Source organism: Amblyomma maculatum, chromosome 3 (assembly GCF_055883805.1).
Source record: "Amblyomma maculatum isolate TAMU_Amacu chromosome 3, ASM5588380v1, whole genome shotgun sequence".
NCBI classification, from domain to species: Eukaryota; Metazoa; Arthropoda; class Arachnida; order Ixodida; family Ixodidae; genus Amblyomma; species Amblyomma maculatum.
Window position 1 is genome coordinate 134,576,903 of NC_139346.1, and position 72,089 is coordinate 134,648,991.

Sequence of the window (72,089 nt, forward strand, 5' to 3'; positions counted from 1 at the left end):
TGCGCCGCAGACGCCGATGGGCAAAACAGTCGCCTGAATGCATGCGCTCGCATAGAGATTCGCTGCGCGAGCAGCAGTAATCTTCATTGCGGGCATTGGGACCTTTGCCTCGACCCTGAATCGTGATGCCTACGAGCTGCTGTGCAGTGGGATGCACCAACCGCGCCAAGAAAGGCTCTGGTGTACGCTTTTTTCGTTTTCCACGGGACGAAAATCTGAAAGTGTGTGTTCACGCACTGCGCCGAGATAAATGGAAGCCCACAGACCGGATCTGCGGAACTTGCCCATGCTGATTTGTTCTAGAGTTCAGCTAGTTTATCATTCACTGGACGTATTACACTATCTGCTGATTTACATAAAACTGTTTGACTGCAGGTTGTTTTGTACCCACAGAAGTAGGGGCTTTGAGAAGGCAAGCCATACCTCATTATTTACCTTCTTCGTTAACATTTTTTCATGTTTAATCAAAAAGGGTGCTCAACTCAACCTCTGTTGAGCTCATATATATGCAGCTCATCTCAATGGTAAGTAGCAACTAGTAAGATATGTTGTCAGAGAGTTTAAGCTAAAACTAAGCTAATAAAGATCAAGTAGTTAGAGGGAATAAAAAAATTGTTACGTACACTTTCACGGAACTGGTTGTTCCACTCAAAAAGCTGTGAACTAGTGGACCGAATGAGTCCAGATGAAACGAGCATTTCCACTTTGAAGAGTAAATAAGCTACATGCGTGGCTAAACTAAAAGATAAATGTTTATTACTGTTAAATGTCAAGCATTACAAGAGCGCGCACACTTTGAAACTTGTAGATTACCATTCGAGCTATTGCAGCAACTAAAGTACCAGAACCTCTAGAAAACGTTCATCGTGCACAGGGATGGTAGAAGGTAATAAAAATTTTAATTGTAGCAATCTGGTAGCATAGTAGGACTTACAAGTGTAAATGCTAGACTTGCAAGCGTAAAGGCAAGATAGGCAGGGTCTGAAGTGCTCAGGCGGCACATGGGTTGTCAGGCACGTCGCATAACACGGATCCGGAGCATTTTGGCCACCTAAGACCTGACACTGCACGACACAAGAGCACGCTTTCAACTTTGGCCCCATCGATAAGTTGCCGCCGCTGCAACCGCGGCCGGGATCAAACCAGCGACGTCGAAAACCTTATAACACGATCAAAAAATACGATATCCTATGCTCTGCGTATCGCAGGCTGATTTCACGCGTGAAGGATATATTCTGGCGGGACGATTTGCGTGTACTGCACTTCCAATCTGCCGCATCCATTCATATTCCTGCCTATCAAAGTAACCTGTTAAAACGCTATTGCTCGACGTCACACCGAACACTGCTTACCCGGCCATGCATGTGCAGTGAGCTGCCTGTACGATTCCGTCCTTGTGCAAATAGCTTGCCGGTGGTCCTCTGCGACGGCGCCACTTTAGCTTTTAAAAAGCGGCACTTTAAGCCAGCGTCGGCAATGAAAACTTGGCGCACATGCCCTTCCGCTGCAAGAATGTAAGCCTTCAACGAGCGATAGGACTTAAGCTATCCGTGGCGTAGCTAGGGCCGTGACTGAGATGTGCACATTTATACATACCTCTGTAAAGAGACACGCATATGTCACCAAAACGAACATTCGGCCACAATTTGGGGTCATTTTTCCAGTCCTTCAAAAGGAAGGGGTCGGGGTATTGGTCCCCGTCAACTACTAATGTTTCAACATACCGCCGGCGAGCGATTTCAGGCAATAACGTCGCGTACTCAGGCAGCTCCATCGGTTTGGAATACACAGGAACGCATTGGAGGCTAGTCGAGACAAGGAATGGGCCTTGGTCGAGACCACGGCGTAAGAAATAACCGAGACACGAGCGCGCGCCGCTGCATTCAGTACGGCCGCGGCCGAGAAAAACGACGGATTTTGCCCATCGCCGCTGCATCGAAGAGCGCTGCAGTCGCCGCACGTGCGTTCCGTGACGTCACGTTGTTTACTCGAGGGAGAGGTCTATTGACACCGGGTATGCACATCCAATTCGCCAAAAACCGTACCGTGTGGCGCCGTCCGAGCGCGAGGTCATCAATGAGCAAGTACGTCAAATGTTGGACCAGGGTGTCATTCAAGAGTTGTGCAGTCCCTGGGCGGCAACTGTAATTCTTGTGCGCAAAAAAGATGGCACATGGCGATTTTGTGTAGATTACCGCCGCTTGAATTCAGTCCATAAAAAGGATGTATACCCGCTTCCCCGCATTGATGACGCCATTGACTGCTTGTATTCTGCATCATACTTTTCATCTGTCGACCTGCGGTCAGGATACTGGCAAATCCCAATGCACCCAGCAGACAAGAAGAAGACGGCTTTCATCACTCCCGATGGACTGTTTGAATTTAATGTTATGCCTTTCGGCTTGTGCAATGTGCCCGCAACATTTGAAATATTCATGGATTCTATACTACGTGGTCTGAAATAGGAGGTCTGCATGTGCTATCTGGACGACGTAGTCATCTTTGGCCGGACATTCAAAGAGCACAACGACCGCCTAGTCCTCGTGCTGGGCTGCTTGTGCCAAGCTGGACTGTTCTCAACTCAAACAAGTGCAAAGAAGTGCCATTTTGATGAGCGACAGGCGTTGGTGCTTGGTCACCTCGTCAATGGTGACGGCGTCCGGCCTGATCCTCAGAAGACCGTAGCTGTTGCCGCGTTTCAGGAACCTCGGAATGTGAAGGAGCTCCGCAGTTTTCTTGGACTTTGCTCATATTTCCGACGCTTCATCCCTCGTTTTGCAGATGTCGCCTACCCGCGTTCACGTGCCTACTACATAAAGACGCTCCATTCCAGTAGACATCTGAATGCGACTCATCTTTCCGACAACTAAAGTTCCTCCTAACATCACACCCTATCTTACGGCACTTCAACCCTTCTGCTCCAACTGAAGTACATACGGACGCAAATGGTATAGGTTTCAGTGCTGTCCTCGTTCAGCGCTATGACGACCGTGAACATGTGATTGCTTACGCCAGTCTCTCAGCAAGACGGAGCGCAACTACGCCATCACCGAGCAGGAATGTCTCGCGGTTGTTTTCGCCGTGCAACGGTTTCGCTGCTACCTGTACGGACAGCCTTTCGTAGCAGTAACCGATCATCATTCCCTATGCTGGCTACTCAATCTCCGTGACCCGTCTGGTCGCCTGGCCCACTGGGCACTTCGCTTGCAAGAATACGACTACAGCATTTTATACAAAAGTGGCCGACGGCAAGCAGATGCGGACTGCCTCTCCCGGTTGCCACTTGCCACGACGGAATGCGACGCAGGCAACTTCGACCACTACGTCGCTGCTTTATGTCCGAAATTAGGGTGCCTCGATGTAGCGCGGCGGCGCTGGTATCGAGGCACCCTATCCGAAATTTCCCGATACTCACACCTTTCGAACAGAGCAACACAATGATCAGCACCTGGAGCCGTTCTTGAATGCTGCTCAGGACACAGCCTCGAAAAGCCAGTTTTGTCTTGATGATGGGCTGCTATACAAGAAAGTTTACTCAAACACACTGGCCATCGGTTCCTTCTGGTAATACCTGAAAGCCTCCGTCTTTCTATTTCACACGTCATGCATGACGATCCAGCTTCGAGACACCTGGGATCTTCGAGAACTTTGCACCGCACTCAGGCGCGATTTTACTGGCCACGGATGCGCCGAACAATTGACCAGTATGCTGCCAGCTGTCCTCAGTGCCAGAGTAATAAAGGTCCTACTGGTGTTGCACCCGGAATGCTTCACCCTATAGCGCCGCCCAATGCTCCTTTTGAGTAAGTCGGAGTCGAACTTTTGGGTCCCTTTCCAAAGTCGCAAGGGGGCAATCGTTTGATTGTTGTATGTGTGGACCATCTTAGTCGCCACTGTGAGACACCCGCTCTTCCCGCCGCTACAGCATACCAAGTTTCCCTGTTTATGCTGCATTCAGTCATCTTGCAACATGGTCCCCCGAGAGTTGTAATTAGTGACATAGGTCGCCAGTTTACTGCCGATGTAATTGAAGAACTTCTCCGTTTATGTGCATCTGATTTCAGACATTCGACCCCTTATCACCCTCAGACAAATGGTTTAACTGAACGCACGAACAGAACTCTCACGAATATGCTTTCAATGTACGTCGCATCGCACCATAAAAAACTGGGACCATGTTCTTCCGTTCATCACATACGCCTTCAACACTGCCAGGCATGAAACCACAGGATACAGTCCATTCTTCCTCCTCTACGCCCGCTCCCCTCGACACCATCCTTCGATTTTCTGCTGAAGACGACCCGTGCTTAGCCGACACCCTTTGCTTGGCCGAAGAAGCGTGGCGAATAGCCCGACTGAGGACTATGGCAACACAAGAGCGATCGAAAGCTCGCTATGACGACCACCATCGCCAGATCATCTACTTCCCCGGTGAATGAGTCTGGCTTTGGAAACCAATGAGAAAGCGCGGCTTACACCAGAAATGGCTGGCACGCTACACTGGACCATACGTCATCTTAGAACGACTAGGCGAGTTTAACTACCGGATTGCACGCCTTGCGGCCAGTGGACGACGTTCGGCAAAAACTGAGGTGACACATGTCGCCCGTTTGAAGAAATGCTACTCTCGTAACAACACCTGACTCGCCCGGAGGCTTCGTTTGCGAAAGGGAGGCAAATGTTACAGTCCATATGATAAATGAAGATGAGGAACTCGGGGGTAGTTGGACGAAGAAGAAGAGAGTGGGAGTGGAAGTGCCGCCTGTTTCGTGTGCACCCTATCTTGGGCTCAGAAAGGTTATGTTACATAGAGACAAGAGTGTTACAATATTATATAGTTGCTTGTGCATGACAGAGCGATTTTGGGGCTGCATTCTTTTGTAGCATTAATGCACTTTTCAGGACCATACATCAAAGCAAAATGGCTGCATGATGACATAAAGAAACACCTTGATGTCATTGTTTAGCCGGGCTACTTGATATGCTGAATGCGACGACTCACCTCACACTCGTGTGTTCACCCTGGAGTGTCGGTCACCTATTGCATATTCATCCCTTAATAAGGAAGGCAGCTTAAAGTGCAGGACGAACAGACAAACAAAGGGAGTTAACAAATCAGCTCTTTTTTTTTTATTTCAAACAACACAGGTGATATCGAAAAATGGATGCATCAATTTGCGTATCTATTGGCCAGTTTTCATTCAAGTTTTAATTTTATCTTTCAGCCAAGAAAAAACACTATATCCTAGCATACATGGCATTCATTCACTGAACATTGTTTCTATGCTGATGTCCTTAAAGATGTTGAATCTGTGATGAATATATCCAATAACATTAAGCGATTACATATAAGTGGTTGCATCTTTGCTATTATTTTCAATACCATGTACTCACTTTCTAGCACATGCCTTGCAGCTTTGCCTCTGTGATATATGATTTGAATATCTGTGGTATTGCTGATTGCTGCTGCTATTTTGTATTAATTTATCAATAAATTTTTATTTAACATTTTTCGCTCTGACACAACAGAAAATAAAATCATTTTAAATCAACTAACTAAAAAAGGTGATGTAAATTCCTAATGAGAACCGTTGTATTCAAAGCACGCAAAACTCCTTGCAAATATGAAGCTCTGCTGTGGACTTGTTTATGCGAATTGTTTCAGTAACAGCTGCAGAACGTTTTGCTAAAAAAAAAAAAAAAGGATGCGTAGTGCTAGAGCAATAGACCAGCTAAGCAAACAGTGCTATTGCGCAATCACATGTCCCCTAAGCAATCTATGTTCAGTATCAGGCTACGATGACGAAATAGTTGCGCTGTAGCCACTCTTTAGAAGTCTGGTCAAGCAATGCCTGCTTTATATTCGTCCCCAGGCACAGGTAATCTACTATTAGACCGCATATGCTGAATGAACTATTAAAAAAAGCTTTCTTTACTTCTCGCTGGCTGTGCATTAAGCGAAGTTAATATGGAAATCAATATTTGTAATTTTTTGAAGTGTTCTTGTACTCACACTTTACCCTTTGTTGATATTTATTTGAAAGTTTCAACTCTTTCATTAGGCCCATCATGCAGAGACAGGACGCCATCTCCTGTGATCACCATATCACCAGCCGGGAGGCCGGGAACACCACCTTCTGCCAGTGCGGGGACCACAGGCACCAATGGGGTATAACGTCTGTGGAAGGCAATCATGCTGGGGGCCACATCGCAGCCATAAAAAGCATGCCAGCTCCCGAGACCAAAGCTTGCTACAAAAGCTTTGAGGAAGCAGAAGAAAGAGTCAGTTACACGCACTGCGAAGAAAATTGCTGCGGGGAAAATTAATAATTCAAATTCGGCAATGGAAACATGAAGATAAAATCAAAACAAAATGGATCTAGAATTTGAAGGACAGAAAACAAAAATAGAACTGGAGCACCAAGAAAAACAGAGTAAAATGGAGATTGAGCTGCTAGAAATGGATAAAAAAGTAAAGGAGCAGCTACTTGCTATGTTAACATAGCACAGCGTGCCGCAACAGCGATCCCTCGTCCTTTGGGGTAGCTGGACAGCAGGAATGGGAACAACAGGTGGGCAAGGTTATCGTTCCGCATGCAAGCAATATTATGCAGTGCCGCACAAGCTGTGGTTATAAGCACCGAATGCTCCAACTTGTGCTGCAGCCGCATGTTAAGACATGGGGACCACCTTTTCAACACATGGAGAGCTCGCTCCACTGTATTTCTCGTTTTTATGTGGGCAGCCTGATATCTGCATGAGAAGAACAGGTCTTAAAGACATCTTAAACACAATATATGACACTGATGGATTTGAAACCCACGAAGCAAGCTTGTTGCTGTCTGTTGTTTCACAATTTTACCTACCTCGATTCTGGACTATGTTTAGGGCTCCGGGATTTGCCAGTGGTGTCATGAGAAATGACATGCAGGCATATCCTGCATCGCCGAGCACCATGCCAGGAAGTCGCTCGGTTTCATATATAGGACCCGTGCACGACTATTGTCGAAGATTCGACTGTCATGCACGGAGCCAGGCTAGCCAACAACAATGTCATAAAATTGCAGCTGGGGTCCTGTGATGGCCTAGAAAAACAGGAAAATTAAAATAGGCCCAGTAGATTGCAGCAATGAAAAAATTCAAGAGTGCTGCCAGAAGTTTCTGCAAGTGCAACATGATTGCACCTTGTAAGCATCCACCTGAGTTATTTCAAAGTATTTCGTAAGTTATCTTTTGGTCAGATCAATTGAATACGAAAGTGCAGTAATCTGTATAAATATCAATACATATTCGCAATGAACAACACTTGATTGAAGCTGTATTTGCAATAAGATTCTAAAATGGTGATGTGCATAACTACAAACTGAAAACTCAAAGCAAATGATCAAATATAGTTTTTGTCATTGGTTTCTACATATATGGACATGCATGCAGAATCCTGGAATGTAAATATTTGCATGCAGCATAATTTTCATGTTAAATGGGGGAATGTGCCTTCTTTTTTCGACACTTCTGCAATCCATGTATCATGCTATGTGCCCCGAGTGCAACCTTTGGGGCTCTTTTAAGTGCGCTTTGAAATGTCAAAATTTTGGCCACATGTTCTACTATTTTTTCTTCTGACACTGCCCCACCAATATGTAATTAAATGCTCGATGAAGTGTCTAGATGGTTCAATAAAATATGATCTGATAGAAATAGTGTGTGAATTTGCATGGTCGCGAGCAGCGCGTACTGGCAAGGCCCAATATAAATGCTTTCATTTTTTTATATCCTCTTTATTTCAGTAAACCATTAATTGCCTAAGCGATGCCAGAAAGCCCGTTATCTATGGGTCCTATTCAAATCTGACTTCAGTACCCTCCTCTGTACTACTAGTGCTGGTTGTGTGATGCACTGCATGCCACATTATATTAACAGCTTGTAAACCGAAACTGAAGAGCGAACGCAGGTCGTTGCGTTGCATCAGCAAAGGAGGAAATGCAAGCAAAGCTAAAAAATCTCAATTTTATGCCGACAGACGGTCTGGGTTAATTATCAGCTCTACAGAGGAATGAATGTTTCATGCGCTTGTTCTTGCAAACGTCAACTGAGCAAATTGGTTTGCGGCTGTCGTAGCCGTCATCACAGAATGCGTAGAAATGTTTTTTTTTTTTTTATTGCACTTCGACCACCTGCGGTGAAAAAAAAAAATCAAAAACGCTTTCACGCTGTTGGATGTATGCTGAATTGCAATACATATCATTGAATTGAAACTTAAAACTGAAAAGCAAAATCGCTGTGTGATGTTGTTTAGAAAGGAGCGGGAAATGTAAAAATAAAATGAATAAAAATAGAATAATTTTGTGCTAGGACAGCATTATGGCTGATGGTTAGCGAAATGAAGTGTACATTAAAAACATCATTTCGACGCGAATGCACATCATATGCCATATTATATAACGCTGCCAATTTAAACTGAACGCTCACCTGCACGTTGATAGAAAAGTATCCCTTTCGGTTGCGGTGAACTTCTCCGTTGGAGCCTCCAGGGTTTCTGATGTGCACATGAGTACAGTCAATGCAACCTGTCACTCCCGGAAGCCGCCTACGGGAACTTCACCACACAAGCAAAGAAGGTGCTCACTATAAGCTCAGAAATCCGTTTGACAACACGGCACACGGTGGGCTGTGATACATTCACTAGGTCGCCAGCGACCACTTGGAACGTCCCGGCGTAGTAGAATCGGAGCGCGACCAGGAGATGCAGCATCAGCGAGATCAGATGGCTACGATTGTCGGCGCTTGGCGTCAGCGGCAGCATTGTCAAGAGGTAGGCCACAGTCTCCTTTGTGAACCAGTGCCTTGAGAGAAATTCACGGTCAATAAAATGCTCTAGAGCAAGTCAATTCCGCAAGCGACGTTTGGCACATAATGAACTGGGATGTTAAAGTGAAAGGCGTCATCAACACGGAAAATAAAGTCCACGAAGCGAGCAAACGATGCAATGTCCGCCATGTTTATAAGTGGAGTGGCTGTCGAGGAGCGACCAAGGTAGCGTCGTCGCCGACTCGAGATGCTCGAGAATTTTCGCCGCCGCTGGAGCAGCGATTTAAGTGGAGTTTGCTTTCTGAAACGAAAACCAGGCCTCGAGGGCCGCTTGGAGTAGAAGTTCGAGAGAATGCGTGTTCGGGAATATGGCGGTTGTCCCCAATAATGCAGCACCTTACACTGATAGGGCGTGATAGGGGAATAATGTAGCAGGCAAAAGAAGCTTCCACCATTGCTATCGCAATTCAACTAGGGTTAACCAGAGTTAAACCACAACTAATTTTCTTTTTCGTTCGTTGGTGGCGGGAACGCAGAGCTCGTAGGAGGAGACTGACCTCCAAGAGTGAGCCGCTGTTCTAACATACAAACATACCATATTAGCTTTTTGTTGTTACTACCCTGACCGCCTTGACTAGTAATTACCGCATTGCATGCGGTTGTGCACAGTAGCCAGTTAAAGATGAGTAGTCGCTGCATTCGTTACTAACTTTTCACTAGCTTTATTTAAGACTGTAGAGAGGTCACTGCTCCAGAACAAGTAGGCTACGATAGCACATGAAAAGCGGTTGCTTGCCTATCGTCGAGAGAGGAAGAAACTGAGAAATGTGCGCTTCTTTCGGCCTCTTTTGTGAATATAAGGAAAGCTAGCGTACGCTCAACTTTGATACCCGTGGCAGTGCGCCGACAAGTGCCGAGGGCAGCTGTCATTAGAAAAGCTGTAAAAGAAAAAATACTTCCCGTCAGTGAGCTGACCACGCACGCGCTCCTATAAACAAAGACAAAGAGCAGACAGAAAGTTGTCAGCTTGTTTTTTTATCGATGCTTGCGAAAGAGAGAAATTATGATTAACTGATAGACTGTAGTCACTGCACGCCGCTCCGGGTTCTGAAAAACGAGTAGCGGACATTGTTTTTAAAGAGCGCTTGTTTCTGCAGATACCGAAACTTGAAAAAAAAAAATAAAAATCGTGAACGCGGAATTGCTACTCGAAGACGAGAGGCAAGCGACAGATAGTTTGAGGAACTTGAGGTTGCACATCTTGTGCTGTGAAGGTAGGAGAGCAAAGAATGCGGAATCCTGTATGCCCCTGTCCCTGCTGTTCAGAGATAGGAAGGGTGCAGTCGCCTCGCGGGGAATCATTGATATGCGTGTACAAGAAAACTGTTCCGAGTGCTGGCTGGGGAGCTTTTCTTCCCTTTGTGACCCAACCACTTGGAAGGGCTCACCCTTTTGACAAGACATTTACCCCCCCCCCCCCCCCCCCCCCCCCCAATCTAGCAAGGTCAACGAAACTGACCATCTGTTTCTACCATAGCCTCCTCGGCTGCACAGGATGCTACCGGTGCGTCCTCGGATCGTTTGCAGGTGTTCCGCACAATGTCACAAAACATGCTGCCTTACCTTTTGATTCATACTGACAGTAGCCACGGGAGGTTACTTCGCTGCAGCAGCGCTGCTCTCCGAAATCTATGACGACCAGAAGCCGAGGCATGCCATTCTTGCGGCAGTTCTCTCTCTGCAGGAGTCGAATAGAAAGGAAATTTTTGACGCAGGCGGGAAGTGCGCGGTACAAATAAAAGGCGTTGTGTAGGACGAGAGGCTCGACGTGAATTTTATCCGTTTGCAACGGTTCATTTCTTCACAGTGTGTCTAATTCGATTTCGAGCATCGTGCATGTGCGCGTTCTACGCTCTGCTTGGCTTGCCGTAGTCATCCGTCCGGACTAAAGCCGATCCCAAGGTGTGAACACAGGAGAACAGATGCGGACTGGTGATTCCTAACCGCAACAGAGCTTGCTGCTGTTTTCTTTTCACTCCTCTTCTTTATGCTGTTTTCGTGCTGTGTGGACATATATCTTTCACCTAGCGCTGCTCTGTTTACCTTGCACGTGGTCCTGTTCCATTCTAGCATAAATTTGGCAGGAATCTAAATGAACGTGGTTCTTTGGCTACTTGGTGGCACAGCAGCCGGAAAACCAACGTGCTTCTTGCGAATCACGAAGCGGCTATAGGCAAGCACGTTCAAGTGATATCGGGTGATTGCGCATCTCATCTCAAAAACAAGTGCAAGTGATAGCATGTGATAGCAGGTTTCAATCACGCAGCAGGCTGAGCGCGCGAGAATCGGCCCTAGTTGGTTGTTTGGTGTCTGTCTTCGTCTTATCTGAAAAAGCTTTGCACATTACAACCACGCATCATGCTTGCAGGCGTATTGTTTGATGGCTTGTCTGCGCTGTGTTAACAGCTAAAAGGCACGTGCACCGCATTTATAACCCGTACAAACCTAGGAACATGGCTTCACCTAAGCGGATTACACAGGGGTGTAGCAGCCTACGTCGCTACGAGTACAGCAAAATAAAGGACTCCGTCAAGATAGTTTCAGTGACGTAACTGAACGTGTAAGGCTCTAAATTCAAGTGATTTCTGAAGGTATAAAAACTTAGAAGTGTGCTAATGGAAACACAGCACCTTTATTTACAGGATGCAAATATTTGATATACCGGCGAAAGAAAACAGAAGAAAAAATTAAGACTGAATGAATGAAAAACCCCGGAGGTGGGACAAACATAAAGCGGGACAAAGCATCATAAAGCATGGGAACTGGAGTTGTTCCAGTGTACGCTGTAGTTCTAAACGCCTAAATTACCGATCGCTCGACCTAATGATGGATAGGGCATTGTCGACTGCTTTACACTAGCCATTCTACACAATGCTAAGTTGTATATCTAGTGGATAGTTTGGAACGTCGCACAGAATATTCCAGTCGTCTCCACTTGCCACAATTCTGTGAAACTCTCGCTACGGCTCCCATGTTCGCGCTCTCACAGAAGCGTTCGCCTGAAGATTACAGGGCTGCATGTTTGATCCCAAGAGCGGAGGTTGTATGAAATGCAGAAAAAAAACGCTTTACGGCTGTGAGATATCAGCGCATGTAATGAACCCCCAAGTGGCCTAAATGAAAAACAGGCTTCCAGTACCGCATCATTTCTTCAAAGCACTCCGCGCGTATGTAGGAAGTCATGCTGCGAGGGCAGATAAAAGATGTCATATGCGGCTACGTTAAAATGAAACCGTAATTTATTCTGAGTTTTTCATAGCCTGACTCGCTTTGGGATGTTACTCATAAACCAAACCAAAACCACAATTTTGACGTGAAAAAAATGAAACGTGACAAAGGATCCCATTAAATAATTTTTCGCCCTTGTTTTTAATTTTAGAAGCATGGTTGCTATGCTCCGACTTGCGTTTTATATCTTACTTGTTTTTCGCGTTCACGGAACTTAGCCGTGATAAAGGTTGCCATCGGAACGGCACGTAACTGACGAACAAAAGCCAGACTGGCCAATGAGAATAATAATGCCAGGTATCCAGTCCTATTTGCAAAGCATAAAGTCTGCCTCGGCGGAACATTTTATTCCAAATGGCGCCCCGGCTGACACCAGAAGAATGGGCGATGGGAATGAGAATGTCGAAACGAAAAATATGTGCTTTATGTGGTTGTCCAATGGCAACTGTTAACCGCGTGTTGCAAGCCTTCTATCTTGAGGGTAGAATAGCTGATGCCCCCCGTGCCGCAAGGTATACAAAAAGACCACGGCTGAAGAAGACCAGCACATTGTGGCGGCAGCTGCCTTGGATCCGTTCCTGAGTGCACGTGAAATTTGGGATGAGCTGGGTTTGGACAATGTGAGCGCGCCTGCATGAAGAGGGGATTAATCGCCGCTCAAAAGACACTTTTGGAGCGGCGCCACATGGAGCAGCGGATGGAGTTTGCCTCTGTCGTCGAGTCCTGGCCACGTTGAAACTGGCGCGCCATGGTGTTCAGTGATGAAGCATCATTTTGCACCCGCTTGAACCAACAAAAGCGAGAATGGCGACCAGAGAATTGCCGCTAAGAGCTCGAGTAGCTTGCGGATATTTTTCTTTCTCTCTACACCTTCGAACACGTCAATGACCTATCATTGTTGCAACCGGTCATTGTTGCAGGCCTAGCAAATAGGATTTCTGCAATCTGAAATACTTGCTCTAATACGTTTTTGAGAAATATCTGCTTGTATAGATGCCAATATTTCGTATGGAATACTGATTCGTACGGAATATGGCTTTATAGGTAATCGCGTTGCAATTTCTTTATTTCTTGCTGTGGCTGAGGTCGCAATTTCCTATGGAATAAAACACCTTACCGCTGAATGTGATTGGGAGCACTCAAATTCATTTGAATGTTTTCTAGAAAATTCGGAATACACAGACGGATACTATCTGGACGGAAAGACCATGAACTGCAATGAGAAATCTTAAGCATCAGATTTGTAATTAATTTGTCTCAATTAAATTCACCGCAATTTTCTTGCAGCATTCTTTATGAGCCGTTAAAGTATCTTGTTCGCACATGTAGGTCACGTCTATGAGCTCCTCGGCATTTTTCTCGCACTGCAGGTGGGATCCACGCTATGTGTGGAGCATTCGCTCAAGCGGCCGAACAACAGTCCACGTCTGGGGCGCTGTTTCTTATCAAGGCCTGGGGCCGATACACAGAATCGAAGGAAGGATGACATCGTCGAGCTACTCGTGGATACTTGAAACTGTGCTTCTTCCATACGTTCTCGACGAGCCATTTCCCGACGGAGCCATTTCCAGCAAGATGGTGTATCAGATGGAGCCCCCATTAATATGGCAAAAGCTGTTCGAGACCTCATGAATGAGCTCGGTAGCATGCCCCTGGATTGGCCAGCGCGCAGTCCGGACCTTAATATAATAAAAAACGTCTGCGGAATTCTAAAAAAGAAAGAAAAGAAATCTATGCAAAAGACGTGGATTCGGTATCGCCAGCAGTGAACAGTTGTGGCAAGCTATTGAGGCTGAGTGGAATTGCCTACGAAATCTGCCCAACTTTGTCGACCCCTTCTACGACTCATTACCGGGCAGAATTTTCAGTTTTAAAGAGGCCACAGGGGTACCATACCGTACTGAGTGATATGACCTGATTGAGAGATTACTTGGCCTTTTCATCGACTCCATAAGTTGCAACAGTGTCACCACCTGCACCATTCACTGATGTTCTATCAGTGTCGTCATTTATCCCTGTCGCGTATGCTACATTGTTTTCATACCTTCGTAATTATCTGGCTCCTCTAGGTGGCGCTGACTCTCATTTTTGTCTTCGGCTGGGCGCTCCGTTTACTTCGGTCGGCACCTGTACATTGAATACCTGAATGCTATTATTCTTGAGTATTTTCAAACAAAAGGTCTCTATATAGATGCAAAATAAAAGAGGGCTGAGGGGACAGCCCTGGCGTACGGAACGCTGTACACTGATAGGGTCCCCTAAACATTTGTTAACAATCAATCTCGTCGTGCACCTCTGATACGCCAAAACCACGCCCTCACGGACAACAGAACCGACATTCACATGGTCTAAAATGGCCAGCAGTTCGTGAGCGACTCAGTCAAATGTCTTTGCTAAGTGAATCTGGAGAAAGGCCACCCGACCATTACTGTCATCATAGTATCTTCCTCCGTCATATGGGTCGTCTCACACTGTGCTCATTCCGAAAACAAATGAAGTAAGTTAGGACTGGTTACTGCATACCGGCCAATAGCGCTCACAAACGTGGAGTACAAACTTTTTTAAAGGTTCTAGGGAGAGCCGTCATACAGTGAGCAAAGCTGGCGGTAGGGAGAAATGAGTGTTCACTTTAGCTCAGCCTTCCCTCCCCCATTGGCGGAGGTCATGGTAAGCATACGCGGCAAGCTGCGTCTCCTCCTCGTCGCTCACCCTTCTACCCTTGCCACATCTCAGCAGAGGAACGACAGAGCGAGGTGGCACAACGCCACCTAGACTGGCTCAAGGCCGGGGGGCTGCCTGTGTGATGTAGGCCGGACGGGCCGCCGTCCGGCGCAAGAGAAGGGGCGCTTCAGCACAATCCGTATAATAGAGCACTCACCTGACTTTTTTATTCGGCTACGCGTGCAGTAATCTGTCTAAATTCGGGCATTAAAAGACTGCAGAGAGTCATGTGTGTTGTACACGCATCGGCGTTTTACTCATTTATAGGTCAGAGTTTACAGCTTCCGCTTCTTACACTTGTCCAGGTCAGACATCTTGTCATTCAATCGTCGGCAAAAATTTTTGAGGAGAAAGTTTGTCTTGCACCCACGGTGTAAGAATAATCTAAGGTGTTGGCACTCTCCTCCCGCCGCGCGCAAAAGCGCGGCCCGCTCGCGGTCAGAAAATGTTCGGGGGCGTGGCCAGGCGTGGCCATGGCAACCGGTCGCTAACTTAGAGGGCGCTGCGAAACGCGGGCCCACGCTGGCCCGGCACTTCGCACGTGGTTTTGCATATTTCAGTGTGCGGCTGCACTTCCGTGCTGTTTTAAACGTGTTCTTTTATTTTGCTTAAACACCGTCTGTTTGCCTACCGTCAGCAGAGTAGCCCACAACGGTGAGTGTTGCGCATAGTGATGCGCAATGGGAAGAAAGTGCTTAGTGCCGAACTGTAATTCGGGCTACCGGACTTGTGCGGAGCGTGCGGCGTTGTTCAAAGCTCCGTCCGACAATGTTCGTTTGGAGAAGTGGCACCGTGCTATTCCTAGGGCAGACCGGACGTTAATGCCCACCGACCACGTCTGTGCTAAGCATTTTGCAGAGGACGCGATATCCCGGGCATATTACGCGGAGCTCGATGGAAGAGTGCTGCTCGACGCGGAAAAGAGGCCTGTGCTTTCCAAAGATGCTGTGCCTACTTTATTTTCGAACTGTCCCAAATACCTCACGCAGCCAGAGAGCCCTAGGAAGCCACCTCGGAAGAGGGAACCTCAGGCGCAAGCACCCAAGAGACGTCGGCCAAATGTCGACGATAACGGTGCGATGCAGCCTCTCCAAGCTTCCTTGCCTGCTGCGATGCGTGCAGAACTTGAAACTGCCTTGGAGCCAGAGGTTAAGCGACAGCATCTTGGCTCTGACTCTGCCACTCTGATGCCATGTCTGGCTTCTACAAATACATCATCTAGTGATACTCGACCAAGTGAAATGCAGGTAAGCTACTCGCTTTATGTGCGCTCGTTTTTTTTTTTTTTTTTTTTTTTTTAGCTGCAAACATTCTATACACAATTTTGTCTCATGCAGATTGACAGCACGATTCAGGACTCCACTGCAGACGGCACCGTCGCTGCTACTTCGTCTGATTATTACGGTTCTATGAATCCAGAAGAGTACCTGAAAGAAGGGAACATGAATTTGCTGCACCACATTACACTTTCCTTCGCTCAGGAGAGAGAAAAATGCCAGGTGAACATAGCTTTGGCTCTGCCATGACTCCGTCCTTTTCCGGTTGACAGAAAACTGTACCCAGTGTTGTTTTTATTGGCATCCTGTCATATCTCACTATATGAATTACCTGCACCATTGTGAAATGAGCTCTGTCAGCAATCTGCATTATCGGTGTGGCAAGTGAAATTTTTTTTTCCGGTGCAGTTGTCAGGGCTATATAGCTCGGATTGTTGCCGCAAATTGCTTGCTTATCCCGATATTCTAGCTAATTGTTTAATATATCATCATTAGATTTAACCTTCCTGCGCACTTTTGTCGTCCAGATTGGCTGCCCAGCAGGCGACGACATAGCAGCCAGTTCCTGTCAAGTCAGCAGCGTTAACAGGATTCCTGCTGAGCCAAAAGGAAACGCAGAACACAGCAAAGACAAGGAACAGCACATCGTCACACCTTCGTCTACCCTGGGCAGGGAAGAGGCGCTGTCATTTTCACTGCTTTCTGAACACGCATCAAGTATTGAACTCCCCAGCAAAGCATGGGCAGTGCAAGTAGTCGAGAACTTTGGACTGCATGCTGTGATTTTTTCTGAAGTGGCTTTGCCAAACACTCTACACTGTAACCACCCAGCTTATCTCCGCAAAACGCTGCAGGTAACACCTTCCACTGACGGCTCTCTTTCAGTGAGGACATTTGTTCATGGCCGTTCTGTAACTATCGAGAGTGTGAGCAGTGACAGAAGTCTGCATTCTATAAGTACAGTAGAAAGTGGTCTTCAATATTTTCATGACCTGTATTATGCCCCGGTGGCCCCTCTAAAGAAAAATTTAATAAGATCCATCCAGAGTGTGCATATGTAGTCATCTGTGGAATGTGGCAGCACAACAAACGTACGCTGCTTACTGATGGAACAACCTGCAGGGCTTGTGAACGATTGAAAGATGTGCTGCGTATCCATCATGCCAGGCAAAAGAAAAAAGCCCAAGTAAGGCGTGTTCGGCTCCTAGCAAGTCCATCAAAAAAAGCCAGAGTTGAGACAATACGCGAAGCGAGAATTGCCAGTTATAAATCTAAGATAAGGCTTCTCAACGGGAAAAAGAAAGCTGAAGCAGAACTTGCTAAGTGTCAAAGAAAGCTAAAGAATCTCAATGAGGAAACCATTGAACATCTGCTTAAGGAGGCAAACCTTCCCGAGGCTCAGATGCTCGTTTTCAAAGAGTGTGTGGCGGCCGGAAAGGTTCACTCAAAAAAGGGCCGGAGGTATTCTGACAGCTGGATACTGCTCTGTCTGCTCCTGCATATTCGGTCACCTGCAGGGTACAAATTTCTAATGGAAAATGAAATTGTAGCATTGCCATCGGTCAGAACAATACGTCGTTACATGGCGACGGTTGGCTTCAAGCTTGGATTTGACAGGAAGTTCTCTGCTGCTCTAAAGAAGTTGGCGAAGAAGGACAGTTTTCAACAACATGGTATAATAATGTTTGACGAAATGCAAGTCCGCAAAAGCAAACGCGTCAATTCAAGTACAATGACATATGTAGGATTAAACTCAGAGACAGAAGACTCAGGCGAGCTTGCTGACCATGCTCTGGTTTTCATGCTTTGCCCTTTTAGTGACAGCTATGCCCAACCAATTGGAGTCTTTGCTGCCAAAGGTGCAACAAAAGGCACCGTTCTTGCACAGTTGCTACTTCAAGCACTTGTGCTTATGGAAGAAGCTGGTGCCAAAATTCATAGATTTGTTTGTGATGGGGCATCGACGAATAGGAGTATGTGGAGTACACTAGGTATAAGCGGAAGTCTTCAAGACATGCTGCAACTCGTTCACCCACCCAAGTGACCCTACAAGAAAGGTGTTCGCCTTTTCGGATGTGCCACACTTATTTAAGTGTATTAGGAACCGCCTCAAGCAGCAGAGGTACCTGAAGAAGGAAGGCAAATGGATTAGATGGGAAGATTATAGTGCAGTTTATAAGGAAGACCACGACAAAGCTGGAGGCTTACGAGTGTGTCAAAAATAACACACAGTCACATATATCCAACTACATGTGAAAAAAATGCGCGTGAAATTGGCAACGCAAGTGTTCAGCCGCTCCATGGCATCGGGCATTAAATTCTACAGAGAACAAGGTGTCCGCCGCCTGAGTCACAGCGAAGCAACTGAGGAATTTACTTTATTTTTGAATGATCTTTTCGATGCACTAAACCGACGTTTTCCGGCTGAAGGCATTACAAGGCAGAATTCAGACCTTGGAATTATCAGCCGCGGCATTCAATGGCTTGACAGCTGGGAAAAGGAACTTAAGTGTGGCTTGATAACAAAAGACATGTTTCTCACTAAGAGTACATCCGAGGGCCTTCGGGTAACACTAAAATCCACAAGAGACCTTTGCAATGTTCTCTTGCAGGATTTGAATTTTAAATATGTTTTAACAAGCAAGATGAACCAAGATCCAATTGAACGCTTCTTTGGAAAGATAAGACTGGCTGGAAGACAAAATGACCATCCCTCAATGCCTACTTTTTTGCAGCTGTATCAGACATTGTCTATTTACACCCTTCTAAAGCCTCCTAAATTTGGCAATTCCAGAGTAGTTGAAGGAGAAAAGCCACTACTAGATGTATCCGATTTCAGGGCTCTGATAAGCGCAAACAATGCCAAAGTGTCATCAGCCGACATTGTAAATGATGTGAAGCAGAAACTACAGAGCCTTATCTTCGTAGACGACTGGGAATGTGATGACATCATCAGGCAAACGAAATGGGCAGCAGAAACTGAAGTTGAAGACTGCATTGTCTTTTATTTAGCAGGATTCATAAGCAGAAAAATGAAAAAGATCACCAACTGTCCGACATGCAAATCAGCGTTCAGTTCAGAAACGAGCATTACTCCTGAGGCAGCACTGACAAATGCAAAGAACAGAGGAGGCCTTACGCTTCCAAATATGCACTTTTATAATTTACTGAAGCAAACTGAACGTTTTTTTTGCAGCATATGCAGACACCCAGACCATGTACTGGGACAAAATTGATGGTGTTCTTGACACCTACACCATTACATTTCCATGTGATGAGCACAAGTAAGAAACAGTGGCTCAGTTGCTTCACTGTTATGTTAGCATGCGGATGAGGCAGCATTGCAGGCATGTTAACATGACCATAAAAAAGGAGGCTCAAGAAAAAAATAAAATGGCTAAGCTTTGTTCCTCTTAGCCGCAATTTTTATTTATATGCTATGTGCCACAGTTCTTGCGACTTTTCTTGGGTACATTAGATAAACTGCTGCTATCGCGCAGTGACACTGTGTGTATTTTGAATATTTCGCCCAGTGACTGCATTTTTTGTTTGCACTGGGCTTATGATGTGTAATAAAGTTCTTTAAGTTTTCATTTCGTCTCTTTTAATTGTGGGAGTACATGACAGTTTAATCTTGTGAAGTGGTGCTTCCCTAGTATTTTTTCACTCCATTGTTCGTTTTGAAAACGTACTTAAGTAGTGCCGAAAATTGGGCGAGTTGGCGTAAGTTCATAATGAAAGAAAAAAAAAGAGCACTCGCCTCGCATTCGGGAGGTACCGGATTCGATCCCCGGTGCCGCCGGGTATCCACCGGTTTCCAATGGGTACAAGATTTCCCCCGGCCTGGTTGTCGGCTGTTCTGGGATTAAATGCTTGGGAAAAGGGGCCAGGATTAAAAAATGTTGGTTCAAGAATAAAAAAGGGCCACATAAAGGGCGTTTGCCGCGCAAGGCGGACTTATTGTTGTCCGATGGCGGAACGGATCTCTGTCACAACGGCGCAACTATTTGGGCCTATGACCCCTTTCCCAAACATTTCACACCTAAGAGCCTAGCACCAGCCCAGGGCAAAGCTTGTACCCATTGAAAAACCGGTGGATCGCACCTGGTACCTCCCGAATGCGAGGCGGATGCTCTACCGCAACGCCACCGCTTCGGCATTTTTTTTTTTCATCAAGAAGGCGTTCTTGGCTGAACGCTGAGCCCTGCACACTTGAGTCCTTCAAAATACATTTAGCCTCCAGTAGAAACGAACTTATTGAAAATTATGCCCGTTCTATGATAATTTGCATCGGAATAAAAATGCCGTTTTCTCAAGTTTTCGTGTTGGGTCCATGTTGTTGGGTCCATCCGACACGCCCTTTCATCTCTGTGACACATATCCCGCGTGAGAAAGTTTTTACCTAATACGCAGCCTCTTCACAACTTTAGTCGTAAAAAGCCGCTCTATACTAGTGCGCTGCGCCTTGAATATTGTCCCACTCAACGAAACGATGTTTGAACGGTCTTCATACAGATTGAAGAAGCAACGACAAGCGTGAAGCAAAAAATTTCCTGTGCAATAATTTTCTACCATTTTGAGCGGAAGGAAGGAAACACGAGGACCCCCATTTATATTTATTATGCATAAATGTATGATTAAATTGTTGGAAACAAGAATTGAGCGCGGAAGAGAAACTTGAATGGGATTCAAGTGGTGCTCGACCGTGTTCATATCATTAACTGCTTTACAAAGATAATTTCCAACAAAGTTTTAAGACTGGCACACTGCTGATTTTAATTTCAAGCAACGAATTTCCTTAGCGTTTTGAATTCAAACTACGCCAGCAAAGCGAAAATCAAGCCTGGCCACCGGAATCGCAAGGTGCCAGCACCGCTCAACTGGATAGATGGGATGGAATGGATGGAATATAGGAGCGTCCCCTTTGAAACGAGGTGGCAGTAGTAGCTATCATGCTCATTTTTCTCCCTATATCTTAATTATTGATTTAGAATGTTTAACTAAACCAGTATTCTATTTATTAGATTTTGTTCCTACATTACTAACATTATGTCACTTCTCTGCTTTTAAGCCACCAATCTTCCAGTCGTTTTTTGCTAGTTTCCACCGCCGGTTTATTCACCCGGCCACTGTTATCTCTAAAGCCCGGAGCTTCAGGAACAGTGATTGCGCCTGCACCAACTTCCGGATGGATACCATTACATTCGAGTATAATATGGTCAATTGTTTCACTGGAGTTTCCACATACAGCACATGCGTCATCTCCATTGTTAAATTTCTTTTTGTAGCTGCGTGTTCTAAGGCACCTTGATCTAGCTTCAAAAAGTAGGGCACTGCCTCTCGAGTTATCAAAGAAATCTTCCTTCCTGATCTGCATTTTTCACTTTCGGTACAATTCCACACTCTGTTTCTTTTCCATCGAATTTATCCAATTTTTAAATTCTGTGTTTTTCACCTGTTGCTTAATGCTCTTTATTTCTCCGTCCTTGTTACTAGCATACTTACTAGTTAGTTTCCTAGTTCTTTTCCTCCATTGTGAGTCAACGCTTTTTAGGTGCAGGTATTTAAATACTTTAGCTGCCGATCTGTTACTGTCCAATTTCCTCAGGCGTTCCTCATATAATATTTTACTCTGAGCTTCCCGTGCTTCGAAAGATGCCCAGCCCATATCTCTCTGTACCGCCTCATTTGTAGTTTTGCCGTGGGCACCTAGTGCTAATCGTCGTAGCTGGGCCCGCTGGCATCCGTGCCATCTGTCGGCTTGCAGCCGAACTGCAAGGCGCGCTCCCCCGCGGCCGAACATTATCTGGACGCTCCCGCGGGCGCAGTGTCAGCACCTCAGTATTCTTGCACCGTGCTTGCACCACAACACACATTTCACCACTATCTCACTCGTGTATCCGTATTAACGGACGTCGAAGTCGGAAGGCTCCTCATCGCTGAACAGTTGGAGTGTGAGTTCCATAGCGACTTGGCGCTGGTTTTGGACATTTAGAAATTTTGCTTGTTTCGACAACTCATCCACCCCAACGTAACTGTGAGCCACAGTATTCACAGCTGGCAATAATGAGTAAACCAGCCCTTCCCTATCAATTTCTTTGACAAGACTGTACATGCGATTGTCAGTTGAAACTGTTACAGTCTTGTCAATTGTCAAGATCTCCTTCGCATTTGTCGCATTTCAACCTCTTCAGAGCGATGTGCACCGAGTAAGCAGCCGCATATGCAATGACTGGAATTGCATCCTTCAGTTTTGACAGTGCCTGTCCGGTCACAACAATGTTGAATTGTCTGCTTGGCACGGCTGCTTGCATTTGAAGCTCTTCTCAATTTTCATTTTTCTGATTGTCGGTTGCAGAGATCGCGCTCATTTGTGGAAGTGTGCTCTGTAGTCGCAACGTGTTCTCACATTCATAGATTTACCTTACAGGCAAATGATATTGCGAACCAGCCAGTCGTCGGTAACGTCCATAGCGGTCTTCTAGAAAGTCGGTCTGGAACTTTCCAAGGAACACAAATGACATCTTGAGCTCCTCAAAGAAGTATCTTGTAATCTCAACAAATGCTTAAGTCGTCTGTCTGAAAGAGCCATAATTTTCATCAGACAACTTACAGGCGTCCGCCCTTCTTTCCTTCCATTCCTGCAACCAGACCAAGAAATCGCTCAAAAAGCAAAGCCTCGAGTCAAATATAGAGGGGTAGATGGGTTATTGATATTGATCTCTTAGTCGGAGTCCCTTGAGAGAAGTTTTGACGTTGACAACTTTTGACCATTGTACTATTACATCTATGAAACTGGCAGTTTTTTCTTGGTGTTTTAGGTTGTGTTTGGCTCCAATCACTCGATTAAACTCGGATATCTATGTAGTGGAGGAATGTGCCGTCTTGCTGCTCTAATTGGGGGTTCACCCCGTGACTCGAGTGATGAACTATTGATCGAATAGTCCTTAGGTGTGACATGATGATGCTCCCGTGACATCGTATGCATTTGAATGTATGAGGCGATATTTCAATAAATGTGCAGCAGTAAACCATGAAGTGTGCAGAGTAGCGCCATCGTTCTGTTCTTGTTGACATTAGCTGCACTTGCTCGGGTCAGTAGTTGAATGGTGCATATATTTCGCTCAGAAGAGAAGCGATAGTCTCGCTGATGCCCGCGTCTGAGCTTTCAGAACTGTAACTCACGGCACTGTCAAAATCATCGACTCCCTCAAACAAATCCAGCAGCCGTCATTTGCTGTCGACCGCCGACGGACCTAGCACTTTGGACCCGAGCAGCTTCACTGGTGCTTTTACGACATTTACTGTCAGACTTGGGTTGGTCTTTATAACAACGGAGTAATTAATCCAAGGTGCCTCATCATTACAAAGTTCGCCAAAGCTTTATGATTACAAATCTTGTCTGCTTCGTCTTCATTGTGGGCAATGATAAGTGACTCCGCGAGCACTTCCTCAAGGGCAGCGGCGTCTAGCGCATTCGCTTGCTCTCTGGGTCCTCTCGTATAGTTCCTTCTCTGGACAGGTAGCATAGGCAATCGGGGAATACCGTCGGTACGGCCTCAGTTCGAAGCTGCAAACGCGAGTGTGACGTGGTAACTGTGCGGCCGGTGGCTTGGTCAATATAGCTTGCTTTTCGAATGATGTCTTTGGCTTTAAAATAACGTTCGCAGACCTAACAAAAAAATATATCCTGCCATAAGTACGGCTACTTGACATCGCGGGCTATACGTGACGCTTTTATCCTTTACATGCCACAAAGGAGTTGTAAGCAAAGCTTGCAACCCCAAGGGTAGAAGCAACTTGCTGGGAAAATAAAAAGCAGCAAAAATTTCTCGCCTTAGAAATTGCTGACTGTCATGTGTGAGTGCAAGACTCCGCCTCAGGAAGAAGAGCAAATAATTAACAAGAACGTAAACGAAGAAACAACCGGCCCGCAAAAGGCGAAGCAGACTTATACCACGGGGACGGAGCGAGGCAGACGGCGTAAAGTGCGCGCGTCTGCGCGGAAGCAATAATCGTTTAGACAGGAGACCAGACGTCGTAGCCGCGTGGTTTCGGGAACCTCAAGGTCACGCCAAATCACGGATCCCACGGCCGGGAAGATACATGGGCGCAATGCTCCCGGCGGGAGAGGAGAACGGTATGCATGCGACGACGCCTGCTCCGTGCGGCTGTCCCGGGGGCAGGGAGAGGAGACGAGCTTTGGACCTGGAGCGGGAAAGACGCATCGAGGCTGCCCTCCTAGGCCGACGCATCTCGCCTGCGATCCGGATCGTCGAGACGCCCCTTCGGCTACGCTCCGGAGGCCCCAGCGAGGACAACTCGAGCGACACCCCTCATCTGAATCGCCGCTAAGTACCGATTTGAACATTTGCATACTCATCGATTCGTTTTTTCGTGAAGGACTCTAAAGACCAATTAGGACCATATTGGCGCGATCCTTAAATCCACCTGCGTGTGGTGTTGCCTGATGTGTGCATGCTGATTTGTGCCCTGTAACCTCTTTCTTTTTGTTTTTATCGTAGTTTATGGTTATACTAAAAGTTGTTTCTCGAGATGTACACCTCGCTGGTTTTTCGACTCACGTTCTAGATATGTAGTGACAAATTTATGGCGAGCCTGTCAGGATTCTCTTTAGTCATTTTGTCTGAACGTTAAAGTCAACAAGCTTGTGTTCGTGCTAAAACCGGAGATGGACCGCCACCGTACAGAAGACTGCAGATATCGGACGCAAGAGAAAGCCGTGTGTATCGTACATCCCCGACAAACTGACTTGACCGCAGAGGAAGTCGAAAAGACGGCAGAGGGTGAGAGATCGGAAGGTGAAACGGCAAGGCACGCAACCGTCAGCGAGTTGATGCCTGTAGTTAAGGTGAAATTCGCGGAGGCAATGATTTGCATTTCTGCACCATACTATTCGGGACCGGTCTTGGCGATATGCCTAGATGCACCCCTATATGACTTGGTGCTAGGAAACATCGCGGGCGTACGAAAAGTTGACGATCCCGATTCCGACTGGACCCTCAGTGGGGAACATTTCCCGGATCAGGATTAAAAAAATGAAGACGAAACCGTTGTGAAGACTCCCTCCAACGTGATTTCAAGAGATAGCAGCGGAAACCTAGAGCCGGCTGAAGGAAAAGTCGAAACACCCACAGTGTCGTCGGCCGTACAGACTAGAGCAGCAAAAGCAGCACAAGGGAAAATGCCCAAACTCAAGGTTCCTGCGGCGGTACTACTGAAGGTGACTCCCGAGAAGGTAGCGCAGGAGCAAAGCAACGACGCGTCACTGGCGGACTGTTTCAAGAAGGTTGGCGAAATTCTAAAAAGAAAGAAAGGCCGGACGACATTTCAGTTTCTCATCCAAGATGGGCTGCTGTACCGAAAATGTACTTTCATCTCAGGAAGGGAAGCCCTACAACTAGTGACACCAAAAGAATTGAGACCATCCGTCATGTGTCTGGGTCACGATTCGATTATGGCTGGACACCAAGGTGCCAAGAACACAGTGAACAGGATATTCGAAGAATTCTACTGGCCTGGCCTGCAGGGTGACGTGAAGCGGTATGTCAGATCTTGTGACATATGCCAAAGAACGATACCGAAAGGAAGAGTTGGGAAAGCACCACTTGTAACTATGCCGACCATTGAAATGCCATTCCAGAGGGTGGCAGTCGACATCATTGGGCCTATGACACCTTCCTCAAGAAGAGGAAATCGGTACGTCATCACCCTGCGTGACATGGCGACTAGGTACCCGGATGCTATCGCCTTGAAAACTATCGATACAGTCGAGGTGGCCGAAGCGCTACTCGAGATGTTTTCGCGATATGGTGTGCCGAAAGAGATGCTTACAGACCGGGGATCCAGTTTCACATCGGTCTTGATAAAAGAAGTGAGCCGACTCATGTCAATGAAGCAACTGCTGACAACCCCTATCACCCGATGTGCAACGGCCTGATGGAGCGCTTCAACGGGACAATCAAGCACATGATGAGGAAAATGTGCCAAGAAAGACCGGCCGACTGGGATCGATACCTCCCGGCACTGCTATTTGCATATCGCGAGGTCCCTCAGTCAAGTTTGGGGTTCTCGCCGTTTGAAATGCTATACGGCAGAGCCGTCAGAGGACCACTAACCATTCTCCGAGAGTTCTACCTACGTACTGGAGCTGAGAGAGAGGTTGGAACAAACCTGCAAGATCGCACACTGCAACCTGGAAGCCGCAAAGGAGAAGTATAAGAAATTTTATGATCGAAAGTCGGTGAATCGACAGCTCAAGCCAGGGGGCAAAGCCTTGATCCTGCTGCCAAGTGAAAAGAACAAGCTCACAATGCAGTGGAAGGGCCCATTTCCAGTAACAGCAAATAAGAATGAAGTAGACTACGAGCTGCTCGTGAACGGAAACAAAAAAGTATTCCACATAAATATGCTGAAAGGTTATGAAGAGAGGCGCCCTGACCTTGACCACACAATCGCCTGCGTGGTCATCAATGATGAACCGGACGCGGGGGAAGTGCCTACTTTCAACACAAGAAAGACATCGGGACCAAGGGACGCGGCGCTTAACCCGACTCTGGACGCCGAAAAGATAGCGCAAGTGTCTGCTGGAGCGATACGACACCATTTTCTCAGACCTCCCCGGGAAGACGAAGCTTCTTGAGTGCAAGCTGCGACTGACCACCGAGCAGCCCATACACGTCAGGCAGTATCCTTTGCCACTGGTTGCACACAAGACAGTCGAGAGAGAAGTAGATGATGATGAACTGATTTTTTTCTGGCGCAAGGGCATCTATGGAGATAGAAGTAGAAGATATGCTGGAACTTGGCATAATTGAACGCACGGAGTCTGCCTATAACTCACCCCTCGTAGTCGTCAAGAAGACAGATGGCTCCAATCGACTTTGTGTTGACTTCAGGCGGCTCAATAGCGTGTTAATCCCTGACAGCGAGCCGATTCCGAGAATCGATATGGTGGTTGCGAGCGTCGCGCAGAAGAAATTTTTCTCGAAATTCGACCTCGCGAAAGGTTATTGGCAAATACCTATGGAGGAAGGTTCCAAAGAAAAAACAGCTTTCTCATGCGCTAACGGCCTGTTCCAGTTTCGATTCATGCCGTTTGGCTTAATGACTGCCGCAGCCACGTTCACTAAGCTAATGAGAAAGGTTTTGGGCGGTCTTCCAGATGTACACCACTATATAGATGACATTCTGGTCGCCACAGATACTTGGCAAGAACACCTGAATGCGCTCGAAGCCCTGTTCGAGAGACTCCGTGAGGCAAACCTGACGGTGAAGCCCACAAAGTGCGAGGTCGGGTTTGAATCAGTGTCTTTTCTCGGGCTCAAGATAGGAGTGGGCAGGATAGCGACGAAGCCAGATATCCTGGAAAAAATACAGGCGGCAACAAGACCAAACACCAAGAAACAGGTGCAGTCGTTTTTTGGATTAACTGGATATTACAGGGAATTCATCCCACAGTACGCCGACAAAGCTCTCCCAATCGTAGAGATGACAAAGAAAGGGGCGCCAAATGCGGTGCACTGGACTGACCGACACCAAGAAGCGTTCAGTCAACTGAAAGAATGCTTGGCGCAACCACCGGTCTTGCTAGCCGCTAATGTAGACAAGGAATTTGTTTTGCGCACAGACGCATCAGACACAGCTCTGGGCGCAGTACTGATGCAGGAGGAAGACGGCATCCTCCACCCTGTGGCGTATGCGAGCAAGAAGCTTAGCCAGTGCGGAACTACTCGACGGTAGAAAAGGAATGTTTAGCACTGGTGTGGGCAGTAAAGAAGTTTCACTTGTACTTGTACGGAACACATTTCAAAGTACAGACGGATCACCAGCCCCTACAGTGTTTGACAAAAACTAAATGATCAAACGGAAGGCTGATGAGGTGGAGTCTGACTCTCCAGGAGTACAACTTCCACATCGAGTATATAAAAGGGAGAGAAAACGTAGGAGCGGACTTCCTAAGTAGGCTGAACTAAGGCTATATTTGTCAGCGTGTGGAGCATGTCCATATAGCAGCAGAAAAGAAGTATACACGTGTGTTCGAGCTTTGCTATTGATGGTTTGTACTATGTGAACAGTGCCGTTTGTTGTGACGTTTCCCTGTGCGTGTGTGTGTTTATTACGCCAGTGAGTAGTTTTCCGTGCGGGAAAACTCTTAAGTGTGGGGGTACTTGTCACGTGTGAGTGCAAGACGCCGCCTCAGGAAGAAAAGCAAAGAATTGACAAGAACGGAAACGAAGAAACAACCGGCCCGCAAAAGGCGAAGCAGACGTATACCACGGGGACGGAGCGAGGCAGACGGCGTAAAGTGCGCGCGTCTGCGCGGAAGCAATAACCGTTTAGGCAGGAGACCAGACGTCGTAGCCGCCCAGGCAGCACATTTCATCGGCCCAATAATGGGGATTGACTGGGGATTACTGGCCCACAATTGGCCCAATGGTGCCATTGAGCTACCAATAATGTGCAGCCACGCTATACCATAATCATTATTGGCCCAGTGAACTTCACCCATATCCGTTATTGGCATTCAACCGGCTAACAGCGGTCAATAATGCCCATTCATATTGAACAGTTTGCCATTATTGTATACACAATGAGGCAGCCTGGTCATTATTGGCCAACCAGCTGCAATGGTTTGCCGATATCTTCCACACCATGGTATAACCTGGTAAATATTGTCCGGTCAATAACAACGGCTTCTCAATATTGAATTTATCTAGGCATACAGTGGTCGATAATGTCCAACCAACTTTGGCGGCTTCCTAACATTGTAATATCTTGGTTTCTAGTGGTCGATATTGTCTAATGAGCCTTGATGGCTGGCCAGCATTGCACATGTCATGGCACAGCTTGGCTAATATTGTCCGGCCATTATGGTTGCCTCGTCAACATTGAATATATCTTGGCATACATTGGTCAATATTGCCCCACCAGCTTTAGTGGCATCCTAACATTGTATATATCTTGGATTATAGCGGTCAATATTGCCTAATGAGGTCTGACGGCTGGCCAGCATTGCACATATAATGGCATAAATAGGTTAATAATGTCCGGCCATTATGGTTGTCTTGTCAGCAATAAATAAATCATGGCATATATTGGTCAATAGTGACCCGCCTGTCATGGCGGCCTGCCAACAATGTATACATATTCATTATATTGTTCAATATTGTTCGATGGACTGTGATGGCTAGCCAGCATTGCACCCTAATGGCATAGGTTGGGCAATAATGTTCTGCCAATATGGATGGCTTGTCAACATTGCATATATCTTGACATAAATTGGTCAATATTGTCCCATCAGCTTTGATGGCATCCCAACATTGTATATATCATGGTTTCTAGTGGTCGATATTGTCTAACGAGTTTTGATGGCTGGCCACCTTTGCACATTTCAGGCTGCGGCGGCGCTAAAAAAACAGCAGAAGCAGCTCTGACCGACACAGACATTTCTAATGCTTGTATCCCAATATAACAGTTTTTTTGGCTAATTTCGTCCCAACTAAATTTTTCGCTGGCCCGGACGTCAGTTTACGTTCAACTGTAGAAGATATTTATACGCCATACGTAATTTGGGCCACCATATATATAACGTTATTGGGATTAATGTATAGATTGTCCTAAAATTGTTTGACTGAGCTGACCAGACAAAATGCACAGAAGTGCCCATCATGGAAAATGTAGAATATATTTTTCTGAATACATTTTTCGTGATACGCTAATTGTTGTGGATGATCTGCGATTATACTTGACAATTTTGGATGAGAACTCTGTTATTTACGACTTTAGGCACGATTAATTGTTATGTAAATTTCTGCATATAACATCTTCGAGACAATTCCTGCAGACTAGAGGCCCGGATGTCGATCACGCGTGGACGTAGCTAACACAGATAGTGTTCCAAACGTTAGCCAAGTGTTGAAAAAATTCTGACAGCACGTGGAATCTACACTGCAGAAATTAGCGAAGGCGAGAATAATACTACTGCATACGGTGCATCACGTATCATTATCGTTATCAAAAACGCAGCATCATTACCATTGATACTGTCATCATTGTCATTATCACTAATTGCAGCGTCATTCTCGTTGCTATCCTCACGGTAGACAAGATCCAATGCACAGATATATCATGCACAGATCCCGAACACATCTCGCGCACAACTCTCGCGCACGGGATTTCGTTCAATGGGCCTATTTATACGCATACGATTGCACAAGCATACGCGCACGCTCAAGCACACATCTGATCTGACAAGCAAAAGTTTAATAGATGCGTGTCCGCGAAAAAACTCCTGCGCAGTCAAGAAACGCAAGGTACTCAAATGCAAAGAACGCAACAGAACGTGTGTGTCGCTTGAACAAACACCAGGGGTTACGTTTGGATAGTAAACGCAGAAACGATCGAATATATCCGGTGAATCCACATCCTGTAAACGTTTCTCCATGATTGGGAACACGCACACGTAGCATCATTATTTCCACTTTTTTTTTTTACGTGATGGAAAGAAACCCAACATGTTCAAGCTATAGCAGAGGTGGGAGAGATCGATCGCGCTAGCCAATCAAACACGCACTGCATGATTCGCCATTACCTATCTGTTTCCAGCATTCAGCATCAGCACCGACTATACCACTCCTCAGTACTAGCTGTTCTTTAGACAGATATGTTGGGCTGCTTTCAGGGTCTTCGAGTTCTAATGTCTACTAAACACAAATTTGTACTGTACTGTTTTGCGCTCTGCTGTGGGCTTCAGCAACAGACAAAGACTGGACGACTTTGACCATCGGTGCAGCAGCGCATAAAATATTTCAGCTCAAAGAAAAAATACAAGCAGCATATATTCTACGCTATGTCTAGCTAATTCACTTGACAAGAAAAGAAATCTGAACTGACCTGGAATGGTTCGTATTCTAATGCGACGTAAATCGCACACTGCCAAAAAGTTGTGTACATGTAAAAGATAATAAAAAAATCAACAGCACTGCATGGGGCAAGGCAAACGAGAAAAAAAAAATAAAAATTTAAAACAATTACCTACAGTGTAATGAATGCGCGCACATGTGTCGCCAGCATATATGGTAACAAAATTGAAATTGCATAATAACGATGTTCTTTACGGAAGTTATTTTTGTTCGAAAGCTCATAATGATGCATTTGACCACAGCGTTTGACAGCGCTCTCCTAAGCATTATTCAGAAACTATTCTTCAAGCATTCATTGCCTTATTATCCAACCATATAATCACCGCACCGAAGGCGTTTCCCTTCAGAGAACTAAATAATTCTATCCCATCGCGTCAACCAGGCAGCTAATAGCAATTCATATATATTAAAAGTAATGCGAGTGCGTTACTTTAGCAGTTTTGGGGCATTTTTAGAGAACACCACTCTCGAAGAATTTAATACATGATTGAGAATTAGGTTTCCTCTCTGAAATATTCTGCCGCTTTCACAAGCGCTGCTTCCGCGGGCTGAAAGATGATTATACCGCGCTGCTTTCTGAGGACTACTTTGTCCCAAGTTCGTAGATATAGGTTCAATGTTGACCCTTGCTTTCTTTCTATTTTTTCTTACTGCCAATTTAGTTCTTCAGATCTTAGCTCGTCGAGTATTTTGTATTTCTTGCTGCTTTATATGCCCACGCTTAGTTCTACGCGGATTTTTTCTTGCTCTAAATGTCCACCTGATTTGAAAAAAAAATGAAAAAGAATAACATGGAAATTTTGACCTTGAAGTACCCGTAGTTATGGTCTTTTTTGCTTTTCTTTTCCTTAATAGGAATACAGCAAGTATACGGGCTGTTGCATCGCTCAGTTGCGCGTGATGACGTTTCAAGAGCACTCCGTCATGAACAGCGACCTGTGCGTCATCTTTAATAAAAAAATACGTCCATTTGTTCGAACCGAGGACAATTCCATGAAAACTGAAGATTGTTTTACGTATGTGATTATTCTTTGAAACACTGAGGTAAAACGTATTTCGCATTAACAAAACAAATATAGCGAAATTATCATTCCACTGAAAATGTTACCTAGCCAACAGTCGAGGCGACCAAAGAGCTCCGAACGCACTCGTGGTTTTAGTGAAGCCAAGGGCAAAACTCTGCGCATTTCTCCTCACAAGCGTGGCGCAAAGAACATATGGTTTCTATTCTCTCGTCCTTTCGTCGCCTTTCCGCCCGAGGGCCTTGACTAAAGCAATTCTCCAAACCGCTTTCAACTTCCCGTCTTGTAGCCTTTTCTCCCCGTGAAGGAGTCATCGCGGAAGGGCAGCGACCTTCACTGCCCTCTCTTTCCTCCCGGCTAGGCAGGCGTTGCTCACAATGCCCCCTACTCTATTCCCCCTCACTCTTCCCTTCCTTCCCGCCAACATTCCTGGCCGGCAGCCTCTGGGCTCATGAGGTCCTGCGGGACCTCTTTCATTTCTCTCACCCCCTTTCGAGCTTTATGCCTACTCTTTCGACAGATCTCAAGCAAAAGAGAGAGAGAGAGAGAGAGAGAGAAAACACAACTATCCTTCTGCCCCCTTCCAACCATGCCTCGAAACTCGACACAAGCGGCTGATTCAGAGGAGTCTGGTCGGCCACACAATCCCCACCCGCTCGAGCTGCTCGAGCTCCCGCAGCTTTGGACAGAACCGAAAAACCAAGCCTTGTGAAAGTTCCGATTCGTTTTAATGGCCATGCCTGAAAGAGGATATTTGTGAGTACCACCAGCATTTTAAGTTGTTTGTTCATAACTGAGCTCTCTGAGATTATTTCTTGCTTTGTCTCCTTGTAAGATGGCTACTTTTTCTTACCAGGTGTATAAAGCATCAGATCCCTGGGATGTACTTGACGTGGCAACATTCATTTTGGATTGTTGCAACTGAGGTCTGCGAATCTGCGCTAGCCGTATGGTAAGATACTTTTTTTTGCATGATTTGGTGCTGTATGTTGTCAGCCTTGATCATCATGTCAATAACCGATATGCTTGCGAGAACGGAAAGTCATTTATTTCGACCGCACCACGCCAGTCAGTTCTGAACTGTATTTTCAGCGCACTATTTTCTATGCATAAACTCTGGTCATAATGACAAAATTTACAGCGCAGAGGTGGCCAATTTGTATTGCAAAAGAAAAACGTGGTCCTGTAAAACATGATGCGTGCTTTGTGTGATTTTCAGGTTACAGCTTCATCGCGCGTGTGTTGAGTGTCTGAAGTGATCAGTTTCTTTTACATACTATATTCAAAACTCAGAGTTAAGTTGAACTTTCTGGGACATGATTTTTGGTTGCGAGCGAATATTTAATATTGTAATTTGCCGTTATGAATGCGCTATTGGAATGGTCTAAACGACGCGTAGCTTAGTCACGTGTTTGACCTTTCTCTTGCGCTAATCCCGAGTAGTAGAAGTGTCATAAAATAGCCGCTTAAAATAGGTTATTTACAGTTGCTACCATAGTTCTTATACTTTACCATACGTACAAACGTGTTCCCACAACAAACGTGATGCTAAGCTACGGATTTCTTTATTTTTTCAGTTCGAGTGTATCATACAAACTCCAATGCATTTGTGTGGTACGTTGTTTTGGCTGCAGCTTTGAAAACTTTTAAAATGTTCTGTTTGCAGTAATGATGCGGTGCACACTAAATTTAGCAGCCGCGGCTGGAGTGCGACTGCTATTTTTTGTGTCTGTTGTTTCCAGTGTAGTTTCTTTTGAGTTCTTGCGGCAATCTATCCTAACGAAAACTATTCAAAGGAAAGCTATTGATTTGAAGCTTCCAGTTATGACGATGTCTTCCTTTTACAGGTGTTCGATCACAAAGGCACTACAAGTATAAGGGCGCAAGCACTGACTACCGTTTAACGAATAGATAACGGCAAATATCATTTTGTTTTATGTTTCCAGCGTCAACAACACATCCACATGGGAAGCCGTGCACTGCCAGATGTCGCAACTAATGTAACCAAGTTAATATGGCCGGCCTCACCAAGCATGCAGCTTATTTCAACCTGAGTAAACCAGACAAGAAAGTTGCCTGAGGGCCAACAGGTAGTGCTTTATTTTGCATTTTTACTCCACGGTCTAGCTGTACTTCCACTTTCCAAACGTTTTCTGTCTTAATGGGATTTATGAATGTTGCTTTTATTTCCAGGTGCCATCTGCGAAAGAAAATACATTGTTATGCACGCTGCTCAAGTCCATATCTTTAAAGGCTGCAAGGAGCTGCTGCCCCCACAACCGAGCACAAAAGAAGCTGCGATGAACGCAGCGCCTTCCTCCATCCTGGGACCTGAGAACACCTTGCCAAGGGACGCAAAAACAGGAGGAGCACTGAAGTCTAAGAGTTCTGCCTAAATGTTTCTATGCCCTGTAACACGTGCACACCTAATAAATCACCATGCAGTGAACCTTTCAGCTGTATTATTTTCTGTGCATGGATATTCTCAGCATGATTTATTTAAATAAAAAACTGCATGAAAAATATCTGCACTGCATAAGTAGGGGATGGCTTTGCAGTTGCCTATTAGTCATAGCACGAAAAAGCTACTAGCCGTGGTGCCGGATTGCCAATTGCTCTGGCTGGATGCCAATAATGCAAAACCAGTGGACAAGATTGGATTGGAAATATTGTGTAGCCGATAAATCTGGCTGGATGCCAGTTGTGAATATCCAGTGAATAAGCATGGATACAAGATATTGGATGGCCAGTGAGCTTGGCGGGATGGCCGTGATATAACAACCAGTGAGTGAGCTTGGGTGGAAGATATTGAGTAGCCATTGAGTGCCATTGAATGCCAGTAAACAAGGTAGTATGCCAATACTGGTTTTGATAGGAGAGCCGATCTAATTGGTTGGCATATATCTTGGCTCTTTGTGCGCCCCAATCAGACGCCAATATTGACCAATATTGGGACCAATATATCCCAATATTGGACCATTGGCGGTCCATTGACGGCGTGCTGCTTGGGCGCGTGGTTTCGGGAACTCAAGGTCACGCCAACTCATGGATCCCACGGCCGGGAAGATACATGGGCGCAATGCACCCGGCGGGAGAGGAGAACGGTATGCATGCGACGACGCCTGCTCCGTGCGGCTGCCCCGGGGGCAGGGAGAAGGAGACGAGCTTTGGACCTGGAGCGGGAAAGACGCATCGAGGCTGCCCTCCTAGGCCGACGCATCTCGGCCGCGATCCGGATCGTCGAGACACCCCTTCGGCTACGCTCCGGAGGCCCCAGCGAGGACAACTCGAGCGACACCCCACATCTGAATCGCCGCTAAGCACCGATTTGAACATTTGCATACTCATCGATTCGTTTTTTCGTGAAGGACTCTAAAGACCAATTAGGACCATATTGGCGCGATCATTAAATCCACCTGAGTGTGGTGTTGCCTGATGTGTGCATGCTGATTTGTGCCCTGTAACCTCTTTCTTTTTGTTTTTATCGTTGTTTACGGTTATACTAACAGTTGTTTCTCAAGATGTACACCTCGCTGGTTTTTCGACTCACGTTCTAGATATGTAGTGACACTGACACGACCAGATTCTCGCGTGGAATTGCACGTATAGAGGCTTTTCTTGCTTCGTAGGCTTTAGGGAACGAGAAGACGTGCACTTTGGGGCCGGTCTTGTAATTGCCATTGCACCGCGGCACACGACACTTCCCAGGCATTTCGCATTTGGTTCTAATTCTGCACAGCCCTGTTCGGCACACATAACACGCGATAAACACCGATGTCAGTCGCCGGTTCACGCACAGAAATAAAGATTCGAGCAAACGACCACGTTTTTCAGCGACCACATGCGCGTCCAAACATGACACTCAGCCGCCGCCACGCCGAAGATGACCGTTGGAAGACGACGGCCCCACAACGATGACGTATGGTCACGTGGCCACGGGAGCTCTCCGGCCTGGACGAATTTCCACTAAGGCACGTGCGTTCCAATACCCCCTAGCAGACGTCTACTTAGACGGCTACGCGGGCAGCTGCCATCTTGGGACGCGTTCCAATTCTCGCGAAGCAGTCTCTCGAAGACGGCTTCGCCGAAGTCAACATCGATGCAGACTACTTTGCTGTCTAAACCTGACGGAGTAGCGGTGTGCGGAGCTCGTCGAACCGTGCCCGTTACGGGCGCCCGAACACGCAGAATCGTCGGCGTTCAAATGTGAGTCATTCCTGTAGGTTAATTTTTATTCGAACCAGCAACCAATTGGACTTGAATAATGCAGGAGGAAATGGTACGGGTTTGTTTTTTGACAAGCGGTGGCGATAGAACCTGCAGGTATAATTAAAACACTTTTTGATTTATTGGGTCTCCCCTTCTTTAAGGTCCACAGCGGAGACTGTTGTAGCGACTCGGAGTCGTGTTTTTCATCTTGCCGTAGTAGTCTCAATGAATTATTTAGTGCCAATTATTATTGTTTACAGTCTCAGAAGAACAAACAAAGCGATTTATTGTGAAGCGTTTCAAAATGGAGGCGGCATTCACCGGGAGAAGAAATTCTTCCAAGCAAGCCTGGCTGTAAGTGTTGTCAGTGCTGTTCAAGAAAGCAAGCGCGTGTGCACGTCGCATGACTGCAGCCCTGTTAACAACAGATTTGATATGTGCATGTTTTTTGTAAGCATTGCATTTGGCCGTACACATTTTGCGGTTGTCCATGCAATTATCCTTGCGTTTTCATATATAGCAAAATTCTCATCTGCATGCACAGCGATCATGGTGTGAGAAACTTGGCCACATATGAAAGGTGCTTGACAGCAAATACATTTTTGTTGTTTATTTCATGCAGCAGCACAGCCTATGCTTAAGTTTTGTCAGAGTCGCCCTGTTTGCATGTTGGCATCATCTACCTGTGAAGTTTCACTTCCTCCATGGTATGACGTATTAGCCTCATCTACCAGCGAATTTCACTATTTCTTAGTCGCGTCATCGAAGAACTGGAGCTGTGGGGTGCCACGCCTGGGCAATGCAGAAAGAAATGAATGAACGTGTTGAGGGAGTATAAGGCAAGTCTGACCAAAATCTTCGAGCGAATACTGTGCATGTGCCTTTCTGTTGGCACTTGGTAAATATTGTTGTAATGATCATGACTATTGTGACAATTAATGCGTTCAGTGTGAAGGCTTCTTGCTCCCAGGAGCTCAAGAATCCCCCAACTGGGGCAGGCAGTGAGGATGGGGAGCTGGAGTGGCCCTATTTTAGGCTGCTTGACGATGGCATGAGTGGCCGCCCAGTTATGTGCCCACCACGCCTGGTCTCGTCAGCCCAAGTCGGTGGCAGCAGTGATGCTGGTGACGGAGTAACTGAAGGGCCAGCTACAAGAAAGGTTTGTAACTAAGAGTGATATTTTCATGGTTGAACTGTCGTCCTTCCTTCTCCATAGCACTGAATTCTTAGCCTGTTCTCATTACACTGAGAATTTCTGCACGCTACATCGAAGCCTGCAGCCTGGGAATGTCTCGTGCTCAACCAAGCTCTGGTGGAATGCTTGCCTTGTTCATCACCATTCTGGCTACTCTTCTGAAAGTCTGTGCCTTACATACTGACTTCTTTTGTTATGCCAAGGATCCTGAGCCACCCGCACGGGAGGAGCAGCCGCAGCCAAAAAAGAACCGCCGCAGCTTAGACGACATGGCTGAGCGTCTGCTGGCCAGCGTAGAGCGGCAGACTGAAATTATGTCAAAAATGTTTTAGTTTTTTGTTTCTAAAAATTCTTGAAATTTTTTAATCTGTAACTTCAGTGTGTTTTTTTTCCTTTAACATTATACCAGGATGACAGCTTAACAATAATTTGAAGCTAATGTTTTAATCAGGACTTGAGTGAGGGAGCACACACGACTGACTTGCAAATGAATTTTTTTAATCAAGTACAGAGGCATGTACACAGCATAAGAGTACAAAAACAGGTTCACCTTGAAATAAAATATACAGCTTGATTCCGTAGGCTCTAAAATACAGCTAGCTTGGCACGCAGGCCTTTGTTCTTCAGTGGACCGTAACAGGACGAGTAGTAAGAAGTGATGATTAACAATAGGAATGCAGAAAGACTTAAAGTGGAGACATAACATAAAGCAGTATAAAACATAAAAACACCAACAATTACTGGTATAAACAGCAATCACATAAGCAAAAATTTCTTCAAAGCATACTCTATAAGGCATCTGGACGTGTGTAGCAAAACCATTTGTTGCTTTACAGAAAAATGACATGGTGTTTCTCAATAATTACCTTCTAGTGCATTTATTTGATATTTTTTGCTTTTTTTACAATCTTCTATTGCATTTATTTCATGTTTTTGCCTTTTTTTTACAGTTTTGCGTACTTTCTCTTATACGTTCACAAGTTGTTTTTTTTAATGAACCTTCAGTCGCTAGTTGGGGCTTGTGTCGTCTTCTCATTTGTCTGTCTCCAGTCGGTTTTGTTCTGTTTCTTTTCCAACATGAACATAACCAAATGTGATAATTCTGAGATGTGATATTAGGTGCAATAATTTTACTCCTAAGCATGAAAGAAGAATTTAAAAATTTGAACGGCTTCTTGTGTCCAGTGCCACGATGGAATTTTACATTACAGTATGGTAATCATGATCACCTACTGCTGCTGTCGTTGGACAGGGAAGCTTGGCAGCTTGGTGGTTTCTGAATTCTGAGGCCTCTCTTTCATTGCTTGTTTGTTCTTGGTCATCATCGAAGGTGTCGGGCTCTGTATCATCTGGGAGCTCTTCTGGAGCTTCATCATGCATTCGCTTGCACACATTGTGCATTGCAGCACAAGCAGCCAGAACATCTGTTGCCTTTTGCACTGACACTTCCAGAGCTTTTGTGAATACTGACCACCAGCGGCCCTTCATTAGCCCAAAAGCACGCTCAACAATGCTACGTGCTCTCGCATGAGCTTTGTTGAAGCGCACCTGAATGGAGCTGTGTGTGTCCTTGTATGGTGTCGGTATGCTTACTGGAGCAGTCAAATTGGGGTAGCCAGAGTCGCCAAGGAGGGCATACCCTGCTGGCGGGTAGAGGCTGCCCGTGTATAATAGACTATTCCTGAGCACCCTGGCATCATGAACGCTACCAGGGTACCCAGCAAAAATATCCAAAAATATGCCACGATGGTGACAAACAGCTTGCATTTGAAGTGAGTAGAAATGCTTGCGACAGAAATAGTCTTGGTGCATTGTTGACTCGGGCGCTTCAATTCGTATGTGACAGCCATCAATTGCTCCCACAAAACCATCAAAGCGGTCGTTTCCAGATAGTGCCTTGAACTCTGCCTCAATTTGTGGTAGCTCATTTAGCTGCGGAAAATACACAATTTTGTCGAGCTTTCTGTTGATGAGGTTTAGTGCCGAGGTGACCATTCTGAACGTGGTGGTTCTCGGAACATTGAAGCAAGCCCCCACCACACATTAAGATGTTCCGCATCCGAGCCAGAATAAAACGATCAGGAGATGCACCTCTCGGTTCCATCCGTGGGTCCATGCAGGCTGGTCAGCCCACAACAAATCCATTAGTTCCCTGATGGACTCCCTTGTGATTATGAAGTGATGTTTAAAGTCCAGGGCCTCGTTGTGCAGGTATCCTAGGAGTATTGAGTTTTGTGTGAGGCAGCAGTAGGGACCTCTGACCTTTTAATTAAAATGAGCTGTCACAATACTGAAACACAGAGACAAAGCAGAAGTGCACGGTTGTATCTTGCATAACTGAGTGAGGTATGTTGTACCTGATTATTTAATTTGTGCACCAGTACGTAAATTTCCAGCCTTTTCTTTGAAACAGGATGAGTGTTTCATTTCAACCTTCCCCTGCATGAATAAGAGCTGCAGGTGGGATAAATGGTGCAAACCTTGATATCGACGCGCACGTTCCTTTTCTTTAGGAACTAACGCCAGTAAAAGAAAAAAATTGTTCTTCCGCCTTTTTATTGCTGTTCGTAAAGGTATGTGCCAACGAGCTCATATTTGGACTCTTCGACTAGCGACGCCCACGGAGACGAAAAAAATTGTTGGGAGTCGCGGTGCCCGGTAATCACTGTAGATTAATATCTCTCCAATTTCTCCCAAGCTAAAACCCAAATTCCGCTTTTTTTCCCAGCAGTATTCCATCCGCATTTCCGCGCGGCTACAGGGGTAGTTAATTGGACCTTGCGTGCATTGCAGCAGACGAATATAGCCATCCGCGTAACGTAGGAAATGAAATACTTACCATTCGCTTGTTCCGGGATACCATCATCTGGACGAGCATATTTGATGAGCATGATAAATTTAACATCAGTAGTAAAAGCAAAATAGCATCGTCTTCTGTGAGCGGGTCCACTGCGCCGATAGCGCGCGCAAAAGTCTCCCGCAGCGTCTGCTAAAAGTAAATAAATAAAACTTCCACCCAGTTTGCAGTGTGGTAACAAAAACAAGCACTTTTATTGCACCAAACATTAAGAAAACTTTACAGAACACGTTTCTAAATGGTTCTGTTGATAAGTTTACAAATTGAAACAGTGATTATATTCACAAGTTACAGATTCATGTTTAGGCCGCGAGGTGTCGGGAATAGTAGCAATGTTCCAATTGTGTGGACGCGAAGACGTCTCCTTAGCCGTCTTAGAATTGGAACGCGCCCTAGGTGGCGTTGGGCGGCAACACCGCAGTTGCGCTCGGGAGTCGGGCAGGACGGACAGAAGGCGGTGGCCGGGTTTCGCCGTAGGAGGCTTTCAAAGCTCCCTGGGCTGGGATGCCTTGTGTAGTGCGCACATTTTGGCGGCATAGTGCTCGTCGATTTGGCCCTTTCTTCTTCGGCGCCACCGTCCATTCGTTTCTCGAAGCCTGCAGGGGAGACCCCTCCGAGCTCGCAACGTGAGCGGACGTGCTTCTCGACGGCTCCGAGACCCCGCGCACCGACCCTTGGCCCGTGGTTTCAAGTGTTCTCGGAAAACCGTCTATACGGCCAACGCGCTTCGCCGCGGCTTCCGCCGCCGCCGCCGGCGGCCCGCAGTTTTCGCTGCGACTGAGCGGCACGGCCTAGACCGTTCGGAAACAAGGCCGAGCTTTCCACGGCCTGCGAATGACAACAGTGGAGCCCGTCGCCGGCCCCATACAGTGGACTGCAATACCCCGCTAGGGAACTATCAGAAGATTTGGACTCGGATATGGAACTACAACACTCGCCAGGAAACCCCCATGATCAGGATCAAACATCACTGCCTGGAGGATCAGGACGCAAAGAACTCCCAATATTGCCCAAAGGATGGCAGCTTGCCATGAGCCGCCACAAGGAGCGCAAACTTCGGAGAGCAAGCAAGGCCAGAAATGATAAACTGCAAGAAAAAGCAAGCACTCCTCTCAAAACGGACCCGAAAAAAGAAAGCCTCCGAACTCGCCCTCCATCACTTCCCAAGAACGGAATTAAATTCGTGATTCGACCCAAACAAGGACTCGCCCTAAAGGACTTCACCAGCATCGCCCTGTCCAGAGCCATCTGCCAGGCATGCCAAAACCCGCAAAAAGTGAAAGAAAATTTCCTGCTTCAACCGCATTTTGGTTCAAATATTCTCATCATCAACACTGAAGATGAAGTCTCCCACGAGCTCAGCCGAATACAGCACATAACGCTGGGAAACACCAGCCACGAAGTAGACACCTACTGCCCTTTCACGGATCGAGACAAACGAGCCGTCATACATGGCATACCAGCGGAAGTGTCGCCAGACGACTTCTATAGGCTCCATGCGCTGCAGCTTTGAGCCGGACAAGTGGCGCCACCTGTAATACGCGGCGTAACTTTCGCGTCGTCTCGGAGCGGCCCGTCTCACTGCAGTCAGCATGGCGTCTCGCTCGGACAGCGACAAGCCGCCGACGAAAAAAGGCGGCACCGTTTATTGCTGCGTGTGCGGTTGTCACAATAGCTACAGAAACGTTGCAGGCAAGGTCCCGAAAATCAAGTTCTATGGATTTCCATGGAAGCCCTACGAGAAGGAGCGATGGGAGCGGTGGATCAGAGCAGTACGACGTGCAAGGTAAACAAGTGGCCATTTCGTCTTCTAGAGTCGATTTTGGCTGTCTCCAAGGTTACAATTGGAATAATACAGCATTTATTTCTATTTATTAGTGCGGACGGCGGACTGTGGCAACCAGTGAAGGGCCAAACACGCATATGTAGCGCCCACTTCGTGGGCAACGAGAGAAGTTCTGCGGCACACCACCCTGCCTACATTCCAACAATATTCCCTGCTTGCTATGGGAGAGACGATGGCGCTGGGCCCGAAACGAAGCTCCAGAGATACCAGCGGTAAGTTTTAATCCAGCCGATGATGCGTAGGCTTTAATATACAGTGCTTTGTAAGAATGCAGAATTATGTGTGCTGACACGGCAGCAACAGGGAGGGGGACAAAATGCACGGGACGAGCTTTGGGTCGTCCTCGCGAGGTCCTGTCGGTGTTATGCCGTGCATTTCCTAGTCTTTGCGCTCAATCGTCCTCGCGATCTGGACGAGCCCATACGAAGTGTCGCAGTTTTATGTTTTGCTGAACAGCCATCTGCATTCTTTAACATTTTTTCTTAGGTTTCAACGACGCGGATCAGCGGGTGCGGCACAGGTGTCAACGGATTCAGACTCCGTAACCGGCACTTCGTGTCGCAGTCTGGCCCACGGTCCCGACGAGGAACAATTGGAAGGGTCAGAAGAAAGCGTTACGTTTGTATCCGTGGTAAGGACCTCATTTATTGAATCCCCTCAGATGTATGGTTTATAAAATTTAACGTCCCAAAGCGACTCAGGCTACGAGGGACGCCGTAATGGAGGGCTCCTGTAATTTCGACCATGTGTGGTTCTTCGACGTGCACTGACATCGTACAGTACACGGGCGCCTTAATTGCGTTTCGCGTCCATCCAAACGCGGCCGCGGCGGCTGCGACTGAACCCGCGTCCTCGGAATCAGTATCTCAAATGTTAACCCATGCTATATGTAGGCTGTTATTTTTATGCGCGGCGGCGTGATTATACAGTATGCATTTACGGATTCTAAACTGTTGGCCAAACGCCACCCAATGGGACAATAAAATCGTTCACCAACTGGTTTAGTTTTCATTATTGCTTTTTCCTTATCACTGCATGTCTGCTGAAGCAATTTGAATATGTTCTTTGGTTTTTGTTTGCTGTTTTAAAACAAATTTTTGTGCTGGTATATTTAGTGGTTTGAATCTGAAGGAGAGTTTAACTTTGTAAAAGAAAAAAAATATAGAGAGCCAGCACCAGGGCACCCTAGCTAGTGCAGCTGTGCACAACCATGGCAGTCTTCTTAGTATTGTTACCTTCGCTTTCGTGTGTATCTTTATGTGCTCAGTGTTATGCAAGTGTGTCCCCAACAGCGCTCATACTCTGTTCTAACCAATGCTGTTAATTTCTTGCTATAGCTTGACAATGGAGTTATTAGTATTGGTTAATAAAGATTGATTGTGCACGTGTTATATTTTTCAGGCGACTCAAACACGGTTCTACCTGAAGGCCAGTGCAACATGTTCCTCTCAGTGACATCACATGGCTCAGCCTCAACGCAAGTGTCACACACAAGCACAACAGATATAGCTGTGCAGGCAGTGCCAGCCACAACATCCACAAGCACTGGAATAGAGGAGAGAAGCTGTGTATTTCTTGGATATGACTCGCTGAGGGAGAGAGCAGATGCGTTTAAAGAACTGTGTGGCGTTAGCACCAATGTATTTGCCTTACTGATGTTTGTTCTTTTACCCATAGTAGCAAGGCGAATCGATGTTCCAGTTCCACAGAAACTTGTAATTTTTCTTATGAAACTGAAACTTGCCATCTCCTTTGCTAGCCTTGGTGTTCTTTTTGGGCTTCACCGGACGGCAGTAAGCCGTATATTTTATTTTGTCTTGAGCAACTTGTTAGCTGCAATGAAGGAATGGATCCCAGAACAATCACTTGCCACCGTGCAAGCAACAATGCCAGCATGTTTCAAGATCCACTATCCTCGCTGCCGTTACATCATAGATTGCACAGAAATAAGAACTGAAGAGCCACCTACTGTTGAGCAAAGGCGGGCACTGTTTTCACACTATAAGGGTGGCTACACTTTGAAGTTTTTACTAGGAATTTTGCCAAATGGTGTAGTGACATTTGTCTCCGAGGCCTATGGTGGTCGCGCATCGGACACTCACATCACACTTGAGTCAGGGTTCCTTGACAGGATTGAGCCGGGCGACATAGTGCTAGCGGACACGGGCTTTCCAGGCATTAGAGCACCCGCTGCAGGTCAGAAAGGCATTGTTGTATTGCCCCCTTTTTCAAAAGGAAATGTACAATTTACATATGAGGGACTTCAGGAAACATACAATGTAGCCCAGGTGCGCATACATGTCGAAAGGGTAATCCAGCGTGTGAAAACGTTCAATATCCTCAATACAAGGGTACCTACTGAACTGATTCCCCACATGAGCAATATTATGCGGATGTGTTGTATTCTGGCCAACCTACAGCCACCAATCTTTAGCGGCCAAAATACTGACAATGCAGATGAGTGACGAGATCTTAAGCCAGTCATAGTGTGGATGGAAAATGAGCCCAACCATGTGTTCAGCTGAACATTTCCAGAACCTCTCAGTGAGCCCAGGAAACAATGTTGTCCAATGTCATGAAGTGTACATAGACGAATTCACTGCAATAAATCTTACTTTCATTATCAACCCTGTTTTTAATTGTGCCCATGCTGCAAGAACCCAACACTTCACAGACAAACAACATAAAATTATGTGGACTGGATATTACGCCTGAACATTTGGTCGTGACAAGTTTGTCAGCTGTTTTAAATAATACTTGAAATAGTATGCTTGAAGCTTAGGTATGTACTCGGAGAGAAATTTTTCATCCTTCTTGACAGTTATGCTAACACTTTGCTTTTCTGAGTACACAAAAAAAAGCGCTTCATCAATATTTAAAACATACAATATAATCATCACCTGTGTGAAATATGAGTGACTTTTTTTTAGAGTCAACTTTCCATTGACATAGTGGATGTATTTAACATAGCTAACTTCTTGCTCTGCGTCAATAAGCTTTGAGTTCCTGAGAGAAAAGGGGCATTTGATTTCAACAACACGAGTTGTATTGCTGGCTACAAAGATGCCATCCGGGCTGCAGCACAACCAGGGTTGTTCCGGGTGTATAACCAGTCCGACCTGCAGGAAGAAACAAATGGAAGGAATTAGGAAACGTGTCAATCTTCTTGAACACATATGGAATTACCTCATGAACTGGAACTCGCAGGAGCGTAGAGAGCTCCTTTCTTGCCACGTCTTCTGTATTCTTACCTGCAAAATGAGAAAAATTGGCTAGTACTTTTCGGTAAGATTCATAAAATTTATAAGGGCACCTTTAAAGTGTGCACTAGATAACGCAATATATACAATTAGCCTTTTTTACGAACAAAGTCACAACGAGACTGCCTATTTATACTTGCATGTTCTACTTGTACGGAGTGTGCTGCTGCTTACCGTAGGTGGTGGCAGCAGTTGCAAAGGTCCTCGGCGTAACCAATGCATGTGCAAGAGCCTCGAACTCTGCCTCTCTTGTCCTTATTCTGTGAGCAATGGAGCTTGTAATCCGAAGAATCCTCTCCTGATGCCACCTGATATAGTATCAAGAACATGCCATTAGTGCCAGGAAGAAAGTTCAGCAACGCATGAAAGCAAATAACAAACCTTTTTACTTTTCCTTGGCCCCTAGTTGTCAGTTCGATTTCGATAATTTCATTTATGCTTTTTTGCACGAACTTCTCATAAAACATTTTCTCGCTGTACGCCAGCGCAGACAACATGTCACACCTTGTAATTCTGAGAGGCAATGTACTGGTGATTTCCATCATGCCATACGTGGCGCGCCCGTTTTCCATAATTTCTCTCATGAGCTCAGAAGCGCGATACCGGCTACCTCTTCAACTGCACCGGACGACACGGCCCCACATTCTTCGACTGCATCGCCCTAAATGCACTGCAGCACATCTGTGAAGGCGCACCTAACGTCCGGAAATTGGACATGAACGTCAGACGCGGACAGTGCCTTAAGCACTGGTACAGGCATGGGGCGACCTGGGTGGACGATTCCAATATGTTATTCGATGGATCTCCTCATACAGCATTTATTTTTCTTACCTGGGAAAAGATCCTTAATCTGTTTTTTGGTATCCAGGGTTGGCCGCGAAGAAGGCTTGAGCCACGCGCACGGTAGGTCTGTACAAGATGTATGCATGGAGTTGTTCACGAACACGGCGAGCGCCGCTGCGTGCTTGCACCATCCTCGGCGTCCCGCCTTGCACGTGCAGCTGGCATCAACAATATGTCTTGGCTGCGCAGACAACTGCAAGTGCACAGCACACGTTTTCACGCTCATGTAACGAATAAATAAAACGTCTCGTGAACTGTGCTTACCGTCAACCGCACGTCGTAATCAACGCACTTCATTTGCGCAATGCATCTTCCGACGACGTCGGACGGCCCGGCCCTCCCGCACATGAAACTTCTCTCACGCCGTAAACATGGTTCCCGGCGTAGAGGTTGTTGCCGCGCTTGACGCTGCATCTTTTAAAATATTCTTCAATGTTTTCAATTGGCCGGAATCCGCAAAACAACACTCGCGGTTGGCTCCCTGCAGCCATGTCGAAACGGCCGCCACAGCAGCCGGCCAGTAGCGCGGGCAGACAGCAACGACAGGAAAGTGCCCGGCGCAGCCTGGAGGTGGCGCTAGTTGTTCCAAATCAGTGGCGCCCCCATACCAGCGCACGAAGCGTATACCCACCTCCTCCAGATAAGGACGAACAACGTCAAGCTCATCGACGCACGCCGCATGGGCAAGACATCTTCTATGTTACTCACTTTTCAAGGAACACTTCCTGCCTTCGTTTGGTTCGAGGGTGTATCCCATAAGTGCTACCCCTTTCGTGCGGGCAGACAGTTTTGCCACGTTTGCATGAAGCCTCGACACCGGCCGGACGTATGCCCGACACCAAATGCAAACGTCTGTAGGACATGCGGCCTCGAGAACCCGCCTGAAGGACACCAATGTCAGCCAACATGCGTTCTCTGCGGAGATCCTCACGAGACTGCAGGCAAGGACTGTCCAAAGCGTCTGCGACCTCTCAAACTACCGACTCCCCCTAGAATCGAGCGACCTCCCGCGCCTCCCGCCATACATCAACACCAGCCTCGTAAGGACGCCGCACCCAAACCTCGCCGCAAGAGATGGTTTAGTTCTGAGAACGAATCGTCACCCGCCGATGAAAGTGTGTTGTGTTGTGTTGGGTTTAATGGCGCATAAGCAGCTCAGGCTATCATGCGCCAAGCACAAGGTTGTAAATGGCGTACACTATTTATTCTACAGTTTCCGTAAAACATTTGCTTCCTTTAAAAAGCTAAAAACACATGATAGATCGACAAGTCCGCTTTCACCTAAAATCAAAGCTGGATGGAAAGGAATGTGTTCATCGTAAAATCGAGTAAAATACTTTTTCCTTAGCATTTCAAATCTTGTGCATGAAAGTAAAACGTGGTTTATGGTGAGTTGCTGTCCGCATTCTTCACACAGAGGTTTTTCTTTTCTCAACAAAAAATTGTGCGTCATATGCGTGTGGCCAATGCGGAGACGGCATAAAATCACTTCTATAAAACGTTCTTGATTGCGACATGATTTCCATTCCCCTAAAGTGGGCTTCACCAACTGCAGTTTATTATTTACCTCCTTACTCCATGATGACTGCCATTCGTCCTTTAGTTTGTTGTGCACCAGCATCATACAGTCTCTGTATGGCATGTCTATGTTCTTTACTCGTTTTCCATGGGCCTGGGCAGCGCAAAAGTCTGCTCTCTCATTGCCTCCAATGCCGACATGACTCGGGACCCAACAAAACGTTATTTTATGTCCTCGAGCAGAGGCTGTTAATATGTTGTGTATGATTTCCCCGAGTAGTGGTACAACTGCATTTTTGTGGTGAAGGGCTGTGAGAACACTTAAGGAGTCTGTGTATATAATACTGTTTGTAATGTTCTCGTTTACTATTTTGCTTACAGCCACTGCCAGAGCATAACATTCAGCTGTAAAAATTCCGACAGAGGCGCAGATCGAAATCCGAATCTAAGCGCCGACCGAGCCAGGACAGCTCCCACAAGCTAGGGCAGCAGCACCGGCCAGATCGACAGCAAACCCAGCAACAAACCAAACAGGTGAGCTATGCGGGGATCACTAAGACTCCTCCCACTGTTCCCAATCGCAATCACTCACTTAGCCCGCCGAGCTGCACCGACTGTGCCAAACAAGCAAAAGAGATAGCTCGTCAGGCGCAACAAATAGCCAGGCTCGAGGCAGAAATCACGACCATGGAGAAGGCACAATCCCACAATACAGCCACTTTAAACAACCTTCAGCCACGCCCACCTCAACAGCAACTAAAAGATAAAATTACCTCAGTCAACGCCAGGAATAGCCTCCCTGAAACAGCATCAGTAGCGGCGAACTCGGCCCATAACCAACTCTCAGACATACATACACAGGTGATTGCAGCAATCAGACCCCTCGTGGACGCAATCAAGAATGAAATCACTCACGCTAGGTCCACTGTCGAAGCTCTTGGAACTCAAGTAGCTGCTCTCACACAGCGCATCGACGCTCATGACAACCAGTTTATCACCCTGCACGCCCTAATCGAGACTAAAGCTAACAGCCGCAAGCGAGTCGCCAGCGCGGAAAACCCTCGAGCAAAAGCCTACCGCGCATCATACCACAGCGTCTCAGCAGCGTGCAGCAGTGACAATGAGTCATTGCGAAGTTTCACAAGTGCTCATGATGGCTAGTTCTAACAAATCAGGTACACCAGACAGACTTGAGATATAGCAATGGAATTGTCGGGAATATAGAAAAAAACAAAGCCTTCTCAAGCAATACATTAAGACAGCCCCAATTAGACCCGATATAATATGCCTACAAGAAATAGGCACGGATAGAGCACCCACTTTATTAGGCTACTACGCTATAAGGAAAGAAGACGCGTCGCGAATAGCCTTTTTAATTTCTAAAGACACCACAGTGACGGAACACTACCTCGACTGCGATCCGGCAGTAGAAAGCATGTGCATCGAAATCATACCCAGTAAAAGAGGACAGAAAAGCACCTACCTCACTAACGTTTATCATCCACCTAAAGGTACTAATACGGACCTCTATAAACTACTCAAAGAAGCCGTGAGGATTGCTGGACAAAACCAGACAGTCATTGTTGGCGACTTTAACGCCCCGCACTCAGATTGGGGATATGCCCGCGACTCTCCTAGAGGTAGGGCGTTCGCGCGAGCCCGAGACATATTAGGGCTAGAATTACTCACGAACCCCATGTACCCCACCAGAGATGGCAACAGTGTAAGCAGAGATACATGCCCCGACCTTTGATTTGTCAAAAAAACGTCCTCTGCGACCTGGACCAACTTGGGCGACAATTTAGGCAACGACCATTCGATCGTCAGCAGTTCAATCTCGACAGCCATAATCCGCCGCAAAATCGGCACAGCACGAATAACGGATTGGAATAAATATCGGTAAAATACCAACTCCGACCAACCCATTCACTCCATCAAGGAGTGGAGCGAGGAAATTATAAAAGCCAAGTCAGCCACTACAGAGGTAAAACGTACTCCGGATACTCCTGTAGTAGATCGCCACCTACTCAAATTATGGGAAACCAGACGATCATTGGTCCGAAGATGGAAAAGGCAGAAACATAACAGAAAGCTAAAACTTCGCATTGCGGAGATCACACAGGAAGCCCAAACCTACGCCAGTACGCTATCCAACCAAAACTGGCAGGAATTCTGCGAATCACTCCAAGGTACACTTGGCACGTCTAAAACATGGGCCATACTCAGACATCTCGTAGACCCAAACACCTCCAAATCCGTCTCCACGCGCACTCTGAACAAGATCGCCCAACTTTTTCCTGGAACGGATGATGAGCTTCACCTAGCACTCAAAGACAAATACATTGGCACTCACGGGCCGCCAAGCCAGCTGCAATACACTGGAACGTCGAACGAAAAACGACACTCCAATTACAACAGCCGAAGTGTATGCAGCCGCTAGATCAGCAACGCGCAATACAGTAGCGTGAGCTGACAGAATCACAAATCTTAGTAAAACTCAAATTAAGGCCTTCACTACTTACATAAATGACTCCCTCTGGAAAAAGGGCGAGATACCTCCGGAATGGAAGCATTCTGAAATTATAACCATCCCAAAGCCAGGCAAAAAGCCTAGCCTTGAAGCGCTGAGACCAATCTCACTGACCTCATGTCTAGGCAAGCTCTATGAACGGGCCATACACACCCGTCTCCAAAACTTCACTGAGGATAACCAACTCTTCCCTCCTACGATGATCGGCTTCCGAAAGGGACTGTCTACCCAAGATGCATTTCTTCTCATAAAAGAAGAGGTTCTTCGAGAAATTCCACGCCACAGTGAAAGATGCATCATGGCTCTCGACCTTAAGGGAGCCTTTGACAATATTTTGCACGATGCCATCCTGAAGGAACTCGGTAACATAGGATGTGGAGAACGAATCTACAGATACATTCAGACTTTCCTCAGCAATCGTACGGCGACAGTTGGATTGGGAGAGACGCGCACGGGGACACTCGACATGCCAAACAAAGGCACGCCCCAGGGCTCAATAATATCTCCCCTCATCTTCAACATCGCTATGATAGCGATGGCGCGAGCCCTAGATACAGTCCCCAGCATCGGACACACCATCTATGCGGACGATCTCACAGTATGGGCCACCAAGGGATCCCTGACAGACAAAGAAAACGCCCTACAAAAAGCTGCTACCTGCATTGAAGCCCAGGCAGCCAAATGCGGGCTGAGCTGCGCCCCGGAGAAGTCAGAGGTCATACGCATTTGCGGGTACGCCTATCAATATCCGGGACCTCTCAACATTACCATAAACGGCACTTGCATCAAAGGAGGTCGAAAAAATACGAATTCTTGGACTTTCGCTACAAAGCGACAGGAGAGTTACATTCGCCCTCCAAACACTAAAACCAACTGCCCAACAGATCGCTAGAATGATAAAGCGAGTCACTAACAATCGCAAAGGTATACGAGAGAGGAAGATACCATAAAACTGGTACAGGCCCTCATTACAAGTCGGTTAGCCTACGGACTTCCATACACCGAAATGATCAAGAAAGTGAAAGACAAGGCGAATGCTATATTACGGATGGCATACAAACAGGCCATCGGTCTACCCTCTTTCACGGCCAACAACCTACTTGAGGCACTTGGCCTCCACAACACCTAGGTCCTAGGTCCTTGCTCCTAGGTCAAAAAGAACGCCTTTACACTACAGCAGCGGGCAGGAGCATTCTAGATAGAATAGGCACGCCGGCTGACAGAGCCAAACTCCAAGATACCGAAGAGTTACCACCAACCCTTCGCGAAAGGATCCACGTGACACCACTACCAAACAACATGCAAAAAGAAACAAACGAAGGACGCCAAAAAGCCCGCACTGACCACATACGACGCACACACCTCAAAGCGCGAAATGCTATCTACGTTGACGCATCTAACTATACACACTCTCCATACTCAGTAGCAGTCGTCCTGGATAATGAATTCCGGGAAATCACAAGTGCTACAATCCCTACACCCAACTCTACTGTAGCAGAAACGGCAGCCATTGCGCTGGCCATTCAGCAAGGTGAAAGTTCCGGCAGAAACCTGAAAATAGTCACCGACTCACAGGCAGCCTGCAGGTTATTCCTTGCAGGACGAATACATAAACAGGTATAAAAAAATTCTTCACCTGAATGAAAAATCCAACTCCGATCGGAAGCACCAGATTACCTGGACGCCAGCTCATGATGGATTAGAGGGAAACGAGGCAGCGGACAGCTTAGCTCGAGGATACACAAACCGAGCGGCTAATCTCCCTGATCTCATCCCCCTTTCCTCAGTTTATGGCAAACGACTTCACTCATTAAGAACACAAAGGCGAACCTTCCCACCTCCACACCGCAAACTATCGGCACAGGAGGCCAGAGACTGGAGAAAACTACAAACTAATACCTTCCAAACTTACTCCGCTATAGCTTGATCTTTCCAGGCGAATACGAGAAGTCTTGTCTTTGGTGCGGGGACACTCCGACATTTCACACTACTTGGGGCTGTACCGGAAACAAACCACTACACCTGTACATCACTAAAACAGAGGAACAGTGGGAGGCGACCCTGCTCAGCTCAACCTTGGAGGATCAACGTCAACTGGTCTCCCAGGCGATGGCGGCAGCCATAGCCGCCGAGGTCCTGCACTGAGGACACCACCTTCCTGTATTTCCCCTCTCCCTTTCTCTTACCGAGAATAAACGTTTTTCAATCAATCAATCGAAGCCTGCAGTGGACTCTGCTGCTCCTTTCTCTTCGGCTCCTCACGTGAGTTACGCAACACTTCTGGGAACGCTCATCTGTCTGTGCCGTAAGCCGGTAATCTAAGGTTTCATTCCGTAAACCGGAAAATATTTCGCGTCCACCGAATGGGCGCGGCGCTGTTCTTTATTTTGTATAGTACGTGAACGAGTTTGGTATTTTTTTCCGCAACTAGTGCAAGGTCTGCAAATCGAGAAGATACTGCCCATGATTGTGAAACCTGCGTCAGCCAATGATAAGAAGGTTGGAATTCACCCTAACTTGTGGCTGCCTCGCTATGAAACGCAGCACGATATTTTTCGGTGGATACTTGTGCAATACTGATAGCGCACGCATGACGTATGTAACTGAAATCTTGTTGTACGCACTATGTGGTTGGCAGCAGTGGCGTGGACTGGAATAATTACGTGATACGGATTTCGGGCATTGTTTTAGTCAAACCCAGATTGCGGTGACGTTAGAAGACGTTTTCCTATTTTGCAATCACCCCCCCCCCCCCCCGCCCCCCGTGTATTCACTTCACTGATGTTCTGTACCCAGTTGTTGAAGACTCCAAGGCTTCGCACCACAGGTGCGCAGCCGGAGACTAGCTCTTTTGCGACGATGTCGGGAGTGAGGAATTATGACTTACTCTTCTTTCTAACAGTAGCCACTTTCGAGTGTCTTGCCAAAAACCGAGCAGGGTTCCGTAAACACCTATTTTGTTTTCTTTTATTTCGGGATGGGAACTTTTGCACCTGTCCACTGATGGCCCTGATCGAGAAGAGCGCCTCCCCCACTCCATTTGCGTTGTCTGTGTGAAGAGGGTGTTACCTCCACCTGTCAGCGGCTTGCGAGCCGATCGCGAGTAATACCCCTGTTACAAGGTAATTTTAAAAGGCGATTGAACCGGAAGGAGTTGTGCCGCTGGTACTCGACAAAACTCGAAGGCTGTTGAAGAAATAGTTCCGTTTTTTTGCGCCAAACTTTTGTGGCGCCACTATTGTTGCTTCGATTTTGCTTAAAGAACTAAAATACTTCTATAAGCGCAAAATAAAATATAACTTACCTTTTTTAGTAATTTCAGGTTTTACTTGTCATTTAAGAGGAACATTTAAGAAGTTTTTTTTTTTTTGCGATGCGTTGACGTGCATACGGCTGTGCTTTTCACTGTGTTTGCTTTTCTCGGCGGTGCAGGTTACAGTGGTAAAGAGTACAAAACTAATTAGGTTCCTGCTGGCATTCCTGGAGGAGACCCGCCTCTCCTCAACTGCAAGACTCCATCGCGCGTGCAGACCAAGGCGCTGGAGATGAAGGAGATGACAGCTAGAGCGGCATCATGATAAACCCCAACCTCCTCCCAACATCTTATTTCCCCTTTAACCCTGGAGGCCAAGTGCGCCGCACCAACTCAGGCCGACATAAACCGCGTCCAATAACCCCTATCCAGAAATAAGCGAAAGTCCTCATCATCATATTGTGCACACCCCGCCATGATCACAGCTGCGTGTGGTGTATGCAGACTCACAGTTCTGAACTCGGCATTGGACGAACGCTGGCAGGAGCGCAGTATAGCTTTTCTTGGAGCCTTTATTTTTTTCTCCGAATTTGTGGGACATTAGGGAACAGCACCTCGCCCTGCTCATCTTCGGTTACAACTACATTGGTGACAGAGCTGCATTTTGGGGGTGTCAAGGGAGCTTCGCTCTCGAGGGTTCCTGTCAGCGACTGTTGCCTTCGTTACGTACAATTGTGAGCGAAAGTGGTACACAACACTCAGCCGGTGTTGTGTCCACCTTCACTGCATTCCAACTTCATCGCAACAGCAATGTGAGATTTAAGTAAGAGTGGCGGTGCCCCATTTTATCCACATGTATGTGTCGCTATCGCTGTCACTGACGCTGTCGCTAGATGGCATTGCGATGCATTTCCCCGAGCACTGTCAGCGACTGAGTGTTGTATACCACTTTTGCGCACGACTGTACAAAATGTTCGTTTGTACTCATTCCTCCGGCTCAGGCGCCGCACTCTGCACGATATCAAAGCAGAGGTCGCCAAAAAGAAGTAGAACGGAAAACTGTCGTACCTCCCCGACGAACGAGGATTGCCGGAAGAAAAATTGGAGGACGCTTAAGCTTTGCCTTCAAGAGTGGAACGCGATAGCGTTGTTGCACCTCGTCGAGAAAACTTATTAAACGCAAGGGTATTGGGGCATCCTCGCACCGGTACCCGCGCGGCTCGAAGGGGAGAAGCGGGTGAGCGAAGATAGTGATCTAAAGAAAGGAAAGGCGCTTGATTCTACAACCCGTGAGGGTGCACGGCGAAACGTCAGGGGCGAGTGGCGCGCCACGTGTCGGGGCAGCGCCGCACATTGAGAGGAGGGGTTCTGTGTTTGCCGCAAGATGGCTCTGCATGTGCGCAGAGCGCAGAAGAAATGTAGCGTAAACGTACTTCGCTACTCGTGTAACTGCGACTTCTGTAAGTAACATGCTCATAATTACCGATATACACCGCAGTATAACGTTCTACGGCACGTTTCTAAGGCAACACCGCATTCACTAGAAGCGCTTTTGTACCGCTTTTGTACCGCTGAGTGGTAGCGTCTCCGTCTCACACTCCGGAGACCCTGGTTCGATTCGCACCCAGCCCATCTTGGAAGTAGCTTTTTATTTATGAAGCGCATGCAGGGATTTATCGCTCACGGCCAACGCCGCCGACGACACCGGCTTTTCTGCGACGAGCTGCTTAACGCTACCGCGTTAAAACTCTTTTCCGAGAGGATGAGGCGGCAAGAGGCCACAGAGGAGGCACCGGCAAGCAGCAGTGGCAGCAAACCTGGTCGTGGTGGTGACCGGGCACACACCAGCGGCGATGGGCCCTCGGAGCCCAAGCGCATGCGGCTAGACGAGGGCGAGGAGTAACTCGTGTGCGACCGCGACATCCTGGTCATCATCGACCATGCCGCCGTACCATCAACGTCGAGGAAGAGTTGCTCAAGTATCCCGCTCTCTGCAACCTGGAGCATGAGGTTGCTGATTTCGACCCGGTGTTTGACAGTATCGAGCGCGACCTCAAGAAATTAAAAGAAATGGAACACCAGGGAAAAGTTGCTGACCTGGAAAATTCCAGAAATTCACTTCAACGATTTCGCGGAAGCTGACCGCAACTCCAGAATGCCGAATGCCACTTCTGCCAATTAACTTTCCTTGCATGTTTTGTATTATTCAATTTGAGCCATATTTACATGGTGTACCTATCGTGACTCGTAATAAACTCCTATCTTATCTCTGAGAGCCTTCTACAAGTGGCATCCTCAGCACTGCGGGCACGAAACTAGTGGCCACATGATCAGGTGAGTGTTCTCGGCCTAGACAGTCTTTGTATATATATGCTGGATCATTGCTGAGCCGCCCAAACCCATGAACCGGTATTTGTAAGCTGTCCCCTATGGTGATGTTTATGCGCCGTACATTAACAAAGTGTACATGGCGAGTGGCTCCTCGACGGACTTCATTAGTGCCCATCAAATCGCACTTTCGGAGCTTTTTAAACACTTTCTTTACTTTGAGATGCAAAAATATGTTTATATGTTTTGTTAACATTTCTGAAAAAGAAAGTTTGACAACACACAGGTTGTTGCTCAAACTTGGATGCTGGAAAATTGTATTTATTTAGCTTCCCTGCAGTGTTAAAAAAAATAGATGATAGTTTTTACAGAAAAACAAACAACTTAAACCTACAAGAAGCAATCATGTCACACGGTAGGAAAAGAGTTATAAAGCACAGCCCCTGTTAGCCACAAGCCGTGTTTACATGAATGCAACAACTAGCGCATCTCATTAACTTTATAGCGTATCGCATTCGTGGAAATAGGGGTAATGCGCCAGGAAGGCGTGCCGCATTAATGCGCTACGCGAGGGTAGATTTAGAGAAGTACGCCGACTTTCGTTGCGCATGTAAACATGGTCATATAGCTTTAGGAATTGTGGGAAGAGTTTTCAAGGGCGTCCGCCTAGTGGCGGACATGGCGACAATGGCAACGAGGGTTGCCGCGGCGATGCCCGCTCGGCGAGTATATTTTTCGTCGATGGAAACTAGCCCATTTCTTGCTATTATTAGTGAAATGAGGATCGGTGAACTGCTTGACTCTCGTCGTCAGCGGAACCAAGTTCACTTCGGGCGGGTGCAAGAGAAATTGAATCACCTCGGATACGAATGGACATGGCAGAAGCTACGCACCCACTGGAAAATTTTGAAAGGGAAATACAAAAAGTATGTCTTGTGTTTTATATCTATTTTACTCAATCATTCGAACTCGAAAGCTGCTATGCAGGCTTTAAACTCGTGTTTATAGTGTTATTTTGTGCTATACTAGGAAAGGGAGCTGCAGAAGCTCAGTGGCGCGGTTTAACGGCAATTTTGGCACATCGCCCTTGGTGGAAGCGCATGACTACCCTATTGAAAAAACCTATTTGCGGTTTTAATAGGTCCTGTATGAAATAATATGGAAGTATGCAGGAGCCGAATTGGGGCATAAAGGACCCATAAAGAAGCATTCAGGACTAGTAGGAGGACGCACATGATATGCATATAGGTCCTGTTTTCCTTTTCAGACTCCTTAAACTCCTGTATATCACATGTGGGATATATATTAGGAGTTATCGGAGCTGTGAATAGGTCTTGTGTACCATGATACAGGGGTTGGACGGGCTCCTTAATCAGGATTTGTTTATGCAAGTTTGAAAAGGCAAAGTTTGATATACGCATGCGGTGTCCCAGCTAAATTGAATCAAGAATTAAAAACAAGAAAGACTTTTTCAAATTTGAATGAAATAAACATGAAAATTTATTTAGAATTTCGATCTCTGCATGCGCTCCTGTGAGCGCATGCGGTAATTACAATCAACAATCGCTGCACGTCTTCCGACGTTATGGCGCACGTGACTGATGACGAGTCTGCAATACGGAAGTGCAGGGAATAAATTCGCGTTTCCTCATGAACATATGTATGCTCGAGCATAACTCAGAACACACGTCGCCGCCCACCGAACCATTCATTGATAGCTGCATATCAACAGCGAGGCTTATTTAAGGGTTTGCATATTAAAAAGGAGTGATGGGAAGTAAAAAACTGCCGCCGCTGCTCCGCTGGCAGCATGTGAAGTTAAAAGGTAATATATGACAAGCGGCTCCGTACGAGATATTTCTGTAGTAGAAAGAAAAATGCGCTCTAACACAGCGAAAAAAATAGCCAGTACGTAACGTATTCGCATATTCTTAGGTGTACGTGCAAAACACTGATACGTTTGAATGGTAGATGATATTGCCTATCTGTATTGATAGAAAAGAAAAAGGTTAAGCGTGTTTACAGGGCAATCGTCGAAGGACGACTGCACTTAAGAAAAAGATGCAAAGTGCGAAACAGAAAATCGCAATAGAAAACGACAAATATAAGCATACAGACCATCGGTCGCCGTGGTGTAGAGTCTCCCCGCCGCACTCAGAGGGAGAGGTCATGGAGAAAACGGGCTCCACAGGAGCGGCCGGCGCGTACGGGCCAAACCAGTTTTCCCTGGCACCCCATGGTTCTGCCTTCATCCCGGAATACAGGATTTTGCTGCCAACGCTACCAACAGGCAAGTTGAGTGAAAACTCTATTTTCTTACACTGTGACCCATCTGTCCGTCCCTACAAAATCGATGATGTTGCGGCGGCGCTCTCGGAGTTCATTGACATGATGACAGTTACCAACCTAGGAGTTTTCCAATTTAATCATGTTTGGATGCTCACTTTCAAAACTCCACATGACATGGAAGTGTTAGATGCAAACGCCGAAATATTTATCAAGAACAAGAAATGTCTGGTCATTAATTCGAATCAGCAGGAGAAGGATGTGAAAGTCCACTGGATCCCGCCCCAAATCCCTGACGAGGTGCTAATACACCATTTTCAGCGCTTCGGTGAGGTGAAAGGGGTGCGACGTGAAAAGTGGCGCCGCCTGAGCCTGGAGGTTCAAGCACGCGAATAGTTCAGATCGCACCACGGGAACCGACATCACTCGATGAGATACCCCACCAGGTGACTATGGCTGCCCGGTCCTGATCGCCGTGCCCGGCAGAGCACCGCTTTGTTTGTAATGTCGACAGACCGGACACCTACGCAGGCAGTGCAAAGCTCCCTGGTGTCAGGCCTGTCGCTCCATCGGACACCGCGAGGAAGACTGCACGCAGTCTTATGCAGCCAGAACGAAGCGTAGGGTTGCGAAGCAACCGTTGGACGATTTCATGGACGCAGAGGACATGGAAAAAATGGCGACTACCATGGAACCGCCACCAGACAGTGAAAGGCCGGCGGGTACATTGACCGAAGCCTCCATTTTTTCCCCACAAGAAGTAGCGATCCCAACTCTCGGGGAAGCTGAGTCTCCTTCTCTCCCTGATGGTCGAGCCTCAGACAGGTCGGGCCTCACCCTCAGACAGCGAGACGGACCAATGGACGTCGTTCGCGGGAGGTACGTCATTACTGTGGCTCGACGGGCCAGCGCAGGAAACGGGGAAGCTGGCTTCCCGAAGAAGAGCATGAGAGAGCTTTGATTTGTATTTTCGTTGCTTTGCGGCGCGCGTGTCGCTGTAGCATTTTGCACAGACTATCTCCGGTACCTGATCGAAACACTGGGCTGCTTCGCCTAAAAGGTCCTTCCCTGGACAGTGGCCCTTTAACGTGGTGAGCCTTATAAAAACAAAAAAGAAAAGATGGCTCCTCGATTTAATTAATGAAAACAGCATCGACGTTGCTCTTTTACAAGATACCAAAATTTCAAGTGCGGATGATGCTAAATTCTTCGTTCTTTACTTTGGAGCTCAGTTCTGGTGTTTCCATACAATCACGACTTCAAGAGCAGGAGGCACCGCCATTCTCATTAGGAAAAAAGATAACATCACCATTGTTGACTGCGAACTGGGAGCGGACGGGCGCTTTTCTCTCGTTGATGCCCTTGTGGGGGAGGGAGCTGACTCGCTTTGTGTGTGTCTACACCCCGAATGAGACAACGGCACGGTCCGAGCTCTTTAGATCTCTCCGTTCTTTTCTTCTTGTCCCCGGAATCGTATACTTCGGAAGTGAATTTAACTGCGTACTCAGCACGAGTGATAGAACGGGCGGGGGAGGCGGCGTGGATGCGTCGGCGCGGGTGTTGAGAGGTCCTGCGCGATTCTGACCTGGCTGTATGCGGGCATACCAATGGCGACGGGCTGGCTGTATGCAGGCATACTCATGACATCAAAAATGGCGACGGGTTGGCATATTCTTGGCATGAATGATGGGGCCATTGTCGTAAAAAGTCGGAAATTGCCCAAATGTCAATGGAGGACCTACATCCATGTCAACCTTTACCACCAAGTGCCAATGAAGGCCACTTGCGTTTGTGCTGCTTGGGTACATTGCTTTCCCCTTGTTGGTTCCCACTGCAACAAGTCAAATGTAGGATGCAGTGCACAAGGTCCTTACACACGTTATCATAATAACGGGAGTAGGAACAATAATCAGGCAGAAGTACCGCAGGCGAATCGGCGCAACCTCCTCCAGTCACGGCCACACCCATACTTTTATAACGCGCTTATTGCTGCTTTGCCAGCGTAATCAGAGTCAGCGATGGTTCTGACTTTCCAGAACTACAGCAACAGTGTGTGCATCTCGCGGGAGGGGGAGTGTGCGGGAAGAGTGCCTCATGCGGAGGCACTGTGGCACTGGGAGGGAGTCGATCTGTACCCAGGCTTCCCACAGCGTTGGAGGGGCTTTGCTGTATCTAACTGTGGGTGTCTGGCGGTGGGAATCGAACTAATTACCTCCCGAAGCCGAGAGGGCGCCGTAACCACTAGGCCATCGCAGTCGTGGAACTCCTCTGTGCGGAACCCGCGATCTCCGAATTTCGCCTCATTCCTTCCTTCTCAATAAATTATTCTTTATCTTTTGCGGAACAGAGGAGTTCCTGTTGTGCGACTTGAGCGTCTCCGGTCCGATTCAGACGTCCTGGCCAGCGACCTGAGGTCGAGCCAGCTGTGCTCAATGCTAATGGGGAGCACGCACATTGATGAGGACGACCTCATTCATGACATCCAAGATTATGAGAGTGGGAAAACTGAGGCAAGAGCGGCGCGTGCCCGAGAGAGGGTTCGAGGCGGGCTACACTGATCATAAGCGCATTACGGAACGACAAGGGAGAGGCCAAGTGTTACAACTGCAGTGAATTAGGACATATTTCCAGGGGTTGTACCGAAACGAAGCGCGAAGTGCCTACGCTGTGGACGGACTAGGCACACGCAAAGGCACTGCAGGAAGCAGGTCACCGCTGTTGAAGAGAGCAGTGCACGGTGCGGGCTTCTGTTAAAACACGTAACCATGAACGATAAAATATAATTGAGATGATCTACACTGGGACCTCAAACTGCATAATGCGCGTTTCCGCTGCTTGCCGTTGTAGCATCAAATAATTGGCGGAAAATAAGCCGCTTATGGATTTGGAAACACTAAATCCCCACTGCGTACACCATTGCGGCCTACAATGCAGACCTTGAGGTAAATGGCGTCGCCGCGAGAGCTGCCCCTGTTCTTGTTGTTGCGTTGTGTTGGGTTTTTTGCACATAAGCAACTAAGGCTATCATGCGCCACGAGCAAGGTGAAAATTTTGTTTTGCGAAAAATGGGAAATGAGTATGGTAAAAACTTGTTGCGGAGGAGTTCTGTTGTGTCATGCACCAAGAGCAAGGTTAATTTGTTTTTTGAAAAAAGGGGAAAACGGGTGTGGGTAAACTACAGTTTGTTCAGTCTCCTTTTAGGAAACAGGTTGCGTTGGTTTTTATGGAGCATAAGCTGCCTTCAGATGAACATTCAATCACATTCACGGAAGTTTCGCACGAGACGTATGGGAGAGCGGATGGTTACTTCCGCTTTTGGCCAGAAATCAATGCCCATTTACTAACCTGCAAACAGCGCCGAGAGCGGCTGCGGACCATGACATCAGAGGATGCCAAGCTTGAGAGTGCATTCATCAACTTGGTTACCCTCAAAACAGAGTGCTTCAGGGGACCAGTTGTGTGCCGTTTGAGATATGATGTGCTTGTCGACATGGTAGGCCGTAAAGTGACATTGCCACTTTGTCCAATATACAGTGGACTGACAGTTATAAAAAAAGAATTTTTTTCGGCGCGCGGTCCCAGTTTATATAACCGAGGAAGACAAAGATTCGAGCTATGTGGATGACTCGCCGAACGAAAAGAGATAGGAAGTGTGTATGGTGTCAGAAAAGCGGCGAATTCTGGAGCATGAAATTGACGGAGAGTGTGTCTGCCGAACAGAAGCCGGGGATAGTGAAGTTGCTGGACGAACAGAAAGGCGGAGATGTTATCGGTCTCGAGGAGCTTGGATGCAAAAATGAGCTCGAGATGAACATCCACGTGGCCCCCGTGTGTTCTTGTGTGTGTTTTATTGCGCTGCTCCTCTCCATTATGCCTCACCGACTGGCGCACAAGAAGGTACAATTATAACTGCAGTTGTATAAAGGTGTAAACATAGGGTACGGCCATCAATTATTTTTTTTTTCAAGGTTTATTGACGAAGACTGAGAAACAAATCGCATCGTAGTCCACAGTTTACTATTTCTCACAAATAGAGGTAGTGTGGCAGTGGGCTCTGAAAGCAGCTAACACTTTCTTTCTAGATATCCTGACTGCATAAATACAGGATTTACGTGTGGGAAAATGCCCTATTGAGCTCCGGACTCGAAACCCAAATCATAGAAAGAGATGGAGAGGGGAAAGAAGTGGGCAAGAAGTAGAGAGTTGGGGCATATAGGATTCGTATAAAATATAAAAACGGCCTACATAGTGCACCCCCCCCCCCCCCCCCCCCATCCTACTACTCTATCAGCTGAGCACCTTAGACACTTTTCAGCTATTCAAGACGCCCTGTGCACAAAAGAATGCATAGCGCATACATTATGCATAGTATGCCATGGCTGCAATGCACATGTTCTTGAAAAAAAAAGCAGTAAGAAGACGAAGGACAAAGAGGAAGACAAGGCACACCTTTGTCCTTCGTCTTTTTTGACTGATTTTTTTTTTGAAGAACATGTAGCAACTGACCCAACTCTCAACTCTGTTACAATGCACTGCGTAACCACATAACAGGGATGGGTGGCACTGCGCGCTCCTATAGTTGTAGGCTATTTTTCTCCCAAAGCTCGTCTGTCAAAGAGAGAGGTGTGGTTGAGATACAGGAGAGAAGGTGGGGAAGAAAGTGCACTCGTACAGTGAATAAAAATTAGCTGTGGCTTAGCTCTGGTTAAGCCTGAGTGATTGCGAAAGCAATACCTCCCTGGCTGCGCTTGGCTCTGCTGGTGGTTTGGCATGGCTTCGCCTTTTGTGCAAGTAAAGGATTTATTCTGGACACAACATGGTTTCTACTGTTTGTTTATTCCAATGAACACGCTTTACTGGTCCGTAAAGTAGTGACTCTTGGTCTGAACACTGGCTCGCTCACTGATCTTGTAGAACGCCGCCGGGCTCGCCACTCTGCGGCATAAGCGCGTTGCTTAGCCAACCGCTTTGGCATTTCTTCATCTGCCTCCTGGGCACGGCGCCGGCGTTTGCGCACAGCACGTAGCTCCAGCGACGCCTTGTACAACTCCTCAGACATGACTAAGCGGAGCGCGCCTTCGGCGCCCCGTTTATACTCTCCTAGCGAGCGCCCTCACGCGGCGGGCCGAGGAGGCCGTCACCGCGCCGAGCGAATAGCCCCGAGAGCGAACACTGGCGCCGCTGCGATCGCCGCAGTCTGACGTCACGGCAAGGACTCCGCCAGCCGGGCTGCTGCTCCTCCCGGCCGATGCCGGCTCCTTTCGTTCGTATTCGCTCACGAATAATCATGATGGTAACTTATTGCTCAGTGCGCAGTGAAAATCACTGAAGAAAGCCGGTGTAAGCTTCCACTTTACCCAAAGTTGTTCAAAATGAAGGAGGTTAGATTGATAAAGTTAAGAATGGGGAAGCAACCGTCGGCATTGCCACTAGTGTGCAGTAAGCACTTCAAAAAGGAAGACTGTGTAGCCGGTGTACAAGATACTAGGTAAGCCGTACGTGTAGCGACGCTTTTACGGGCTGTTTGTCAACTAGTCTTTTTTTTTTTTAATTATTAGTGCACAAGAAGAAAACTATTGCCAGACGCTGTTCCATCCGTCAACATTCCCGTGCGTCCTAGCGATGCAAGGCGATCGCTCCCGGGATCGACGAAGCGGCGGCGTAAGTAAATCAGCCATTGCTCAAACTTTCGTTTCCTCGATCTTTGTGTCAGTGAGTGCTCAGACATTTTGCTCAGTAGCGGAATGTCCAAGCTGAATCAACTGTGACTCTGCTTAAGTTTTTGTTTAAAATGTGTCTCACGGCAGTGGTGTTCTCGTGTGCATTCATGCCGCGAAATTTGACACAGTCCGCACAGTTGTGCTGGTCTTTTTGTTTGAATGCTGATATTTTCCAAGTTTTCCAAGACATGGGGCGCAGATTCAATGCAACGCGTCCCTAAAAACAGCACTTCAGTAACGGTTGTGATAGGGAATTTTTTTTTTCGGGCTCCGTGAAGCCCTGCCTTAGCTACGTCTCAGATTTGTGTGCTATGCAACAGGCGTGGCTTTAAAGTGCACGTGATGTGCAGCTGCTCTGCGCTTTTCTGAGGTAAGGCCCAAACTTCGTTAAGGCCTTGTTTCAGTGATTTTGAGGTTGTAGCCTGAATATCTCTATCTGATTCGAGGTGAAAGAGGCGTTCCCGCAAAGTCGTACCAGTTCTGCGCACACGTAGAGGCTTTGACAACATACAAGAATGGGGACAGTAGTGAAAATTCGAGCGCCGTTCCAATGGACGATGCTACACAACTAGAAGAGGAGGTGGAAGTTATAGATTGAGACGGTATGTCTACCTATGGATACGCTATGCGGCCACTATTCCTTTGTGATGATTCACATTGACGTGAATGATTTTTATCGAGCATTCAGGAAAAAGAACAACATTTATATATCCCGCATTGTCTTTAGTTCTGACCATGAAACTGAAATACATGAGTAAGCTATAATCGTGATAAATTATCGGCTTTTGCTTCCTCAGCACTACTATTGATCAAAACAAACAATGAATACCTTAAACAATCTCTATATTACTGCAGTAAATTCGAGTGGAGAGCTTGTTACAACATAAAAATGAAGTAATAAAACCGCAAGTCATCCGTAGATACACGAGGAATTTTCTTTTATCTAGCCACGTCACCAAATGTACATGAAAATACTGCATTTCAACCTTATCACTCTAAGCATAATGTTACCCTAAGAACAGAGAAGGACTGGCCTGTTTAAACAAGACCCATTTTTCATCCTCTTCACATATGGATTCAATGAGCTGTTTGTAGTATTTAACAAAACGAAAAAGTTTTCAATGCGTGACGGAAATTTAGTGATATCTCTGTATCTGTAAAGAGTGGTTTAGATGGCATAATAATTCTGTCGTTTTTTTTTTTTCTCAAGGACCAACACACAGCGCTAACCAATGCACAGGATGTTCTGAAGGTATGTAATACAGTTTTATACACTGTTTGCCTGTTTCACCTGCAGCTGTTTTTTTTTTTTTTTTATGACAGAGTTTGCGCTTTTCTCTTTTCAGGAGTTACCGTGAAGGTTCAGAAGCTTTTCAAGGACGCAGGGATTCAGCTCAGTGCGAATGACATCTTCAAGCAAAAACAGCTAATAACGGTTGCAAAAATCATTGACGAAAGTGGTTTCTTTGCTTCATTAAGGCAGCGGCGACTTGTTTCGCACGCTTTGTCCACATAGGAATTTATGCTCCTCAGTGAAAGGGAGACTGGAAAGAAATTTGCAAATTAGCAGTGCCCCCAAGACATCCCATGCGCGCACGGCTGCGGCGCAATAGGCAGAGGCGAACGGAATGACGGAAATGTTTACGAAGACACGGTTAATAACTCATTTTTCTGGCCATCAAAATGCATGTTGCTCTTGGCAAATCATGCGTAATTGCTTTTCAAAAATGCTCGACAAGTAAGATGATTCTAATAAAGTTTTAATCAGTAGCCTCTTTTAAATAGATATCCGTGCACTAATTTCACAGCGCGCAGTCCATAATGCGCGCTCTAAGCAACGTCCACAGCAAAACGGTACAAATTTATCGCGTCGCAGGCATATAGACCTATCTTCATGGTTGTATTACGAATGTAATACAACCATGAAGATAGTGACTCCACGCACATCATCAGTTTCAAGGGACGACGCACGAAAGGCTCCTGCCGCGGCGATGGCACCAGCTGCGCCCGTCGCGGCGAGCGCTCGGGCAGTCGCGAGACTTGCGCTCACCGCGACGAGCCCATGTTTCGTGTTTTGAAAGCAAGAGGAATCATTATTAAATACTTTTTTTCCCTGACACTCGATCGGTGCTGTCTGGGTTGTTCATAACGCTTTGTTATGAGAACAACCGAGGCCGCAGACTCGAAGCTACGCGGCAACCCGGAGAAGCCAGAGCGATCGGCGCAGGCAGTCCTTGCCGTGACGTCACGTCGGGCTGACCGCCAGAGGGCGCCACTCAAACTTCTCGGGGCTGAATACTTTCTAGTGGCGCGAACGGGAGGAAAATGGGCGCCTCTTGCACGCCGAATGCCGCTGACCGCCGCTGGTGGCACTGTAGTTACGTTTACTATAGAGTTACTGTATATGCTACCAAAGGTTTGGTAGCATATACAGTAACTCTAGTTTACTAGAGCCGCGCGCACGTGCGCCAAGGTAAGTCGTGGGTTTGCGCTCCGTGTAGCCTGCACGTATGTTGCCTGCATAACACCTCTGCCGGCACGTAACAGGCTGCAGCTTGAGAGAATCCTCTTCCGTTTCCTGTGGAACGGAATGATAGATCAAATCGGGAGGCCTGTGGTGAAACAGCCTCGGGACAAGGGAGGCCTTGGCCTCCCCGACCTGGGCATAGTAACCGCAGTGCTACACGTCAGATGGACCCAGACACCCCTGAATTCAGACATATCCCTGACTCGAAGCTTGACCTCGTTCTTCCTGAGCACCCGCCTTCGTCTTTTTTCGCAAAGCACGTTTTCCCACTGTGTTCCACGTTCTGGCTCTCCTTCGCCCTTTTATGCACAAGCAGCTAACTGCTTGGAGCGACTCAGAGGCCTCCAGGCCGACATAGATATTCTAGCAGTACCGTAAGGATCTAGCCAATCTTTTGACGCCGAAGCTCCCCCCTAGGTATATTCAAACAGATCTGTCTAATATGCGTCCAAGCTGGAATCTAATACTGGCAAATTTTTTGGATGCAAGCAGAGCAACGTTCATGTATCGCTTTGCACACGGACGGCTCCCCATCCGCAGCAAGGCGTTCACACGATCGAGCTTGCATCCAATTTGCCCGTTCTGTGGTGGTCGTGAAGACATGGTGCACATCTTTGCACAATGTCTTCTCCCAGCAGCCCTCCTTCGACGAGTGGCTACCTTGTTTAGCATTCTAGGAGTGCCGTATCAAACTGTCAGGTACCTCAACCCATTACCCAGGCATGCTGTGAAGCAATTTGTGCTCTTGCTCGTTGAGTGCATGTACCATGTCTGGTCTGCCAGGTGCGCCGCTGCGTTTGCGCGCAGTGTTCCAGGCCTCCATGAGGTGCTCGCACGAGTCCGCAGGGAGGTCTGGTTTCACCTAAGCCGTGAGCAGCGTCACCTCAGCGAACAAGAGTTCATAGACACGTGGAGCAGGCCACCGATTATTTGCGAGGTTTCTGGGCGTACCATAACAGTGCTAATATGAAGCACTTTAAGATTACAGTTGTCCCCCAGGACATCCGAGGTCCAAAGAAGGTCCGGTCTCCTTGTGTGCGGCCTGCTGTCACAGCGGGGACTTTAAACACAGTTGGCATAGTGTTCGGTGACTGCTGTGTGCGTGTCACCACACGACTGCCCCCTTGCCAGGGTACGGCCGTCATCCCGAATCAAAATCCTCCCCCCGGACATCCGGGAGGAGGGGGAGGTACCGAGGATGATGTATGAATGATGACGAGCAGATAGGGTATGTGAGACCTTGAGGTGCGGCGCCTTCTGGAGCCAAACCTCCTCCCATCTGACAACGGTACATTCTTGCGATATTGCCCTTGCAATTTCCCTTGTGCCATCCATCCCGGTAACTAGGACACCTCTGCTCTTCGCAAGCGTCATGCGAAGTTCAAAATGGCCAGGAGAAAGACGGATTCGCACTGTTTTGCTCCGGGATGCCGAAGCGGCTATCCGCGGGTGCTCCCAAGGCTTCTTTGTTTGCTGCTCCGAGGGACGACGAACGTCGGAGAAAGTGGGAACGGAGCTTGCGAAGGCAGGACAAGCCTCTCACAAAAACATCAGCAGTGTGTGAGCACCATTTAGAGCCGTATCTCATCCTGCGTGACTATGTTCATATAATCAACGGCAGCGAAGTACGGATACCACGTGGAAAGCCGTCGCTGTTACCTGATGCGGTGCCTACACTCTTGCCGGGTTGTCCGGCTTATCTTTCAGTCAAGCCTGTGAAGCCAAGGCTGGAGCGAAAAAGACCAGCTTCAACAAACTCATCCACAAGTAAGAAACAGCGCCAGGATTCTCCAACTAATGCAGTGGACGACAACAATCAAATTGATGCGGAATCATCGGGAACTGTACTGTTCACGACTGGTGAACTTCACAGTTTGGAATTGCCATCACCGTACTGGTGCCGATTTCAGTACGATGGGGCATCAAGCCTATGTTTTGCAACAACAAGCATACAAAGGAGCCCCAGGCTTGAGGTTGTGCATGACAAGGTTGCTTTGTTTCTTCCTGCTGAATGTCAAGTGCGCGCAGAAGTGTTCGTTCGAGGTGCGCTGTGTAACGACACTATCGTGTGTTCAATGGCAGAAGCGGCGAGTGTGCTGCAAGAGACTGAGGAAATTTTCATTTGTAAGGGAGGCATGCTGACGACAGACTTCAACCAAATATTGGAGTGCCTGACAGAGAAGCTGCGAGCCACATGTACAGTGTTAGAGCGTGGTGTTTTCAGCACAAAATGTGAAGGAAAAGACTCTAAAGAAGGTAATTTCGGCTTTTTGGTCTTTTTAAATATAAGTACACTAAAACTTTGTTTATTTCCTGTTATGCATGTGATTTTATGCCCCCCAAAAAAATTTTTTATGCCCAAAGCCAACTAGGCCGGCAGTGGCGTAGCGGTAGTACATCCGCCTCGCATGCAAGAGGACCGGGGCTCAAATCCCGGTGCCGCGCAATTCTCCACCTGATAAAAAAAAAATCCGCGTGTCGATGGAATTGCATAAACAGGTTTGGGGTGCGACCTGATGCCGGTGAACACCTCCGGCAACGCACTCCCTCACCAGAACAGGAGTTGGCCACCCTGGTGCAGTAATTGGCCGTTGCCTCTCATGATAAGCTCCACAAAACCCCGGCCCTCAGTCACCAGCGGCTGCGGAACAACTGACCACGGCGGCGGTCAGACCTTTGACTCAGCAGAGGGTGCTAAGAATTCCTGGCTCCGCTGGACAGGCCGCCATTGGAAACTGACCCTGGCAAAGTTTAATGCTAGAACCCTAGCTAGTGAAGCTAGTTTAGCAGTGCTGTTCGAGGAACTAGAGGGCATGAAATGGGATGTCATAGGGCTTAGTGAGGTTAGGAGGCCGAATGAGGCATATACTGTACTAAAGGATGGGCATGTACTGTGTTATCGAGGTTTACCAGAGAGGCGACAACTAGGAGTAGGTTTCCTTGTCAATAAGTATATAGCGGGTAATATAGATGAATTCTGTAGTATTAATGAGAGGGTTGCAGGCATCGTAATTAGGCTTAATAAGCGGTATAAACAGAAGGTTGTACAGGCCTATGCACCTACATGTAGTTATGATGACCAGGCAGTTGAAAGCTTCTACGAAGATGTAGAATCGGCAGTGCGAAAAGTAAAGACGCAGTATACTGCACTAATGGGCGACTTCCAATGTCAAGGTAGGGAAAAAGCAGGCAGGAGACAAGTCAGTAGGTGACTATGGCATTGGTTCTAGGACTAGCAGGGGGGAGTTACTAGTTGAGTTTGCAGAGCGCAATAACTTACGAATCATGAATACCTTCTTCAGCAAACGGAAGAACCGGAAATGGACATGGAAACGTCCGAACGGCGAGACTAAAAATGAAATCGACTTCATAATGTGTTCAACCCCCGCCAATATGCAAGATGTAGAGGTAATCGGGAAAGTGCGATGCAGTGACCACAGGATGGTGAGGTCCCGAATTAGCCTAAATCTGAAGAAGGAACGCAACAGATTAGTAAGAAAGAAACCCATCAACGAATTAGCGGTGAGGGGGAGGGCAGAAGAGTTCAGGATCTCGCTACAGAATAGGTATTCAGCTCTAACCGAGGATGGCGACATTACCCTAGAAGCAAGGAACAATAATTTCAGAGATATCATTACTGAGTGCGCGGTAGAAGAAGGCGGTAGGATAGTTAGCGAGGATACCGGTAAGCTGTCTAAGGAGACGAAAGATTTGATTAAGAAACGCCAGAGAATGAAAGCTTCCAATCCAACAGACCGGATCGAATTGGCCGAGATATCAAAGCTAATCCATAAGCGCAAGGTGGCCGATATAAGGAAGTATAACATGGAGAAAATTGAGCATGCTGTAAAGAACGCGGGAAGCCTTAAAGCGGTAAAGAAGAAATTGGGCATAGGCAAAAACCAGATGTATGCGATAAGGGACAAGGCGGGCAACGTCATCACGAATATGGATAAGATAGTCAAAGTAGCTGAGGAGTTCTATACAAATCTCTACAGTAGCCAAAGTAGTCAGGACCATAATGAGATTGGCGGCAGGGACAAACATTCAGACGTTCCACCAGTGACTAACGACGAGGTCAAGAAAGCATTAGAAACTATGAAAAGGGGGAAATCAGCTGGAGACGATAAGATAACTACGGATTTACTGAAGGACGGGGGGGATATCGTGTTAGAAGAACTGGCCACCTTGTATACGCAGTGCCTGGTGTCATCGACGGTACCGGAACCATGGAAGAATGCCTCATTCATAAGAAAGGGGACTCTAAGGACCTTAAAAATTACAGACCACTCAGCTATTTTACTAAGGTAATCGCTAATAGAATCAGGACAACCTTAGACTGCAATCAAGCAAAGAATCAAGCAGGCTTTCGCAAACGGTACTCTACTATTGATCATATCTATACCATCAATCAGGTGATAGAAAAATGCTCGGAATATAACCAGCCCTTATACATAGCATTCATTGATCACGAAAAAGCATTTGACTCAGTTGAAACCTCGGCGGTGATGCAAGCAAGCATTGCGAAATCAGGGGGTAGACGAGCCGTACGTGAAAGGGCTGGAAGATATACATAGTCGCTGCACAGCAACCATAGTTCTGCATAAAGGAAGTAATAAAATACCCATAAAGAAAGGTGTTAGGCAAGGAGACACAATCTCCCCAGTTCTATGCACAGCTTGCTTAGACGAAGTATTCAGAGACTTGGAATGGGAGCAGTTAGGGATAAGGGCAGATGGAGAATACCTCAGTTATCTGCGATTTGCTAAGTAACTCGGGGGATGAACTGCAAATAATGATTTGTGACCTAGACAGGAAAAGTAGAAAGGTAGGCTTGAAAGTCAATATGCAGAAGTCTAAGGTAATGTTCAACACCCTCGGGAAGAAACAGCAGTTTACATTAGGTAGCGAAGTACTGGAAGTAGTAGGCGAATATGTCTACTTAGGACAGGTAGTAACCGCAGATCCGGACCATGAAAAAGAAATAACAAGAAGAATAAGATTAGGATGGAGCGCATTTGGCAAGCACTCACAGATTATGACTAGCAGCTTACCGGTATCGCTAAAGAGGAAAGTACATAACAGTTGCATCTTACCTATGGGGGTGAAACGTGGAGGCTAACCACGAGAGTTCTACTTAAGTTGAGGACAACCCAGAGGGCTATGGAACGAAAAATGGCAGGGGTAACATTAAGAGATAGGAAGCGTGCAGAGTGGGTCAGAGAAATAACTCAAGTTACCGACATTCTAGTGGAAATTAAGAAGAAGAAATGGGCATGGGCAGGACATGTAGTGCAAAGAGAGGATAACCGACGGTCGCTTAGGGTAACAAACTGGATTCTAAGGGAAGGAAAGCGTAGCAGGGGGCGCCAGAAAGTTAGGTAGGCGGATGAGGTTAAGAAGTTCGCAGGGATCAAGTGGATGCAGCTAGCACAGAACCGAGTTAAGTGGAGAAATATGGGAGAGGCCTTCGCCTTGCAGTGGGTATAGTCAGGCTGATGATGATTCAAAATTGTTCGCAATGCATACATGTGCAATGACAATGCAATGGCAGGCTGGGCTGACTAGTTTATTGAATTTATGCCGCCCATATGAATTACGCTGTTTGTGTCTTAAAAAATTGTCACAATTGGTTGCCTGGCAAGTAAGTCCTAAT

General features: G+C 46.9%; 2 protein-coding genes and 3 pseudogenes across 2 annotated transcripts; 3 read left to right on the forward strand and 2 right to left on the reverse strand.

The window, feature by feature from the left end:
• Positions 1 to 21,993: 21,993 nt before the first annotated feature.
• Positions 21,994 to 25,838, reverse strand: LOC146196111 (uncharacterized; annotated as a pseudogene).
• A 9,302-nt stretch (positions 25,839 to 35,140) lies between these two features.
• LOC146196112 (uncharacterized) lies at positions 35,141 to 37,821 on the forward strand (annotated as a pseudogene).
• A 4,093-nt stretch (positions 37,822 to 41,914) lies between these two features.
• Positions 41,915 to 42,844, forward strand: LOC146196113 (uncharacterized). The gene is made up of 3 exons (XM_084596919.1): positions 41,915 to 42,108; positions 42,201 to 42,380; positions 42,655 to 42,844. Exons 1-3 carry the CDS (start codon positions 41,915 to 41,917, stop codon positions 42,842 to 42,844), a joined length of 564 nt encoding a protein of 187 aa, XP_084453045.1.
• A 751-nt stretch (positions 42,845 to 43,595) lies between these two features.
• LOC146196114 (uncharacterized) lies at positions 43,596 to 44,795 on the forward strand. The gene has a single exon (XM_084598096.1). The coding sequence runs from the start codon at positions 43,608 to 43,610 to the stop codon at positions 44,631 to 44,633; it is 1,026 nt and encodes a 341-aa protein (XP_084454222.1). The 5' UTR covers positions 43,596 to 43,607; the 3' UTR covers positions 44,634 to 44,795.
• On the reverse strand, positions 44,784 to 46,884 carry LOC146196115 (uncharacterized; annotated as a pseudogene).
• Positions 46,885 to 72,089: the final 25,205 nt, after the last annotated feature.

Excerpts from the sequence above, each read along its gene's own strand:
- LOC146196113 (XM_084596919.1), top strand. The coding sequence starts at position 41,915 with ATGGCGTCTCGCTCGGACAGCGACAAGCCGCCGACGAAAAAAGGCGGC. Across the intron at positions 42,109-42,200 it reads AGAGCAGTACGACGTGCAAG|TGCGGACGGCGGACTGTGGC; the intron begins GTAAACAAGTGG and ends TCTATTTATTAG. Across the intron at positions 42,381-42,654 it reads AAGCTCCAGAGATACCAGCG|GTTTCAACGACGCGGATCAG; the intron begins GTAAGTTTTAAT and ends ATTTTTTCTTAG.
- LOC146196114 (XM_084598096.1), top strand. The coding sequence starts at position 43,608 with ATGTTCCTCTCAGTGACATCACATGGCTCAGCCTCAACGCAAGTGTCA.